Genomic DNA, 72089 nt, shown 5'->3' with positions numbered 1-72089 from the left:
TAATTGCTCAACAAGAAAGAAAGGGTTGGATAAATATCAAAGTAAGCCAATGAAATATTAGGTACTTGCTAAAGAAATAATTATGAGCATTAGGTAATAACATGACAATGTCTTGGTATAATACTAATTAAAATAGAATATATTACTTCATCATTACAAATTCAGGAAATATGTGAGCATGTATAAGTAACAAGTGAAAAGTAAAATTTATAATGATAGAAATTGTGTTCTTTCTTTTATTTTTTCCTATTTTCCTAATTATTCTTGATCAAAAAATAATACATTTTGAATAAGAAATAAAACAGTTGAACATGATCTATAAAGATGTATAACAGTGGATAGATTATGTTCAGATGCAGTTCTAAACAGCAAGGCTTAGCCTCAAAACAATTAAAATTGGCTATTGTAAGGAGAGTTCACTCCTCATCACTCTCCTTTCATTTCATCTGTCTAGAAAAGTAAATGTTGGTGAGTTAAAAGTAGAAAGCCTAGACAGCTGTCTCAGCGAAGCCACCAACTGGCAATTTATCCTAAGACAGTTTATTCCTCTGAAATAGAGTTTTCTCAACTTAGAGAGGTGGGAAAGCCATTAGGAGCGAAGGGGGTTTTGTTTTACTTTGGTTTGTCTTTAATTTTCAAAAAATTTTCTTTTGGGGGCATGCTGCAAGGGTGAGGGGCTTATCTGGGGAGAATGGGAGGTGAGGGGAATTAGGGTGCATGTTGTGAAATTCACAAAGAATCAATAAAGAAAGTACGTTCAAAAATGTAGGAGCTCGACTAGACAGCCTTTAGGATTGTTTCCAGTCTCAAGTTCTACAGTCCTGCTTAGGTCTTTATTCAAACCCTACTTAACGGGGATTTCTTCTCTTTGAGTTACTCTACTCTATGAGAAGAATAGTCTTAGTTATTATTATTTATTTACTTATAATTTCTGCTGAAGATGTGACAGCTAGATATTAAATAATCCTAATTTTTATTAACAGTTGAAAATTTCTTCCCAACTCCCTGTCAATCCTAGAAATTTTATGTTTGGAAAGATTATATATAGATGGTCACTCTATCTGAAAAGAAAAATAATGTTTTCATTAAACACAATTTTTCTAGTTTTAAACTTTTCAAACTTTCATCCAATTTTAATGTTATAACTCTTAGAAGGTTATAGAATCATAAAATAAAATTTCCATAAAAGTAGAATGAACTGGGTATAAATTCCTAGTAAAGAGTAATTGACAACTGTAGCTAGTTAAAAGTTGATTCTAATTACAGTGATCCAATCAATTTGCTTCCTTATATAAGGCAAACTTAGCAAGGTGTTTAAAATGAAACTCCAGTAAGAAACTTAAAAATAGAATCTGCAAAACAAAGCATTCCTTCTGCCAACACTAAGTAGATTAGCTACAAATAAGCTATAAAGTACCGGTGGCAGAAAGGTGGCTGGCTTTCAGCATTTTCAGTGACAGGAAGGAAACAAATCATCTCCAATCAAAGACTCTGGCAATTGCTACAATCAGAAGCTCACAGCCTACAGGAAATGAAAGCACAAGAGAGCAGAGTCTGGTAGATCCTCCATGTCTCTTTGATCTTTAGCACAACTGTATTTGTGAGTGTCTTGGCCTTCTCCACTTGAGTGAATGGAGTCCTCATGGACACAGCATGCAGGCAGCTGACTTCAGTGAGGAAACCCCAACTCTTTCTGATTCTTATTTCATGTTGTATGAGAAACTCTTTCTTCTACAGATACATTCACAGGACCTTATCTAATGGGACATGAGTCAAAACTGTCAGTTTGAGAGTGCACATACATTTGAATGAACTCTACATCTATCAGACTTTGTGAAAATTAGTTTTATTTAAAGAAAATCCTTCCACAAATAGCTTTCAGGACATACCTAAAGTCACTAATCTGCTTAGTAGCTATTGAATATTTTATTTATTTGTACCAATAGATAAGCAATTATAAATTACAGGAGACAGAAATCACAAAGTATTTAACTGCAGTAACCTCAAGTTTTAAAATTCCATGGGCTTTGTGGTTCCATTATTTAACCCCAGATGGGGACCAGATGAAACACTTTCTGATCAGAGACCTTACCGCTCTTGACGCTTTCTCTTTCCACAGTATTTGTGGACAAGAAAACAAAAATTGGAAAACATGGCCAGAGAAGGTGCTGGGTTTTCTCATGCCAGCAGAAAGACTGGAGAGGAGTCATAGATTCTGGTTCAATAAACTCTTCCTATAATATTTGTTTAATGCTTAAACAAGGAATTCTTCCAGAAAACATGGACAGAACTGACCAAAATAAAGCCTGCCTATGTTTCTTTGCCTATCCAGCATGTACTAAATCCCTCCCACACCCAGACACTGCACTAAACACGGGATCTGTGATGAAGGTCAGGACATCCCATAGCAAGATGAATTCTCATTTTAGAGCCACTGAACAAAAGTGATTCTTCTAGTTCATCCAGTGACTATTATATCTGTCTCTGTAGAATTCTTAATTCTGTCTTTGAGGCTCAAGGCTTTTAAACCAAGAGAATTGGAACAAGGTCAAAGAAATACTAAATACCAGTGGGGAAACATGTCAGCAGGGACCTTTAGTTTTTCCTTCTGAATTTTCCTCATCAAATGCCACTCATTGACATTTGCCTAAAGTGAAATAGCTGCAAACTGGTTGCCTCTAATTGGAAAAAATGCTTGATGCAACTTTACTGGGAGTGGAGGAAGAAGGGGAAAGTGAGCCGTCACCCATGTCCTATTTTTAGAATTCATTTTTCTTTTTAATTACATGCTGGCTTCTAAGTTGTATACCTTCAGGGTTCCTAATTGACTGAAAGCTTAGATGTGGAGAAGTCAATGATTATTCACCTTTGACAAAACTTACCTTTGAGATGTTATTGCATGGTTCTCTCTGCCTCCCATTTTAATTCCCTTTAGCAAACATGTGATTTCATGCTGGGTCTGGTGTGAGATCAGGCCTCTAAAATTTGGAAGTGACTTTTCTGTCCACTTATGGATAATTGCTAACCTCTTGAGTTCTGGAATAAGGTTTTTGGGGTTCGTGTCATCAGCTCTACTCATTAATGATAAAGAATGTGTTTTTTTCGATGTTAATATTTCTTGGTTTCCATCAGAGTTCCTTCTGTCACATCTTATACTGGTTTTCAAGGTGTGACATTATATATGAATGAATCTTCAGTTTTTTTTGTTTTCTTTTTTTTTTCTAAAATAACTAGTTATTTGGATAGTAGTCAGTAATGTAATACACTTGTTCCCAACAGGTAAATCCCACCAAAGAGCCATAATCGCCATCAAAGAGGAAACTAGAGAACAAAGAATATTTTGATTTCGGCCACTTGCAGTTTTTCTTGAGAGAAATAGTTTCCTCCACGGGAGCTTGTTTTTTTTCTGAAAGCCAGAGCTGCTTTGTGGGATGGTTTCATGTACTGGGCCATAGAGGGCAAAATCTCTGAGAAGCAGGTCAAAGTAAAGTCCTGGTGTTGTCAAGTTTTATCTTAATGGCACCCTTGAAGTTGGATGCAAAACATACATTTTATCTGATCCTAATTACATGGACTCCAAAGTCATTTTGGTAACAGAAACTGCTCTAACCTGTAATTAAATTGGGGATCTTTTTTTTTAAGACATAAAAGTTGCTTTGGTAAGGACTTTGAAGAAAGAAAAAAAAAATAAGAATGAATCCAGCAAAGCCTGGTCAAAGGAATGATCTGTATCTTTATCCATGGTCTGAGCGTTATGCCAAGTAAATTAGGAATGAGTATATCTCTAATCATTTTTTGGTTACAGATAGAATGGAGAAAATTGTTTCTACCTCAAACTCCTACTTGACAAAGAATTAGTGAGATTTAATCATTGATAAAAAGTCTCTAAAATTATATTTCCTAAGAAAATGGCTCTTGCACTCCTGAGTTTTCTTTTTTCTCTGAAAGTCAATATATCAACTGAAAAGAAAACTAGGCTTTCTGATTCCCATGACCATCAATGCTAAGGGATTTTGAAATGTCATCTGTGATTAAAAAAATGGAGTTATTTGAAATATTAGAGTAAAGAAATAATAAAAGGAAGGAAATTTTTTGAGAAATCTTTCTTCACCTATTTACAGATAACATTGAGGGCAGTAGGCACTGATTTTTACATGCCTGTACTTCAGGGTGAGGTCATTCGAGCATGCCCATCAGAGCCCTCACTCTCCTTCACATTGCTTTGGCAAGCTTTAATAGATGGTTCTTTAACACCTTCTCCTTGGTTCTCTTCATTTTAAAACAGCCCGCAGACATTACACCCCCAGTTATCGGAGACCTCAAGGCACAAAGAAAAAGCAGAATGTCATCATGGGAATAACCACTTCGAGACATTATCATCTACAGTTAAACATGCCAGCCTCAGACTTCCTGTGGTACCACCCACCATTCCCACAATTCAGCCAAACTGACTCATTCATAACTTCGAAACACATCAGAATAAATTAATGAGTCATTAATAAGAAAGGGGCAAAAGGTAAAGTAACTCTGAGCACTTCCAAAACAAATATGTCTTAACTGCATAGTCTTTTAAGTCACTAAGTCTATGTATATTAGTTTATGCATTTATAAAAGACAGAATTTTCAGAGTTCTGGTATATGACAAGCAAAGGAAACTATAAAACAAGGCAAGATTCACTGATCTTTATGAGAAAAAAATTAATTGACAAATGGGTTGTGTTATGATTTGTAGTAATGAATCATGGGGTTTGGACATGCTAGGATGAAGCTGTAAGAACCAATTCTGGCATGTCTGTCTGCCTGGTCATAACTCATGTGTTGGAGGGATTGAAAAAAGATCTTTGTTTTACTCTTTGTTTTTGAATGTAGAAGTCTTTCACTGTGCACAATATTGTTCATTTAGTTAAGTGATATACATTACATTATATGAAACTCCAAGGTGTTATTGATGAACCCAAAATATTCATTCAATTGATTAGGAGAAAAGAAATTAACCAGAACTTAAAATTTCAAATAACAGCTTTTTATTAATCAACGCTCACTTAAATAGCACAATGTTAATAAATTATTTTAGTTTGCTTTATTCATCTAAATTACATTTTCTATCTTGTAAAATTTATCCACTGAGTATGCAACTTGAGTTTTAGTAAAATACAGAACTTTGCAAATATGACCCCAGACTAATTTTACACATCACAGACCTCTTATGTCTGCTTTCAATGAAATATGCCCCATCTCATAAATTTTTATCTATTTAGCTTTGTTTTTCTGTTTTATAGAAATTTCACCTAAAAATTATTGTAAGCAGAATAAAAAGCCTCTCAAAGATGTACATACCTCAGTCCTTATGGCTTTGTTTGGATCACACAAAATGGGTAGCTTTTAGATGTTAAAGCTTAGAAGAATAGATTCTCTTATAAACGTGGGTGCCTTTGTATTTGGGGCATAGATGTTCAGAATTGAGATTTCATCTTCATGGACTTTTCCTATGATGAATATGAAATGACCTTCATCTCTTTTGACTGATTTTAATTTGAAGTCTAATTTGTTAGATACTAGGATAGCTACCCCAGCTCGTTTCTCAGGTCCATTTGATTGGAATATCTTATCCCAACCCTTTACTCTGAGGTAATGTCTGTCTTTGAATTTGAGGTGTGTTTCTTGTATGCAGCAGAAGGATGGATTCTGTCTTCGCATCCAATCTGTTAGCCTGTGTCTTTTTATAGGCAAGTTAAGACCATTAATAGTGAGAGAAATTAAGGTCCATTGAGTGTTTATTTTTTTTGTTTTGGATTTGTTGTTGGTAGTGGTATTGTATGTGGATTTACCCTTCTTTTTATTTTGTGTTTTTGAAAAGTGGGAATATCTATTGCCTATGTTTATGTGAGAGTAGTTAATTTCCTCAGGTTGGAGTTTTTCTTCCAGTACTTTCTGTAGGTCTGGATTAGTGGTTACATATTGTTTAAATCTGGTTTTGCCATGGAATATCTTGTTTTCTCCACTTATAGTGATTGAAAGTTTTGTTGGGTATAGTAGTCTGGGCTGTCACCCATGTTCTCTCAGAGTTGGTAGAATATCTAACCAGGTCCTTCTGGCTTTCAGAGTTTCCATGGAGAAGTCCGGTGGAATTCTGATAGGTTTGCCTTTATATGTTACTTGGCCTTTTTCCCTTGATGCTCTTAATATTCTTTCTTTATTCTGTATGTTTGGTGTTTTAATTATTATGTGATGAGGGACTTTCTTTTGTGGTCCACTCTATTTGGCATTCTGTAGGCTTCTTGTACTTTCATTGGCATGTCTTTCTTTAGGCTGGGAAAGTTTTCTTCTATGATTTTGTTGAATATGTTTTCTGCACCTTTAAGTTGTGTTTCTTCACTTTCTTCTATACCTATTATCCTTAGGTTTGGTCTTTTCATGGTGTCCCCATATTGCCTTGATATTTTGTGTTAGGGATTTGTTGGACTTGAGATTTTCTTTAGTTGATGACTGTATTTCCTCTAGTGAGTCTTCAACACCTGAGATTTTCTCTTCCATCTCTTGTATTATATTGGTTATGCTTGCATCTGTAGTTCCTGATGGTTTACCCAGCTTTTCTATTTCCAGCATTCCCTCATTCTGTGTTTTCTTTATTGTTTCTGTCTTAGCTATCAAGCCTTGAACTGTTTGAATTGTTTCTTTCACTCGTTTTGATTGTTTTTAACTGGATTTCTTTAAATTCTTTAAGAGATTTGTTATTTTCTTGAATTTTTTGTTTGTCTTTTCCTCCATTTCTTTAAAGGATTTTCTCATTTCCTCTTTGAAGGTTTCTATCATCTTCATAAAGTTGTTTTTGAGGCCCTTCTCTTCTGCTTCATCTGCATTGGGATGTTCAGATCTTGCTGGTGTAGAGTCCCTAGATTCTGGTGGTGTCATATTGGTCTTTCTGTTGTTGAGTGTGTTATTATACTGTCATCTTCTCATCCTTTCTTTAAGTGGGTGAAGATGGGGTCTCTCCTTCTCCTCTCATCTCCTGGTGGGCATAGGTGGGCCAAGACTTCAATGTCAGCAACTCTGGATGGTGCAGCCTTTCCTGGTGTTCTCTTCACTCAAGTGGAAGGCAGAGGGCATAGGGGGAGCCAAGACTGAGGTGTGGTCAGACTCCAGGTGATCCATCCTGCCACTACACGAGGAGTGGACCCAGGAAGTTCCAAGGATATGAAGGTGATGGGGAACGTACTTCTGTGTATGTTTATCTTACTGATTGTTGAATAAAGTTCTGTTTGGCCAATGAGACAACAAATTAGACAGGACTAGGAGTCAAAGAGGATTCTGGGAAATGTAGTAGAGAAGTGGTGATCCAGGCAGGAAGTAACATAGCAAGGAGACTCATATTTAAGCAAGGAGAAAGAAGAAGTGTCCCCTTTCCCCTTTGCATGCTCCAGAGGCACCATGTGAGCCACCGGCAAGAGAGGGGGCCAGCAGAAGGCATCCTCTATAAGATAAGTCTTATAAAATATATAGATTTATGATAATTAAGACTGAGCTAACCGATGAGAAATTCTAGTCATTGGCCAAGCAGCATTGTATCTAATACAAGTCTCTGTGCAGTAATTTGGGCCATAAGTTGGGCAGGCAGCTGGCGTAAAGAGCACACGTGGCTGTGGGGCTCAGTATCATGAAGGCACCCACATTCATAAAAGAAACATTACTAAAGTTCAAATCACACATAAAACCTCAAACACTTATAGTGGGAGACTTCAACACCCCACTCTCACCAGTAGACAGGACCACCAGACAGAAACTTAACTAAGAAACAAAGGAACTTACAGAAGTTAAGACCCAAGTGGGATTAACATACATCTATAGAACATTTCATCCAAACACAAAAGAATATAACTTCCTCTCAGTGCCACATGGAACCTTCTCTAAAATCTACCACAAACTCGACAACATAGCAAACCTCAACAGATACAAAAAAATTGGAATAACCCACTGTATCTTATCAGATCTCTATGGCTTAAAATTAGAATTCAGCAACAACACAATTAGCAGAAACCCTACAAACTCATGGAAATTGAACAATAAGCAACTGCAAGAATACATCAGAAAAATCATCCACCATTATCAAGTAGGCTTCATACCAGGGATACAGGGATGGTTGAATATATGAAAATCCATCAATATAATCCACCAAATGAACAAGTTGCAAAAGAAAAACCACATGATCATCTCACTAGATGCTGAAAAAGTCTTTGACAAAATCCAACACCCCTTCATGATAAAGGTCTTGGAAAGATCAGGGATAACAAGAACATACCTAAACGTAATAAAAGCAATATACAGTAAACTAACAACCAACATCTAACTAAATGGAGACAAATTCAATGTGATTCCTCCAAAATTAGGAACAAGACAAGGATGTCCACTTTCTCCATATTTTTCAATATTGTACTTGAAGTTCTAGCTAGAGCAGTAAGACAACAAAAGGAGATCAAGCGGATACAAATTAGAAAGAAAGAAGTCAAACTTTCACTATTTGCAGATGATATGATAGTTTACATAAGTGACCCGAAAAACTCTACCAAGGAATTCCTCCAGCTGATGAACACCTTCAACTAAGTGGCAGGATACAAGATTAACTAAAAAAAAAAAAAATCAGTAGCCCTACTGTATATAGACAATAAGTGGGCTGAGAAAAAATATCACAGAAACATCAGCCTTTACAATAGCCACAAACAACATAAAATATCCTGGGGTAATGCTAATCAATCAAGTGAAAGACCTGTATAACAAAAACTTTGAGTCTTTAAAGAAAGAAATTAAGGAAGATACCAGAAAATGAAAAGATATCCCATGCTCTTGGATAGGTAGGATCAACATAGTAAAAATGGCAATCTTGCCAAAAACAATCTACCGATTCAATGCAATCCCCATCAAAATCCCAACACAATTCTTCACAGACCTTGAAAGAACAATACTCATATTTATATGGAGAAACAAAAGACCCAGGATAGCCAAATCAACCCTGTCCAGTAAAGGAACTTCTGGAGGCATCACCATCCCTGACTTCAAGCTCTATTATAGAGCTATAGTACTGAACAGCTTTCTATTGGCATAAAAATAAACAGGTAGACCAATAGAATTGAATTGAAAACCCTGATATTAAACCACAGACCTACAGATACCTGATTTTTGACAAAGAAGCCAAAATTATGCAATGGAAAAAAGAAAGCATCTTCAACAAATGGTGCTGGCATAACTGGATGCTGGCATGTAGAAGACTGCAGATAGATCCATATCTATCACCATGCACAAAACTTAAGTCCAAATGAATGAAAGATCTCAATATAAATCCAGCCACACTGAACTTATTAGAAGAGAAAGTGGGAAGTACACTTGAAGGAATTGGTACAAGAGACATCTTCCTGAATATAACACCAATAGCCCAGACACTGAGATCGACAATTAATAAATGGGACCTCCTAAAACTGAGAAGCTTTTGTAAGGCAAAGGACACAGTCAAGACAAAATGGCAGCCTATAGAATGGGAAAAGATATTCACCAACCTTATATTTGACAGGACTGATATCCAAAATATACAAAGAACTTAAGAACCTAGCCACCATAACAGCAAACAATCCAATTAAAAAGTGGGAACTAAATAGAGAAATCTCAATAGAGTAATCTAAAATCGATGGAAGACACTTAAGAAAGTGATTTACATCCTTAGCCATCAGGGAAATGCAAATCAAAACAACTCTGAGATACCATATTACACCAGCAAGAATAGCTAAAGTCAAAAACGCCAATGACATTCTATGTGGAGAGGATATGGTGAAAGGGGTACACTCTTCCAATGCTAGTGGGCGTGCTAAACTGTGTGGTTGTTTTTGGAAATCAGTATCACGGTTTCTCAGGAAAATGAGAATCAGTCTACCTCAAGATCCAGCAATTCCAGTCTTTAGCATACAGCCAAAGAATGCATACAACAAGGACATATGTTCAACTATGTTTATAGCAGCATTGTTTGTAACAGCCAGAACCTGGAAGCAACGTAGATGCCACTCTGCCAAAAAAATGGATGGAGAAAATATGGTACATTTACAAATTGGAGTATTACTCAGAGGAATAAAATAACGAAATCTTGAAATTTGCTGGCAAATGGATGGAACTGGAAGAAACCATCCTGAATGAGGTAATCTAATCACAGAAAGACAAGCATGGTACGTGCTCATTCATATATGGATATTAGACATAGAGCAAAAGATTACCAGCCTACAATCCCTACCACCAGAGAAACTAGGAAGACCCTAAGAGAGAAAAACATGGTCCCTTGAAAAGGGGAAAGGTACAAGAATCCCTGAGCAATTTGGGAGCAAGTGGGGAGAAGGGAGGGAGGTAGGAAAAAAGAGAAGGGGAGAAGAGGGGAGAACAAGAAGGATCAGGAAGACTGAGACATGGGAGAAATGGAGGAGAGCAACAAAAGAGATACTTTAATAGAGGAAGCCATTATAGGTTTAAAGAGAAAACTGGCATTAGGGAAATGTTCAGAGTTCCTCAAAGATGACCCCAACTAAGAACCTAGGCAGTAGTGAAGATGCTGTCTTTCATGCCCTTCCCCTATAATGAGTTTATGACCACCTTAATTGCTATACTAGGGCCTTTATCCAGTAGCTGATCGAAGCAGAATCAGGCACCCACAGCTAAGCACCGAGCCATACTCCCAGAATCCAGTTGTAGAAAGGGAGGAGGGATGAGCAAAGGAGCTAAGACCATATTGGAGAAACCCACAGAAACAGTTGACCTGACCTAATGATAGCACAGGGATCCCAGTCATAAAGCTGGGGAACCAGCATTGGACCAACCAAGCCTTCTGAATGTGGGTGCCATCTAGGAGGCTTGAGCAGTCTATGGGTCCTCTAACAGTGGAGTCAGTGATTATTCCTAGTGCACAAATGGACTTTGGGAGCCCATTCCCTATGGAGGGGTACTATTGCAGTCCAGATACATGAAAGAGCCTAGGCCCTCCCTCACATGATGTGACAGTCTTTGATGATCCCCCATGGTAGACCTCAATATCCTTGGGGAGTGGTTGGGTGGTGGGTTTGGGGGGCTGTTGGGGGGCATGGGAAGATGGGAGGGCAAGGGAATGGGGGGATTGATATGTAAAGTAAGATTGTTTCTAAAAAATAAAAAGAAAAATTTAAAAAGACAGATGTGCTTTCTTTCTATACTTCATTATTGACATCACCTGAGTGATACCGCTTATAAATATTTTAATTCATAACTAAACATGCTTTGTCATATAAAAATAAATATTATTAATCACTGGAAATAAACCTCATGAAAAAGAAAAAAAAAGATAAATAGATTCTCATAGAGAGCCACCAAAGTCATTTGGATACCTTGACTTAGCCCAATGTTACACATGTAAAATAATACATTTTTGTTGGTTTAAGCATTCTGTTTGTGGTAATTATTAAGAAAGTCAAGATGAATTTGGGAAATGGCTTCTTTTACATAGCCTTTTAACACACAGTCAATTCACTTGATGGATCAGTCATTCTTTTTTTGATTATTACTCTATTGCATGCATGTGAAGTTTTGCTTCTCCATCTAATTATTGACAGATGAGCATTTTTTTCTTAACCAACTGATGTTTATACATAAATGAAAAACACTGGTGTGCATGTCTCTGCCTGACTACATGCCTTCATTTCTTTGGATAAGTAGCCAAGATTAGAATTGTTGAGTCACATGGCAAGTAGATATTTAACTTTTAAAAGCAGCCAAGCTATTTTCTAGAGGGGTTGTACCATTTCACATCCTATCATCAAGGAATGATGGGCCCAGTTTCTCTAAGTATTTGCCAATTTTTACATGGATAGTCTTTGAATATAGTCATTCTAGTGTTAATTTAAATGGTATCTCATGATCTCATAATGTCTAATAATGTTCTCTGTGTTCTCAGGTACTTTTAAATCTATTTATGTGTGCTTTTCTATTGAAGGATCTATTGAACTATTTTGGCCTTTCCTTATTGCATCATTTGTGTTATTATTGAACCTAATGAGTCCTTTTGACATTTTGTATGATAGTCAACTCAATCTTCTGGGAGTCACTCTTAGAGTGCCTTCTACATTGTCTCAAATTTGTCTGGCCAATAGAATCAACAGCATATGACAGAAATGATGTGTGTCACTTGCATTAGATTATATGAGATAGTGCCTTTTATCTTATTCATTCCCTCCTCTCTCTTTCTCTCATTCCCTTACCTCTTTAGATCACTCTCTAATGAGAGCCCATGTCATAAGGACAAATAGATATCTGGTGGAGAGGATCATGGGACTGCTAACTTATAAATGAGTGAGCAAGGAAGCACATGCTACTTCCAGATGACTACAGGTTTGGCCAGCAGCTTTATTGGAGCCTCCAGCCAGAGGCACTTACTCACTGAAGCCACTTCCAGATACTTAACCTTCAGAAACTCCATGGCTTCTTGATTTAAGACGCTAAGTATTGGAACAGTTCAACATGCAGAAGAGATAAGAAATACATTCTGGATCTAAGTCCTTATAATACTAGCTTTGCAAAAATGTACCCTTCTTGTCTCTATATTTTCTTAATCTTACCTTTTGAAAATGAAGTGTTAAATTTGAGTGGAGTCAAGGCATTTGGATCCATGTCTAAGAACTCTCTGCTTTAGAAAATTGTTTAGCCTGTTCTTTTCTTCTACAAATACTTAGTTTTAATTTTTTAGATGCAGTCTAAGATCAATGCTTCTTTATTATTTGCATATGGTATGAACTGAATATTTAATATTTAATTTTTTGCAACCATCTTTTTTTTAAAAAAAAATAATAGCAATCATTTTGTTCCAGCATCATGTGTGTTCTCTCCCCACTGAATCATCCTATCATGTTGCTACAACTGAATGAGTTCCTGGCCAGTTTTTTCTTATATGGATCTGAGTTCTTAAGATGCTGCTATATGATATTAATTATTGTTGCTTTATGTTAAAATTGGAAATGATGTAAGTCCCCCAACTTTTTCTCCTTTCAATATGTAGCCTAGAGTAATCACTTTGGGAACAGCAAACTTTTATCATCTTAAGAACATTTTAACAATGAACAAAATTGATGGGCCAATAATTTGTCAAAAATTAACATACAAAATAATTTCAGGGGATTTCATCATAATTAAAACACCAAATTTGCCTATTATTTCCTCAGTGGCATGATGTTAGAATTGATTTCCACTGAAAAAAATATATAATACAAAAAATAAGCTGGGGATTGATGGCACATACCTTTAATCCCAGCACTCGGGAGGCAGAGGCTGGTGGATCTCTTTGAGTTCAAGGCCAGCCTGGTCTACAGAGCCGAGTGCCAGTATAGGCTCCAAAGCTACACAGAGAAAGCTTATCTCAAAAGAGCAAAATAATAATAATCAGTAATTCCTCTTGAAATGATTACTATATATAGGCTTCAAAACACAGGCTGTCCTTGTTAACAATCAAAACAACAGAATCCAGAATCGCTGCACATTTAAGCTTTCTACCATCTTTTCTTTCCCAGAGGACCATCCATATAGCAAAAATTTTCTTCCTTTGATTTTTGTTTTGTTGCTATTTCATTAATAATACTCAAAAATGTCATTTACATTTTGTTCTAAGTGAAACTTATGAAGTTATTAGCCAACACATACACTTTGCAGATCTGTGGGAACAGGGCTGTTATCTCTATTGCTGGCTCTTTCCATCCTCAAGTCAGACAATTCCAGAATGCAAATGTCAGCATCTGAAATATCTCGTGTTCTCTAGCTCTGGACATAGCCAATATAGCACACTTGACTTTTAGTCTCCCACTGCTGTGCTATAAATCATTTAGGAAAATGTCAGTGAACACGGAACCGTTTCCTTTGCTCCACAATAACTTCAAATGCTTTTGAGAAAAAATTGGGAAGAGAATTAGTATCCCCATTATTGGATTGGACTAAATATGTAAAGCCAAAATATCTGGACTCCTCTCAAGGTATGTGGGTTTTATGGGATAGGGCTAATCCCAGGCATCTGTTTGGTATGTGTCTGCATCTTGTTAGAAGTATGTCAAAAATTTGGTTACCCATGAAAAGACGTCTGCTTGTGTAAATTCAAAGAAAAGGCACTATAAATGATTGGGATACACGAAAATAGTGTGCCCCTGTAAGAGTATCTTCCTGAAAGTTTTTTCCTGTAAGAACTCTTGAGCTTTGGTGTTTGGAAGTCCATCTGCTACTAATTGAGGTATGCATGTGGGTATACTACACAGACATCACGAAGCAACCTCTGTGCTTGGAAATCTTAAAAATCAGTAAAGTCAGGTTTGTTTCAGAGATTAAAAGCATTTTGCATTTCAACTATTTACATAAAAAATTGAAGAACAAAACCAGTAATATTAAAAAACTGAGCTTTCTCTGATTCGTACCTTCTTGAAATCATAATTGCTACTAATCACAATGTTAAATCACTAACCTCAAGTAGCTGTAAGTCACTCATGATTCTATCCTATATATGACATAAATACTTTGTTATCTTGTGGCAAAAACAGAATTACTAATAAACATAATCCTGCTTTCCTTATTGCTCAGGCTTCAATAAAAATAAGGGAAATTCACTAAGAATTTATTTCAAAAAATGAAGTTCAGATTGATAAATACTAGAAAAGTGACTTCTGGGTGGCTTTGGCATTCTGGAAAGCAGGTAGGCCATCTTCAATCTCCTTCCTGTCCTAAATTTCAATTTTCCCAGTTTCATCCCCAGCCCTGTAGCAGACCACTTGCAGGGCTGGTCCTCCCACCCTGCCTCTGTTCCTTGGGGACTCCAGCAAACCTTGCAGGGGACCCAGATTTCCTACTTTCTATAACCCTCTCAGCACCTCCTTCCAGTCCATCCCCTCTCCTCTGGGTTATCCCTCAATACCTAAACACACTTTTGGCCAGGGATGCTCGAATGACTACCCTTTCTGTCCCCCATTACCATCTCTGTTGTCACCCTCAGCACAGTAACACCCTACTTACAGGGGCCCCTCCTCCCTCCTCAATGCCATAAAACAGAGACTTCATCTTTTGGTGCAGATCTAGGGTCCTCTAGCCCTTTCTTCCCTGTCTCTCCAGATAAGTTTTTGCCTTACTGCAGCCTACTTAAAGGACCCCCCTCCCCTGTTTTCCCACTTCCAATGCTGGGTGGATCCAGCTCTAGGTGTGAACAGTTTCCTCTTGGCTCCTATCTGAAGCCTTTTAAGCCTTTTCTAGCCCATTACTACCCTCCTCTGCCTCTCACTAGTTCACAGAAGGATTTCCTACAAAGAAACCCACAACATACACACTTCCCTAAGATCCAGGAGAGTGACAGAAGCTAAGGCACTGAACATCCATCTCCTAACACAAGACAGGATATTAACATATTGAATCACATTCATGCCAACCCAAGATACAACAGTGCAAAAACACAACCATTAACAACTAAGACCATGTATCTCCATCCAAACCCAGCAACTGCAGTTTTGTAGGCTCTGAGAAATGGAATATAGTTAAAGTACAAAACAAGGATTTCAAAATAGAATATGAATAAATTCCTTAATGAAGTTTGTTAAAACAGTGTAATGAAATAATGAAAACAGCTCAAGACATGAAAATAGAATTAGACTCACCAAAGAAAACCCTTACTGAGATAAAACTGAAAATAGACAATTTAGAAAGTCAACCAAAAGCCTCAAAGGCAAGGCTCATCAATTAAGTACAAGACATGGAAGAGAGAATCTCAAATATTAAAGAAAAGGTAGAAGAATAGATATTTTTGTCAAAGAAATTGCTAAGTTTAAAAAATTCACACACAAAACTTCCAGGAAATCTAAACAGTAGGAAAAGGCCAAATCTATGAATATGAATAATGGGAATAGAGAAAGGAGAAGAAACCCAGGTCAAAGCAGATGAAAGGCATAGAGAATATTTCAACATCATCACAGGAGAAAATTTTGCTAACCTACAAAAGGAAGTGCCTCATGTCCAGAAGTAGATGGCTAACACAAAATTATCTCAATGGCCTATTTGGAAATATTTGGTCTCAAAAATGCTGTATCTGAGCCTTTTGTTGTTGTTGTTGTTTACCTTACTTGTCTTTTGCTTAGACAGGATGTTTTCTGATTTTGTATTTTTAAAGGTTCTCTCTCTGTCTCTCTGTCTCTCTCTCTCTCTCATTTTCTGTGTGTGTGTGTGTGTGTGTGTGTGTGTGTGTGTGTGTGTGTGTGTGTGTGTGTGTGTCTTCATGAGTATGTGCTGCTTTTTATGTTTTTTTTTTTGTATTTCCTCTGGTTTTTCTTTTGTTTTATTCTTGCTTTTTAAACTTTGTCTGTTTGATATGCTATATTTTAAAAGTTGTGAGATAGTATACTTTAAGTGTTCTCAAAACAAAAATGATGAATAAGTGTGATATAACATGTCAATTGGTTTAATTTAGCCATGCCATTGTGAACATACTGCATTATGTATCATAATTGTGCATGACTTTATTTATGAGCTAAATAAATGAATGGAAAAATTTTGTCTGTTTGATTCCTGAAGAAAGAGAGAATCCATGGAGTTGGATGGGGAGGATCTGAGTGGAAATGAGGGAAGGGAAACTGGGATCAGAATATATTATATGTGGGGGGTCTATTTTCAAATATAAAGAAAAACTGCTTCCTTCCCTGTCAACTCAGCATGCCAGGATGCCTGACTTTTCATAATCTAGCATTACATGCTGCCATCAACATGGAGGTCAGTGTAGGGGTTGCATTCATTGTTGTCTCAGCTGATTTGGCAACTTTACAATATAACAACTTTTAGTCTTTCAGCTGATCCTTTCCTAACTAATGGCATGGACATTATCCACTGTTTGCTTGTCTGATTTTTTAATGTGTGTTATTCTTTTTGTATGTATGTGACGTGCACATGTGAGTATGAGAACATGCATGCCTATTCACACACATGTTGAGGCCGAGCCCGGATGTTGGGTATCATTTTATATCATTCTCCATTTTACTTTTTTGGGACAAGGTCTTCACAAAATTGGATGCTTCCTTTTTTTTTTTCAAGGTTAGCTGGTCAGGGAGATCTGTCTGCATCCCCCAATACTGGGCTCACAAGAACATACAGCCATGACTAGCTTTTTTCAGGAGTGTCAGGAATTCAAACTCAGGTTTTGATTGCAAAGCAAATACTCTTATCATCTGGGCCATCTCTCCAGAATTTTTTTTTCAGTTTCAGTTTCAGTTCAACTTTTAGCAGAAGGTTTAGTAGAGCTTTCTTATAAGATTAATAATACCATAGATAATACTAGTGTGATTTTATTGCTTTCTTTGGTTTTAGGTTCAATTTCATTTTAAGAGCTATAAGGAATTCAGGATATGGATGGTGATTTTAGCTACAAAATAGAATCACAGACAGTGTATTCATTATATAGGAAGTTATATTGAAATATAGGAAGTTATATTGAAATAGAATATCAAATAGAAAATAGAAAAAAGGATATTATATTTTTAAACTCATGAAAATTTCCAAAGTAATACTCCAAAAGGATGCTTTTCAAATCTAATGAATTACGGAATTTGCTCTTTGCTGGTGACAAAATCTACATGCAATTACAGTGTTTTTCTTATTTCTGGGTAAGTTTTGGCAAACACCATAGATAAAATTATAGGACAGCAATCAATGGAACCAAAATATTATGTTTCATTGTTTAAAACAATTTGATGTTTATAACTATTGCAATACTTTTATTTATGTTAAAGATTTTATGCAACAGTGGTAAATTAATGCCTCTAAAACTCACTGAGTATTTTCAGTTCACGGGCATTAAAAAATTAAACTGGAGGGCTGGGGAGGTGGGACAGTGAGTAAGAGCATTGGCTGCTCTTCTGGAGGACCTGCGTTACGATCTCATGATCCACATGGAGGCTCACAACTATCTGTAACTCCAATTCCAAGTGATCTGCTATCTTCTTAGCCTCCTAAGACTCCAGGCAGGCATAGACATACACACAAATCAGCATTAATACACATAAATTAATAAAAATTTTAAAATTAAAAAATTGTATCAGAGACTTTTAAATCAAAAAATACAATTTTACTGCTTCCTTTTTCTTTTTTCTTTTTGTGGGACAGTCTCACTGTGTAGCCCCACCTAACCTGTGTCTCACTCACTATGTAGACCAGAATGTCCTCCAGCTCACATAGATCTGCTTGCCTCTGGCTACCAAGGTGTACATCACCAGGCCCTACCAGTTCAATTCCTTTTATGATTATGGTTGACTTTCCATAAGATTAAATGTACCTTTAGATCTATCTGTATACCAAAACGTCATATCATTAAATACAAGTATCAATTTTTCAATACAGATGGTTTAAATTATACTTTATTTGGGATTTATAAATTCAGGGAATAAAGCAATGTGAGGATTACCATCTAGACTACCAGTGGTCAGGGTCAATTCTGGAGTAACACAAGCATTGTTCTTCATAACTCTTAGTAATTTTTTGATTTTCCCAGTATTGTGATATACTACTTGGCATGCTTGTTTTACCTCATTGGCCAAGCCAAGTCAAAATAGAGTGTAGAAAGGATATTTGAGGCCAAATAATACATTGTGGTTAAAATCACTTGCCTCATGTAAATATAGTCTTACTGAGAAAGTATTTGTCGTGTGCACTGCCAGCAGTAAAACTATGTCATCTTGTAAACCTAGTGTGAGTACCCCACCTTTCTTATATGTAGAATATTAAATACTTGATAAATATGCAAAAAATAAGATGGCATATCATTCAAGTTAGGTTGAAAATCCTTGATACTTGAGAATACATGAAACATTTTCTGTTTCAATGTAACATTTTCTTTGAAATGATTGTAGCAGAAATTATTGTCCAAAAGAAAGACACCCTACATTAACAACTACCATCTGAACTGCTTGTGTGTCGTGAGTTATTGACTACCCTGGAAAAATAATTTTCCCTGATACTACTTTATTTTTGCAACAAATCTTTGTCTAGGTCTCGTGTCTCCTGGTTTATAATGAGTTTTTTCATTGTCCTCATCACAGGCTGATAAGGAAGGCTTTCATCACTGCTTGGTTTAGCAAAGTATTGTAGAGACATTGTGTAAGCAGCTGGGCAAGGAGTGCTGCGTGACTGTGCAGAGTTCTGGGAACCCTCCCACGCTTACTAACAGCATAAACAAATATTGTTGTCAAGCTTCATATAAGAACTAAACTTGGACATCTTGGAAAATAATTCATACTGATTTTTCACCCGTTTCCTTCTTCCTGGAATTCTATTCTTGGATCATCACCACCTATGTGCAATTCTGTGCAACCAGACTGCCATAATAATTTTACATTTGTGGCATTATAGCCATATCTCCCCACTTCTACGATCTACCAGGTGGAGTTAACACAATGAAAATTAATATTTCTCACGATACAATTCCAGAGAAAAATTCTATTTGGAAATATTTTGGTGTGAGTATAAGTTTCTTAAGCTTTCTTAGTCAGTTTCTTCACAAAGTAGAATTAAACAATAGGTGTTAAATAGTTATCTTTTGTCTTTAAATAGTTATCTTTTGTCTTTATCTCTGTTTAAATGAAGCTGATTTTTTTTTTTTCGATACAGGGTTCTTCTGTGGCTTTGGAGGCTGTCCTGGTCTAGCTCTTGTAGACCAGGCTGGTCTCAAACTCACAGAGATCCACCTGCTTCTGCTTCCCGAGTGCTGGGATTAAAGGCGTGCACCACCAATGCCCAGCAAAGCTGATTTCTTAACACTGAATTACAGTGTTGGACATAATTACCATGCATGCAATGGGTAGCATGAGAGATTATGGAAGCCTCCTTTGGAAACCTCAATACTCACACATGTAGGATACTAGAGATGTCTGTACGGTAGGAAATGATGCAGGTGTTGTGTTGGTGCTATGCAAACAGCATCTGGATTGGTGAACCATGCACAGTCCACCATAAATAGAAATATCAACTTCTACACATGTGGAAGCATGTATCTGAGGTATGTGTGTACAGGTGAACTACCCAGGACTTAGGAAGCCCAGAGGAGGCCTGAGCTCCCAATCTCACTTTGTCTGTAACCTCAAACTTCAGGTATGATTTCTTTATATTTCAAAAGGGAAGATAATGATTTCTCTTTAAATGTCATTGGAAACAACGTAAGAATATGAAAGCGATTTGTGATCGATAATGAGGCATGGAATGCGAGGCACTGTTATTACTCAAAGTTTATACACATACACAAACACTCACATGTGCAGGCATGTGTGCACAGGGGTGGGGGGGACAACAAATGTCACCAGTGCTCTGCTAGAAATCCTCAGAGAAGGAATGTCTAAATCAGTCCTTTATGACAAAGTGAATGCCCTTGTAAATGCCAACCAGGTCATGGAATGGAACTTCATGTCCCAGAAACACCTCTATGTGCTCCACTCCAGCCACAACCTGCAGTGGCTCCCAAAGGCAGCTACTCAGCTTTTAGAGCAATAACTTCATTGTGTGGCTTCACAGCTTCATCCCCCATCTGTGCCACATGAGACACAGCCATCATGTCTGACCTGTTTTAGTAGCAATGTTTTGTAAGCTTCTACTACTATACTAGGGCCCTCCTCAATTTCTTTCTCATCCTTCCAATTCTGTTGAAGAATCAAAATGTGCTACCCTGGAAGTTTCAAAGAGTGATCCCAGTCTCAGGAGCCATTGGGGTTTTCCCATTGGGTTTCTTGCTAATTAGTATATAGCTGAGTACAGACAGTTGATCAGAATGCTTATGAACATGGTAAGATTACATGTCAGAGACTGGTAAAATGGCTCAGTCAGGAAGGTGCTTGTCTTGCAAGCATGAATAAATGAAAAAAACTGGGCACAGTGGCTGTCCCATTCATGGGGAAGTGGAGATAGGAGAATCTCTCAGCCTCCTTGTCTGGTCATCCTGGCTTACTTGGTAAGTTCTAGGCCAATGATATACTGTCTATAAATAAATAAATAAATAAATAAATAAATAAATAAATAAATAAATAAACAAATGTGAGTAACAGCTGGGGAACAACTGGAGACTACTCTCTAATCCACACATATGTGCACTGCACACACATGTACATGCACATACACACACACACAAACATACAGTTTGTGGGTTCCTTTCTCAATCATGTCTGAGAGTCTTTCCTGGATGTTTTAAGGCACTGATGTTCAATGCCTAGGAGTTTTTGGTTTAGAAGAAATCATAAAATAATAAATATTAATTTCTCCTATATCCAGCAAGAATGTGTCACAAGGGGATATGGTCTAATATGCTTTTTGTTTGCTCAGTGGTGTTACTTACACATGTAAGACAAGATATTTGTCTAATTGTCCTTCCTTTTTATGCGTCAGTCTCCAAGGTGATGAACTATAGGTGTGATTGATAATGGTACTAATGCTGTGGTCTTGGAGTTGAACTAGGCAAGCATTTTACTTCTGAAACTCGAGTAATTTTATGGAAACTTTCCCAATAGTTCTTACATCTTCGACATGATGTGAGTCCTGTGATATTTACATTCATGTTTATCCACCCTGTCCTTCAGAACTGGAAAATCCCTCTTCTCTTTGAAGTTCTGATTTCAGTGGGAAATGATACTTCAAAACCTTAAGTGAGTTGCCAAAAGCTCGTGATTCTTTTTGATCTATGCCTTTTGGTTGGCAGGAGAGGAAGACGTATGCGCATATGCTTGTGTGAATACTATGCATATTGGGGAATCTCATGATTTTCCTTTCACAATTCATTGAGTCATCACCTAACGTCTTTTGAAGAGTTCTGTATCCATCTCTTTATTCTAACTCAAGTATCTGCTCTTAAGGCTACAAGGGGATGATAGATTTAATATCCCATCATACATCAATCGTTTTATTTTATTCTGCAGCAACATCCTCAGAAAGACTGTACTCCATGGGACTAATGGGGTGCGCTGATTTCTCTATCACATGCTTATCATCTCCTAAGTTTTTAATTGTGGTATTTACTTCACTCAAGGATGCATTACAAAGACTCTTGCTTTTAATTACTGCTTAGTTTTAGATCAACAAGTGAACATTTATCTAAGCTTACATTTTCTTAAAACCATTGCTTTGTTTCCTTATTGCATAAATTATTATTGTCCAAAACATGGCTAAAATTCTATTTTCCCTATGAATGATCATTGTTGCCCCTTTCTTTGTTTTTGTTTTTTTCTTCCCTTTAAAATCCAGTGTTTTCTACAATATGTATTAACATTGTATGCTCAGAGTGATAGTCTCAGATAATCCAGGACATAAGAGCAGTGTGACCTTATGATTTGATGTACTTTTTTAGAGACTAGCTTTCTCTGTATGGATTGAATTACCTTCCACACACCTGTACCCTTATCCCAAGACTATGTCAAGGACTGGATCCACAGCTCTGTTTTGTCTTCTCTGTCTATGTGCAACACTTCTCATTGTCTCAATACTTTTTTAATCTCTTCATTTCTGTACAGATTTAAGTAATATCTTTACTTTTCACTTTCCTTTCTCTTATAATGTTGACTATTTTGTTACTTGTATGTTTCACTTAGTTTATTTTTATTTCTGAAATAATTTTGTTTCAGTGCAGAGTCACTTCTGAATCATATTACCTCATTTCCAAAATGTTGACTCAATTCATACAATTCTATTATGCCTTATAACCCAATCTGACACTGAGTTGATAACTCATTAGTAGTTTTGGGTACAGTGTTTCTACCAGGATTTCTTTTTCTGTAGGGATGTTGCTTCTTATCATATATTGTTTAATAAGTTGGATAATATTTTACTTTGGCATCTTTGTGCTGCTCATTGCTGTTGTTTTTGTCAAAAGCATAAGCATATAGTGACTTGTTTTCTAATTTGTAGTATTTCCTTATCATTCCCTGTTTGTCTGAAGTTTTGCTTTAATTTATGTGTTTTAAAAATTTGAATATTTTTTCATTTAATGATTTTTTTCTATTTTTGCCAGCATCCTCTTAAGTTTTATTTCTATTCATTAGTTTCTCATTGTGTGCCTTCCTGGAAGGAACTTTAGCTGATTTATATTCTCAACTTCATGTGCCCTAGATTGCTCTCACAAACTACTGAGCTCCTTGCAATAAACAGAATTCTAGAGAAGACCTACAAGATTTCTGTTTCCTGTGTACTCTCTGGGACAGTAATTTGACTCTACCTATGCAGGGACTTTGCAGATTTGATGACAGTTGTAATCAATTAGCTTCAAATCCTTGCAGATTACTTTGAATTATCAATGTGGGCTGAACGCTCACCCCAAAGCCTTTCTGTATAGAAGTTTTTCAGACTTAAGTCACAGTAGAGTTTCAACCCAGAGCACCCCAGATATGTTTGAATTATGAGAAGACTAGCCTGTCCCTGCTGCCTTGAAAGATGGAAGAAAGGACAGTAGCCAATGGTATGAACAGTTTCAGAAGGTGACAATGGGACCTGGCCAGTGGCCCATGAGGAATTAGGGACTTCATTACAATAACTGCAAGAAATTCTGCCAATAAAGTGTCCGAGATTGGAGGCATGCCCACCTTAAGAGTCTCCTGAGAAGATTTCAGCCCCAGTGACATTTTGATTTTGGTCTTCTAGACTTGGACCAGAAAAGTCATCTAAGCCTATATGACTTTTGAGAGAGAATTTATTTGTACTCAAAGCACAGTAAATTAGTGATAAGTTACAACAGCAGTAGAGACTTGTACAGGATGCAGGCAAGATAGCTCAGTGAGTCAAAGCACTGGACACCAAACCTGATAACTTAAACATTTTTCTTGAGACTCAGGCTGAGATGCAGAAACTCAGTCCACAAGCACACACACATATCCACCCACCCATCCCTAAACAAAATGAAGGGATTAATGTAATTAAATTGCTTTTTATAGTGCAAATACAAATATTAGGCTCCTAATGTGTTATTCTCCAATTGGCCAGTTGTCTTTTAAAACAAACACTATTAGCTACTTGAAGTTCTCTTCTCCATCAAGCATTGCCTGCCTTTCTCCTGTGTCTTCTCATGTAGGCACTGATACAACCCAGATCTTAGCAATAGGGGATCTGTCCCCAGTGTTTGTCTTTTGCAGTTAATGGAACTAAACTATAAGTTAGCTTTGTTGACAATGGTAAGCATACATTTATATCTGGGTTTCCTTTCTTCATTTCTTTTGTACTGGGTTTCAGAAAGATTAAAAGGTACACTCCTGCCATCTTCCTAGAATAATCCAGCCCTCCTGTTCACATTAGCCTGTGACTGTGACCTAAACTCAACCGTTTATAAACATTGTATAATTAACCTCATTTGACCTGTGCCTGCCAGGAAGAGTTTACCTCATCTTCGTCAGAACTTTTGAACCTTATTGCCACACACTTTATGTGAATGTGTGCCTATGTTATATTGAAAATGACATTTGATTTCTCACTACTGCTGAGTGATACTTATTCCTATACTGGGAATAAGACCATGTTTACTATATTTTATTATCATCCAGTAGACATTTTATCCACTAGATTAAACCCATGAGTCTTACACAAATGATATTACAATGAGAAAACATAGGAAAATTCCAAAACAATCAGCTTAGAAAGTTGTGAATGATGAAAATGTGGTGAATGAATAAAATGATAGAGAAAAATTCCACATGATACTTAAAAGCCTGAAGTAATGAAAGATAAGAGTGTTGAAAGGGATGAGAATTTAGCTCAGGGGCAGATTGTTTTGCTGGAAGTGTAAAAGCCAGTGTTCAGTCCCTGATATGACAGTGATTTTACAAAAGAAAGAAAGAATTCAGGTTGAGGAGATGGCTCAGCAAAGCTGGATTATTCTAGGAAGTGTGAGTATCTGCAAATCCCCAGAAGTGTCATAAAAATCAGGATTAACAGGTCTGCTATCTCAGGAGTCCTATAGGGAGAATGGGGATGGAGAAAGGAGAAACCCCAGAAGTCCATGGGGCGCCTAGCCTGCCATATGCAGCAAGCAAAAAGCAAAAGAAGGACCGTGGTCCCAAATGAGGTGAAGATGACGACCCACACCTGAGGTTGTCTGAAGTTATTCTTGGACCTCCAGGGGCACATAGCATGTGCTGCTTTCACACACAATAATGAAAATGTTACATATACACACACAAACACAATACATAAGAATATTGAATTAGTAATAACTATTAAATAGTAGCTATTAATGTTGTTCTGTAATGGAGTACAGTGGTTTGCATTTGAAATGTATCTACAGGTTCATTTTGTTCAATGCTTGGTCCCCAGCTGACAGTGCTATTTTGAGACACTCTAAAACTTTAGGAGATATTTCCTAGCTGTGAGATGTGATTCCCTTGGTGCATGCATTTGAAAGTTACACTTGCTCCCTCTTCCTTTGCCGTTCTCTTTGCTTCCTCTGTGCCAAAAGGTGAACAGCCCCTTCCAGCACTTTCCCCCACTGCCATGATGTCTGCCTTGTGATGGAGCCAGAAATGGTGGCATCAAAGACTGGACTGCAACCTCTAAAACTATTAGCCAAAGTGAAGCTTTTCCCCTTGAAGCTGTTTGTTCATGAATATAGAACACAGCTGTGCAAAAGCAGCTAACATACTCTCTGTGTATGTTGTCTGATTATAGATGATGAGAGTATCTAATATGTTGGTGTGTATATTTTTAGTCAACTTTCCATTGCTGTAATAAAACATCTAAGATAATCAACATACAAAGAGAAAAATTGGGGCTGGAGAGATGGCTCAGAGGTTAAGAGCACTTGGTTGCTCTTCTAGAGAACCTGGGTTCAATTCCCAGCAGCCACATGGCAGGCAAAATACCAATGTACATAAAATAAAAATACATAAATCATTTAAAAAAGAGATAAAATCTCCTTGGACTCATGGTTTTGAATGTTCCATGGTGTAATCGCTGTGACTTTAGGTCTGTGGTGAGGCAATATATCATAGCAGTAATAACTAACAGAGCAAAGTAACTTCCTTCATTGGGAGGATACAAGGAGGATGAGTTCCCATCATACTTTTCTAACCAAAGTTATCAATGGCCTGAGGCTCTCTCTCAAGGTGCCATGACTCTACCACTTGCTACATCATCTCTTAAAGGACGAGGCTTTTAACACATGGATTTCAGGAAATATTCAAAATCCAAACAGTAGAATACACTATGACAGGAATACTACATACTTGTTAGAAATACTAGCATAAAATCAGTGAAAAGGGGGCTGAATTTGTGTATTTTACTAAGTCTTATAAACATAGCTATAAAGGACAGGATCATGAGAGGAAAGATGAAAGGTTTGATTCTTAATCTCTATCTTTCTCATGTGAAACTTAATGATTGTAAACTAAAAAATAAACAGCAACTTTTAAAATTAAAATAATCTGAGGAAAATACACATGGAATTTATTTTTCTATGCTGGTTACAATGTATGCTTATTTTGGTTGTCCTAAATATGTTCTTTAAAAAACTTTATGAAATGTACATACTTAAAACTCTGTAATTACCACAGAACTTGGAAAAAAACATTATAATAATTAATTATAGTAGTTATAATTCAGTTGAAAATATAACAATTACAAGCATCAAATTTTCACTTTTTAAAATTTTAATAATACTTGCATTTATTTGTGTGTGTGTGTGTGTGTGTGTGTGAGAGAGAGAGAGAGAGAGAGAGAGAGAGAGAGAGAGAGAGAGAGAGAGAGAGTTTATGCAATGTGGAGATCAGAGGACCACTTTCTGGAGGGCTGTAATCTTAAGTAAACATAGACTTGGAGAGTTTTCAGTTACCCTTACCTCCTTTAATTCACAACTCATGTTTCAGCCCAAAGAGAAGGCATTTGTTCTGGGAACTAGACTTGGTCCTCTTCTCTTCATGTTGCCCAGATATTCACTGTTTGACAACTTTTTGTCTTTATGATAAAGAAGAAAAGTAAATAAATAAACAGAATAAAACCCCTAGTCCTTGTTCAGTTTCAGAAGATAAAGATGACTTAATAAAAAGATACCAAAGGGTGTAATAACAAGAAATTAAAAACACTAGATTTTCCTATAACAAGAGCATCATTATGAATGAAATGTCCATTTGGTGGTTTATGTAGCTGAAAATAGAATTTAACTAAATTTGATAGGAAGCCCATGTCACCTTATTTTCCTGGACAGTAGGGTGAAGCACAGTGAGACAGTCTCAGGGGCTTGAATGACCATTCCTGATCCAAGTGCTATAATGCAGGACCAGAACAGGAAAGTGTAACTATATGAACCGAAACTGGAGGAGGACAACTGTTTCACTGATAAGAGGAATGAATTTGGAAAGACAACCATCAGGGAGAGAAAGAGGAGGAAGGGGGAAGGAAATATCCATGAATTACAATGGAATATCACGTGTTTCAAAAAAGAATCAAAGTCTCTGATTTTTAAAATAAAGCATTTTCAGTTATTCTTTCTATTAAGCACAAAATTAACAATTAGATTAGTAATAGAATCAAAGGAACTATTGTACACACAAAACTTGTGTCTCAGATAACATGCCATGTGTCAGTGCCTAGTTCTCTCAGATGATTGCAAATATTGTGTCCAGTGTCCTCAGATACTTGTCAGTGAAATGGGCTCTGCATGAAAAAAGGCATGTGGCAATCACCATTTTGATAAACATATCTGAAGAAGATTAAGGCCAGAAATGTATAATTGGATATAAGGCATTGACTCACTCTTAATTGATCATTAGGTTTTCTAATCTTTCTGTGAAATATATCCTGTCCAGTGAATAGATTAAGAGACAGAGCTCAAATGAATTCCATTCAATCTTTGTTATAATAACTCTTCCAGCCAGCCTGGTCCGAGTGCTGTGTCAGCCCCAAATAACACACAAGACACTCTATTAATTATAATCTGTTGGCCGGTGACTAGGATTTCTTATAGGTTATCTCTGTCTTAAGTATTAACCCATAATTACTAATATATGTATTTCTACATGGTCTTATCCTAGGAGACACCAGACGCATGTCTCTTCTCCATCAGTATCACATGGCAACTTCTTACTACACTTGCCAGAATCATCCTTGTCTCCTAGTCCCACCGTATCTTGTTTCCTTATTGGCTAACAGTGTTTTAGTCATCAACCAATTAGAGAACATATCTACAGAAGCCTTCCCCCATCAAATCTTTGGAATCTCAGTACAAAAATCATGGCATGAATACATCTTGGCATCTTTTTGAAATAAGAGACACATTATTGCCATACTCAAGATTCCTACTTGACATAGAAACAGAAGAAGAAATGGAAGCTGGAGAGATGGCTCAGCAGCTAAAAACACTTTCCATTCTCTAGAGGACCAAGTTTGGTTCCCAGAACAAATGCCTATAACTCCAACTTCATGGGATCTGGCCTCTGTGGGTACACATAAATCAGCCCCATCATATAGACACACCCCAACACACACACACACACACACACACACACACACACACACACACACACACAAACACTTAGCAAAAATGAACTTTAAAAAGGAACAGTTGGAATGAGCTTGGATTTTGTTTTGTCACTTCATTTTCTGTGTAAAACACAGACTACAGAGTTTGTTTTCTGTTGTATGCCTTTCCTAACCCTAGCCGTCTCATGAAAGAATGGGCCACGTCCAAGAAATAATATTAGTTCCACATTTAAAATTACAAGTACTATTTGATAATTTATAAGGCTTACTTATTGGAGAGACACTAGAATCAAGTTTATAAATCAATTTTTGTGTAATTTTGTTTTTCTTAAAATTAAACACTCTATGAAAACATAAATGATTTCTTTCAAAAATCTTAGCTTCAGTGCCTGTCATCTTCAAGTATCCAGGAGTCATATTTTTTTGCAGTATTGTAGGTAATTAACATGGTAAATAATATCATGCACATAGTGACCTATAATGTGAGCTGTAGACATTTGGTCGTAGTTATAAACCAGTTCACCAACAGTGGGAAATTATGACAGTGAAGTAAACTGTGGGAGAGTGGGCAGGGACTCTATTTTTCTTCTGTTTTGCTATGAAATTAAAAATGTTATTAAAATAAATTATTTATTTAAAAGGACACACAAACCTTTATTTTTGTTTATGAATATTTTGTGAAATCATCATGTTATTTCAGAAACCATCTCAATAATTTTATTCATAGTTGTTGAACTTTAGGCAATTAAGACCTTACTATACCAATTTCTATAGTGTTTTTTGTTGTTGCTATGAGCTTCATTTTCAATTTCTCTATTAACAGATAAAGGTGACCTCTTTAGAAAATTTCTCAGTTAATATTACTTCTAAACTGTCCTGGTAACTGTCTCTACCCATCTTTGTAAAAATATGAAGCACACAGTGTTTATCCTTCCAGGAATATTACATTTCATGCTCCACACTTGTGGGGAAATCAGCAACAAACCACTCACCCATTTGTTTGCTTAATAGAAATTTTCGGTCAATGGGACTGGTGTCTGGAGCCAGGAGGGCTTGGTGGCACTGGGCTTTAGCCAAACATTTCAAACCATTTCCCTAAATGTTTCTGATGCAGCAAAATACAAAGCTGGCTTTACCAAGTACTTTTTCTCTTTAATTTTTTAATTTGTGCACATTGAGAGGGAAATGTAATCCATCTGTTTAGTTGGCATGTAATTCGACAAACTATTGTTTTGTAAGAGAAATTCGATGTTCAGGAAGCTTTGTGAGCCTGTCTACTCTCTCCACTAGAATCCCAGAGAAGTGGAGATTTCTAAAAAACACATGGGCAGCAGTGATACAAAGTACCAGGTACCATAGGTTTAGTAAAAATTATTATTGTCTTAATACTCTATAGCCTAGAAAATTTTGTCTAGTACCATCGAAACATTAAGTTAATCTATGGCCTAGTAGATTTAGTTATTAGACTTTTGTTTCCTGTTTCTTGATTTCTTTTCAATTCTTTATAATCTCCACTCTCTCTAAGAGCTGTGGTACATGGTTCCCAGCCTATATAATTTCTTTCTTCCATGCTCTTAGCATCAAAGTTATGTTTTTCTACCAAAAGCTTTGATTACCTCTAAGTGATTCCATTTCTCAGGGGCTTGACTTTGAGTGCATGAGGACATGCTTGCAGTGTCTGTATAGGAGTACGCCCCAGGCATATTCCATATCACTAACTCCACAGAGTTATGGTAGAAACTGCATTTGAAAAGCTTTGTAGACTCATAAATTTTGGAAATATTGGGTTAACGGAGATTAAATGGCTTTCTTTACTTCAGGATTCTGAGAGCTTGGCTATTTTATGGGCACTGTACATCTCTTAGACAGAGTAGCATATGTAGGGCTAAAGAACTCTCTTCTGCAAAGGGACAGGCTTTCGGGGGGAATATCCAGCTAAAGTAGAGCTGTGTGAGAAAAGCTTGAGAAATTCGCCTTCCTCCTTGCATTTATTTCATTACACTGTGGTATCTAGTGTCTATTGTCTAAAGACAAACAATAAACCCCTTCTTTTAAGATATAACTTAATTTTCTTCTCATTAGAGAAAACAAGATTGTTCTGTTTGACTGAAGAAAGAAGCTGACCATCAATAGACAATATGAAGTATTAAAGACTGTTTTGCAACTACTTGAATGGAAATTCCCATTTGTAGGCTTTGTGGGTTATGTGACAGCTTGGATTGAAGAACTGGGTTCTTTGATTAATTTCCCCCCAATTGTGCTGTGAGAGGAATCGTTTTAATAAGACAATCGTGTGAGAATTGGCTCACATCTACCAGTAAACTCAGAAGCAAGGGAGTAGAAAAAAAAAATTGGATAGCCTCAAGGTAAAAAGAAATAATTTGGAAGCATTGTGGTAATGCAGAGTTCTTTTTTGTCTCTATTATTCTATTCATTTAGCTCTCTTTGTAAACATCTGAGTTTACAGAATTTTGACATTAACTCCATTTGTTTTCCTCAATCATCCTGAGGTTATCCTCTCTAAAATGGCTCTTTGGTCTTTGTCTCAATCCCTATACCTCATTTTGCTACATTTTAAGGACCCCCTTTTGGAGGTGAGTGGGTGAAGAAACCTCTTCCAAAAGCACCCAAAAGAACAGCTGCAAGTCTTGTAAGAGTTTGTATAAATCATATAATTTAAAGTACCAAGTGACCTGTTTTGGTCAAGGTGTTTGTCTAGGTCATCAGTTCTTGACTCGGAGAAGAGAAGAAATACCTTCAACCTCCCCTCCCCCACTTCAGGTGAGGCAATTCTACCCCAAGAGTGATCATTTTTCTCTTGAGAAAAGACTCCTGGAGTCCATGTAACTGTACATCCAAATCACCTGGATCAGGTATGATCCATACCGTTCATTCTTTCCTGTGTTCCCTTTTCCTGGTTTGTTCTAGAATAGTCCATGAAGAGGCCCTTTTCCATCAGCTTTACTCTGCAACTCCTGAAGTTATTCCTGTTAACAAATAAGGGGGGTCATAAAGAGTTAATATGCTTTCATTCATTCTTCTCTGTCTCTCCCTCCCACTCCTTCCCTCTCTCCTTCTCTCACCATGAAACATTTTTGTTTTTTATTTGCTACAATGAATTCATGTGTGGATTCCTAAGTCATCCATGAGGCTCTCAACCCCTCATCTGTTCATTAATAAATGTACTCATTGATTTAGCAAGCATGTATTCAACACCTACTACACAGAGATTAAATAGTTTCAAAAGTTTCTCAATTTACAAACAAGTGAAAGGCACTGCATGTTTCCTCCAGAGGACTTCCAGGGGAAATGTAAACACCAAACACCATGAATACTCAAGGCCACAGCAGCATTAATTATAGATTTAACTCATTTAAATGAGATGGTCTTTTCTTGGGCTAGTGTAATATTCACACAATTCTTGGATTAATATTGGGTCTAGAACAATAGGAAACCACCATTTGTTCAAAAAGAATGTTGCAAAGAGAAAGTTCAACCAGTATTCCCTTGACTTTGGCTTCTGATTTCATTGTCTTGTAGCTTGGGAGGTTAACTGTTATTGTTGTCCAGGGGACTATCATTTTGGAAAGAAGTTTTCTTAGCATTAAAATGGGAGAGATTATAGATATAACCCATAATAGAATTAAATCCCACATTGATGCATACTTCAATTCTGTTTGTGTTAGTGAGGAAAAGGACATAATTTTTCTAAAGAAGTTTCAAAACAAAAGAATTTCCCCTTTCTGCTGACACCACTGGTTGTCTAAGCATTGCAGTTCAGTGCTTCTCCTGATATTTCTGCTTTCATTGAATCTCACAGTAAGTCTTACCTGTATTTGCTTTCCTTCTGTTTTTATATTAAATGAATGTGACACAGACTTTACTTAAACCATTTTTCCTCACTCTAACCTAACAGTTCCTCAGGTTGAAGACATTGAGAGCCATCCCTGACTTTGTTCTATATCTAACCTTGGAACCAACTTGTCCGGTAGACTTTTGTAGGACATTTTATTTTACTGGTCACACAGGAATTCTTCACACTAAGAAGAGCAGAGATTCACAACCGTAAGTAAATAAAATGATACTGACAAAGTGATCAAAACAAACCTGAAATTTGCCCTGGCTTGGTGGTTCTGTGGAAGCATGGTCATCTGATGGTACCCAGTATATCTCAAGCCTTATCTTGGGGTCGGTTCCCTGTCTGAGCATGTGCTGTTCGAGTAGAGCGAGGGATGCAGGCGGATTCCAGGTCTACTGAAAGGGACCTAGCCCGTAAGTTCTTGTTTGCCTGAATTACTGGAGGCTTCTCTCTACATCCCGTTTGATACCCAAAGCCGTCCTTCCTCTTTGCAAACCACTATAGTGATCCTTCAGAAAGGAACTTGGAACACACCACTCCACCACTTGAAACTTGGCTTCTCTCCTGTGATAGTCCAAAACGCCTCAACAGTCCTCAGCGTCTGCTTCCTCCCTTTGCCAGTTTCGTCTACCATAACGCTGTCTCTTGTTCCACTGTTGTTGGGTTACTGAAAGCTGTCAGCAGAAATGTATCATTTGCTTGCCCCCAACTCATCTCCTTTATGGAAATGTTCAAAGGTACAGCCTTCTCTGACAACCACATTGAAAACCAAAAGCATCCCTCTGACTTCTAGGTTGTTTTTCTCCAAATCACTCTTAGCCGTCTCAAGTACTCTGTGCCTTACTGACTTCTCCTTGGTTGTCTGTCGTCTTCATTGATTGCAGCCTCTGAGGAAACAAGCTTTGATCTGAGTTTTATGCCAGCCCTGTACTCCTTACTGCCTGCTTATGAGCCCAGAGCAGATCATAGATTCTTCTCTGAAAATGTCGAGCACTCATTTGAACTCCCAGCTTAACAGTGCAGGAGTCATTTCCACAGACATGTGTTGTTTATAAAAATAACATCTCATTTTCTGTTACCAAAGAAGTGCTGAGTCTAAGCAAATGAGCACACTATAGGGCTGAAGTGAAATTAAGGACAATGTCCCCTAAATTAAAAACACAAATGACATTGCTTTTAACTTTTAGACGTTAAAGCTGTATAGTGTAAGCAGCTCAACTGTAAGTTATACATCAAGACACTGTGAGATAAGGTTCTCAAAATACTGGCTGTGGGACAGCTTCCAGTGTTTGGATATGGCTTCCCCCTACCACAACAGGGAAAATTTCCTGGAGAATTAAGCTGTGAAGTGCCCATGTATGTATCTATGTGCATGTCCCAGACATCTCAAACTCACACCAGAGGCTGTCACTCCATCTTCCCCAGGTGAAAGTGTGACCCCATTAGAACCCTTGTCTTATGAGAAGGGAAGAAAAGGAAGAATGAAGAGGTCATGAGGGAGCAGAAAGGTTGAGTCAGGTGTAGATTAGAAGAAAGGATATGTGATAGGTAGGGTTTTAGTTGGGGGGGTGTTAGGGGAGGAAGGGAGGGAGAAGGTAACTGAGATTGTCATGTAATTCAATCTTATTTGTAATTCAAATAAAAAAAAAGTCAAAAAAAAAAAGAACCCTTGTCCTATCAAGTGGCAGGTACCCACTTTATACAAAAAGAACACCAACAGAGAATTAGAAACCGGGGTGGGGGCATCTTTAATTCCTTTGCCTCAGCTTTAGAAACCATTTAAATATCACCCCTCCCCAGAAAGCATGCATATGTCTGTTTACTTACTTCCATCATCGCAAACACTTCCCTAATAAAGACTTTCTGAAAATCAAAACCTCCAAATGGGTCACATGACTTTCATCTCCTGGAATTTCATGTTTGCTACATGACAAACTGACCTTTCAAAAATGCAATTTATGTGGTTGTCCGCATTGGTGATTTCCCATTGTTTTAAAAGTGAAATCCTTAACTGCCTTGCAGCGTCATTCATATCTGGCCCCAACTGTTTTCAGCCTGAATTTTCACCACTTTGCCCCTCATAGGCTGTTAGTGATAAGAGATGTGCCCTGTGACCTTCATTTTAAGACTCTCTGGGCTAGAGATGGGCTAGAACACATTCTGTACTTCCACTTTGCATTGTGGCAGCCCTTTGTATTCTTCTATGAATTCTTTTATAGTAGTTACTCCTGTAACTATGTCTTTCTCACGTCTGATAATGCTACTGAGGGTTATGTGCATCAGGCTCTCCTCTAAGTCAGACACTTTCACAAACCATTCAGTATGCAAACACCCAATGAAATAGATAGCTTATGATTGAAGGAAGTGAAACATGGTTTTCCATTCAAGGTTACATCCCTGAAATCGGATTTGAGGTCTGAAACTGTTCTGTGTCCAAGAAAGAAAACAACATTGCAGGCATACTTTAACAAGCAGTTTTTGCTTGAAATGTATGTAAATAATTTTCTAATTTAAAAGGCAATAATAGGGGTTGGAGAGATGCACCATGGTTAAGAGGACTCAGTACTCTTTGGAAGGTCTTGAGTTCAATTCCCAGCACCACATGGTGGCTAATTATTGTCTGATGCTGTCTTCTGGTGTGCAAATGTACATGAATACAAAGTACCCATATACATAAAAACACATAAATAAATAAATCTTTAAAAAAAGAAGGCAATAACAGAAACCAGAATCCAAATGAGAAAGACTTGGATTTTCCTTTAGTTCACAGTCTGTCTGTACTGGGCCCCACACCCTGCCACAGTACAATCTGCTTACAAGGGGAAGACACTTTTAGTTTGTCTCCATGATGGAATCTACTCTTCCTTATTACACTTCTTTGGTCACTGTGAGAATCAGTGTGTGCTGTCACAGTTTAAAAACTCTTTGTTACTGAGGACTTTGCCCATTTTAGTTTCATGTTTCCCAATGTCAAGTGCAGATTCCAAACAACATGAAGTTGATGGGCAGCAGACTGACGAGAGATTGGTGACAACGAGAAGATACACGTATATAGGAGGAACCTCATCAGAATCTCCTACACGTATGTTTATCGGGGCAATATAATTATATCCAAGGTTTTGAAACTAAGGACTCCTGAAGTTTCTCTGTTCAGGAGACAATGACAATTCTTAGCTATATTATCTTGTTCTTTTAAGTTAAATCGTCCTTGCCAATTCTCATATTTACTCTATCATGTGAGCAACAGGCTATTACCAAATCAATAGGCACATTTTGTGAGTAAAATCTATCTGAATATAGCAAAAAAAAAAAAAAAAAACCCAAAATTCTTAAATTTGCCTTATGAGATTGTCCATGCTGGTGTTATGGCAACAACTCTGAACAAATGTTACAAAGTTTAGTGAATTTGGGTTTTCCACACCATGAAGAAAGAGCAAGCTCTGAAATTCTGTGTGGAAAACAGAATTTCTTCTTCCCACTAGAAACCAATTAATATTGTAAAGTCTGTGTTTATGCCTCTATAAACTGTAGAAAACCCTTGCTACCTGTGCTCAGAAGAATGTTCTGATAAATAATGAAGTCATGTCTAAAACACACTATATAAGAGCAAAGTGTAATTATGATATGTTTTCTGATTTCCATTAACTTGATTCCCAGTTTCTAAGAAGTCTGTAATAACTGCCTGGCAGTCTAATGCTTTTTTTTTTTTTCCATACCCTCTTGGGGGCGGGGCATTCAAACAGCTGCTTTGAATGCTACCTGTGAATATCTAACATTCCATATGTGTAAACTTCTCATGTATAGTCTCATAGAATACATCCATGGAAACAAATACATGAATGGTACAAGGTATTTCTGTAGAGAGGGAGGGAGGAGGGAGAGGGAGAGGGAGGGAGAGAGAGAGGGAGAGAGAGAGAAAGAGAGAGAGAGAGAGAGAGAGAGAGAGAGAGAGAGAGAGAGAGAGAGAGAGAGAGGAGTTTTCTTTGTTGTCAGAATTTTCCAAACTAAGATGTATGGCAGTGCCTCTTGATATGATTATATTCACTTTCAGGAAGAAGTGTTCAAAACCCTGCTATTGGGGGAAGGTGCAAACGTGATGCTGCTTTCTCTGAGCTAAGACAACAGAGCTCTTTGCAGTTGCAAGCAAAATAAATTCACCATGTACTGCTGTGAGTTGGGAAGCAATTAGGAATCTCTGCAGCAAATGTGAATTCAATGACCAGTCGCTTGAAAGAAGATTAATCTGACCTTTCTTTTTATTAGTATTCATGAGGTGTGGTTCCATTTTTGAAACAGTTTGGGGCTTGGAGTAAGATACTTTCTTCCTATTAACAGGCAATTGCCCACTGACTCGGTGCAATCATCCATTTCTTTTTAAAACTTGAGATATTGGAAGAAATGTCTTTATGGCTTTTGTACTTTAAAAATTCAATTAAATTCTACTTTGCACAAAGCAAATTCACTGTTCCTTCCAGGCCACATCACAGAACATTGACAGAGTAGCAGCCACGAAAAGACTTCATTGAGACTTCGTTCAGATGGGAAAAGGTACTTAATATGTGAAGTTTAGGAAAAGATGTATCAGCAAAATCCACCTTTTGTGTGTGATTATTTTCTTATACTTTTCTAACAGAATTCTTTTCCAACAATCGTTTACGTATTACTCTTTCTGCATTGAAGTACCCTTCTTATAAGCATTGTTGTCAAGAGAATATTTTTTCTCCTCTTTGAATGGGGGAAAATCTCCTTTGGGTTTTTAATTGAAAAAAAAAAAAAGCTATTTGCTTTGGTAACTCTCCATTCTTTAACTGAAGAAAGGATTGTAAAGCCTGAGATCATTTCTATATTATTAGCAGCCTTGCCTTCTTGTCAGAAAATACCCACAGAGGAGGCAAAAGACAGAGTCCTAGGTTAGCATGGGTAAGCAGGAGCCTTCCAGTGATAAACTATTCTCAGGGCAGTTAAGGAAGACCTTCAGGTTGGAGATGCATAGGATATGGGGTTTGTTCATGACACCCAAAGCCTCTCCATGAAGCATGTTTACCTTCTCAATCATTCCGTGGCTGAAACTCCCCACTAACTTACCAGGAACCTCCTCACACCCAGGAACATCTGCTTTCAATTGGAGCATGCTTACAAAAGGACCACCTGCCAGCACAGGGAATGTTTTCCTTCTCCCAGTGGGGTCTTAGAGACAGGCTTTCATGTATTTAAACAGCTAAGCAAGAAACCCAGAAGAGTTAAGGCTCCCATGCTTACTGGGATATTCTTATACACAGAAAGCAAAACCAATAAGATACTAAGAGGACTGGTTTTTAAATTCCAGTTTTGCTGGTCCTTGTTCAGAACTCCGAATCCTCTTTTCTTCACAGCTCTTCATATTTCTTTTATTTATATTTATTCATTTTATTAGTGAGTAGGAGGACGCATGTGTGCCACAGTGAGCATGTGGAGGACCAAAGACCAAAAAAGAGTTAGATACCTTGTGAAGCCAGGGATCATCCTCAACTTATCAGCCAGGACTTTTATCTGCTCAGTAGTCATCTTGTTGACCTCTTTCTTCATATTCCTTTGCCCTGCATGTTTTCTGACATCACTAAAAGTTTTGATACAAAATAGAAGTATTTCTCAGTTTGAAAGCTACAACATTAAAGAAAATGAAAACCCTTCTGTAGGTGGATGAATTTGAATGTTGTTTCTCCTATAGCCATGACAGTCACCACAGACACAAGAGAATTATGAAAGCTGTTGCTGGAAGTGCAAGTGCAAACTTGTGTACACATGGAGTGAGGATATTTGAAGGGAATTTGAGCAGCAGGGAAATGCAAGAGAACCACTTGGGACTGAGAACTGCTTGCTTCTGGTTCCTGCCAAGTTCTTTCACACACTCTGCTTCTCTATGAAGTATAAATGTGCTGGGGGACTGAGAACTGGTGTCACAACCTTTCTTTTCCAGTATGAGGGGGAAAAACACTACAGGAAGAAAACTCTCATAATCTTGGATGAGATAAAAAGCAGTAGTTTAAGAGTCATGAGCATATTTTATTTTGTAACGTCAACTTTATAATCAAATGTCTAGATTGGATTCTTCCTCTATTGATAATTGGGATCCCCCCTCATTTGGTGGAAGGCTTACATTCACCTCACAAATACAAGGGACACAAATAAATAGACTCCCCCAGCAATGTTAGCCTGTGTGGGAGCCTCAGAGACCGGCCTCATGAAACATTAGGCACATTGCACAGAGATGGAAGGGATCTCAGACACTCAGCTACAGCTGACAAAACATAGGAGTCAGGTGACAAAGTGGTGACATGATCCATGATGACAGCCAAAATGCAGTTCCAAGTTAATATCACATCCACAGACTTCCACTAGCCTCAGTCCATTGTTGTTTGGTAGAGACACACTGTAGTTAGGACTCCCATGCACACTCACAATGCCCTGCATTCCACAGACCTTCCCTGCTGTGTGAGAGGATCACAATACAAAGGTTGCTTTACTATGGGACCTCTGAGCAATTCACCACTCAGGTACTAAAAGTGGACTCAATGAACTCTCAGAAAAACAAGCTGAACGCGTTAACTTGCATTACCTCACCATCAGCAGGCAAGAAGTGATGAGAGGAAATGAGTAAGGTGAGAAAACTGGTTGTCTTCACATGGTGATTTCTCATGACATACTCGTCTTGAGAATCCAAATGCTAGCAACGGATGACAATAACCTGCTTTAAAGACAGCATGAAACAGGTATTTGTAAAAGGTCACCTTGAAGAAGGTTCACAGAGCTGCATTTCAGACCCCTGAGCCATACGACCTCTGTTGCACAGCAAGGACAGCCATGATGATGCCTCAAAGGTAGGTTAGGCTACATTAAGATGACAAAAATACGAAGTAGACTGCATCTATTACCTGAGACAAATCCACATAGATTTTTGTTTTTTTAGCTCTGACATGTCTATAAGACCTGAACTGTAGGAGAATACAGTCCAGTGACTCATTCTAATAGCATTGTATAAATGGCTTTGAAAGTATTGCATTAAATTTCAGAATATACCAATATTAAGTAAATTATATATCCCATCTTCAGTCTCCTTATCTACACATACATAAGGAAACTTAATCAGGATCCATTGAGTGTTGGCTAACTTTAAATTTTGACTGCTTTCACATATACAATTAACTCTCAAGAATGGCAAATTTGCTTCAATTTCTTTGAGCACTATGTGCAGAGGGCAGGCAACTCTCTCCAATGGTTTGCTCTGAAGGACACAAGTGGGTGGTCTGAGGAAAGTCGAACGTGGTATTTTGTTAAATAAATAATAAGGTAAGTCGCATCATTCAAGTGTTTTATGTGCATTTTCTACTCCGGTCCTTATTTTATATCAGATTGCAAAATAACTAGTATCTTTTTTATATTTCAAGAAAATAGTGGAGTAAGGAAACTATATAACTTACCTACTGTCTTATTGCTAATGCAGAGCTGAGCAGAACATTTTAGATGGCATCCAGGTTTTCATTTTAAACATGTAATTCTCCTACAAAGTCTACCTTTGAATTATTTCAAAATGTGACTAAAAATGAAAGAAGAAACATGCCCAATAATGACGAACTTGTACAGATGAAAGTTGGCATTCTGTAATAGTTTCATGAGGGAGGAAAAAATGCAACATACTGATATCAAGGGTAGTAGCCCACAAAAAACTACCTACAAGTAGGCTACCTTCTAGCTTCACAAAAATACAGATTCCTTGGGGCCTTTCAGGGCTATCCACATTTACAAAGACAATCCAGTTGTGCTTTCAGGAAAAAGTGTAACGCATAGAACTGTTGATAATCATTTTAATTAGCTTCCTTCCTTCCAATTTATAAATGGACACAAGTATTTTTGTTTTTCTCTTATTAAAGGTGAAACTTTGGTCATTTTAAATAACAACCAAACAAACCCATTGTTTCTGAAAATCTGTGTTTTGGCTGGCTTAGTTTTCACTTTTTTTTCATGTTTGTCACACTCCATCTGGTTTTGTGTACTCAGTGTCTTTTCTTCTCTGCCAAGTTGTTTTTTTCCAATGTACATACATCACTCTACATCTTCAAAGTATTTTACATATGCTACATGCTGGATTTCCCCAATGCTTTCAAACGAGCTTTAAATGAGCTTTGAAATGAGCTCTTCGTGTTTTTCTCATGAGCTTCTAAAATCCTTACTACGTGGCTCTTCTTTTATTTGACTCCAAAGAAAACAAATTTCATTTACACACTGAAAGTGGCAAATCCTCATCGTGTTTTTATTGTCCCAGAGTATTCAATATTGGTTTAGCACATACTTGGTGTCAAGCAGTGTGCAGTGGATCCTGTTACCTAGACACTGGGGTGATGACTTTGAGGTACCCGTATCTCAGGGGAGAGGACACATGTGTGCCTTTTGATGAACAGTTGTGCTAAGTACAAGGTTCCCAGAACAATGAGAGTGAGAATGTAGAAAGCAGTGATGAGGGCAGCATTAGGAACTTCCTAAAAGCCCTTTCCACAACCAACTCAGTAAATACCACCGACTGGGAAACAACAAATTGTTACTGAGTTTGAGTGAAAAGCTACAAATGATTTTCAACTGCTTGGTAAGTATCCACGCTAGTTTGTGAGTACAGTATGGTGGATGGTTCTAAAATCATTTCTTATTGCCTTGCACTGTTTTGTCAGCCACAATCCTGACATGTATTTTGATGCCTCCCACTTTCATTTTGAAGTTTGCCAGAGTCTTAGCATAGGCTTAATGGTATTCTCCCATATCCATATGTTGACTTTCTAACCATCAGTACCTCAGAACATGGCTGTATTTAGAGAGTACATCATTGAAGCAGTGACTACATTAAAATTAACATTCATTTTAATGAAGTTACTGGAATGAATCATAATCAATGACTGTGCACAATGTATTCTTATAGAATATGAGAATTTGAGTGCTGATGGGTAAGAGCAGAAGCCCCTGGGAAGATGCATAGAGAAGTGCAATGTCACAGCCAAGGATCTGACAACTTATCCAGAGCTTAGCCTTTAAACTGTTAAAGCATGATAAGCAATTTATCTTGCTTTGCAGTTTTTCATGTGGTTTTCAGCATATTTATATTTATTAATTAATTTTGAATTTTTATAATACCCGCTTGCTTTTAAAGGATGAATGCTCTAAACATCAGAAGTAAGGGCATGAAATGACACTACCATGGCCACCAATGGTGTGACCTCCACCTACTCATCTTTCTACCTGTTCACCTGCAGTCCTTTGAGCAGTCCTTCATAGCCCTGAGAAGAGTAAGGGCTTATGTGCTATTTTTAAATCTTAGACAAAAATAGAGAAAATTTACATTGTTTTGGAAAACATTTATAGAAAAGTTAAAATAACAGGTATTTTTTTTACCATTTTTAAATTCATAATTGTCAATGATAATTTGTATATGTTTTGGGGCTACATTAATACTCTTGGAACATTAAAATTAGCTGCAAGTGTGTACTAGAGGTATATATAAAAGTATATATACCTCTAGAATTATAAGATCTATTTCTAACATTACTTTTATTGCCAAACATACATTGGGAAAACAAACAAACAAACCACATTGCTTTCATGTTACTCATGCCAGCCAAGTTGGCTTGAAGGTGGTGGGTTGTTGTTGTTACTCATGCCAGGCTTCCAGAGCTTCTAATCACAATAAAAACCCTTACAGCCTGACAGCCTAGATGCAGGGGACTTTACAGGACCTGCCAATGTCTTTTTCAACTTAGAGGTGGAGGTGATGATTCAAAACTGTTAAAATATATTGCTACTTATTTTCCTCTGTGTCAATCACCTCTTCTCTGAATGATCAATTTCTGCTTTTTCTGCTTGCCTTCGTCCGGACTTCGAGCCCAGCTACTCACCCACCACCTTGCATAGCATAGGGCACTGCTTTATTAACAGGTCCTGACAAGAAACCATCATTCAAGCCATTAGCATTCACCTGGGGATAAAGGAGGATTTCTTCTTTCTGCTTAAAAACAAAAACAAAATATCAACAGTTTAAAACCTCTTCGTGAGCTACTATAGACTTCGAAAGTACACCACTTAAAATTTAGCTTTTGAAATTAGCAATATAATCTCAATTTACCTTGAAGTTTGATTTTCCTACAACCATTCAGTCTCCTCTATACTGCTGGTGTTTAATAGTTCATGCCTAACGATTATTTGTATTCTTATAAGTGTGATATTGATCACACTTTAAGTGTACACACCATTCAAAGTACTGTGGACTTTTTTCTGTTTGTTTTATTCCTGAGGGTTTTTTTTTTTAATTGTTTTCTAGTTGGTTGCTTTATGCTGTTATTTACATTAGCCCTTTCTCCCATTTTATGCCCATTGTATTTTATGTTTTTGGTGAGTCCATATACTAAAAGCATAGATTGTTTGTCTTCAGATAGATACCTGTAAACCATACATTTTCTTCTCAATCCACAAGTTTTGCCCTATACCCTTTTCATTTGGTATTCAGCTCCAGTTTATGGGCTCTACTGATACTTGCTTTAATTTAGCAATCATTTGCAGTATGTGTACATGTATGGTTAATTTTCTTGTAAGTGAGATAGTTTGCTGTTAGAATTTCTTGTAATTGTTGATGAATAAGTAAATGTAGCCTGTATACTTCAACCTTTTGGAATTTGCTGACATTTTTTTTTCTGTGTTCTAGTGCATGGTAAAATTTTATGACTGTTACTTTTCTCCTTGAAATTGGTATGTAGCTGTGTGTGTATGGTACAGAATTCTTGGTAGAGGTCAAGTGCATTACACAGCTCTTTCGTGCTCCTCCCTAGTAGTTGGTGGTTTCTTGGTTGGCCTCTGAGAGAGGTATGTCTGTCTTCTCACCATCACTAGGAACTTGCATGCTGTGTTCTGTAAGGCCTTTAGTATTTGCTCTGCACGATCCCTTTGTGGTGGCCCAGTTCACCAGCTTATTGGTTGTACTGCTGTCTACTTCTGAAAGCATGAAGTCACAGTAGGATCCTACAAGGAAGTTTCCTCATACACATTCTGCATTTATTATCTATTGGAATCCTATTACTTATAATACTACCATCTAATAATTCTGGTGCTGGTTTGGAAGCCCTCTCCAACTTCTATGAGAACTTGATGGGGAAGGTAGAGTAAAGTCTGTATGGTGTTCATTTCAAGATTAAACCTGAGTCATGTTGCCTCTTCTCTTCCACTTCCTGGCCTCCCTTCCGATAATGCCCCTATTCTGACTTAAGCCCCATTAAACTTGTTTCAATTTCTCAACAAAGCTCTTCCTCCCATGGAAGTTTCATACATCAGTTGTTTTTGACCTAGAACTCCATTTTTCTTCTTAAATTATCTTTTGCACTCAATCTTTAACATATTTCACTGAATTCAATTTATCAGACTATGTAAGCATATTGCAAGAATTGATGACAATGTATAAATATATTTCTTTCCTTATTAAGGCGGGGTAGATGGGTTCTATTTAATATGTTCCTCAGTCCAGTTCTGGGGTACATTAAGACAACAGTACAAGTCACTTTGAATCATTCAATTATTACACATAAACTTGAAAGAAACATTTGGATAATTCAGGGAACATCTGGGGATGACTTGTGAAATATGTAACTCAGCTCATAGAACACTTGGGCTTTGTGAAAACAGTCCAATTGTTATATTTTCCTGACTCTGCCAGACACAAATGGGCAAGATCCATATTTCCTTTAAGACTTTTCTTCTCCTGCATAATAATCTAAATGTGCCTTAGGTGGAGATTGGGTGTGTCTTTGTGTGTGTGTGTGTGTGTGTGTGTGTGTGTGTGTGTGTGTGTGTGTGTGGTATATATGGAACAGAGAGATTGAGATAGAGATAATCAGGGAAGATAGATAGATAGATAGATAGATAGATAGATAGATAGATAGATAGATAAGTTCTATCATCCTTAGAGGGGTTTGTTTACTTAGTTTCTGTGACTGGATATTACAACAAAAATGGAGAGAAAAATTTTAAACATTTTTATTCACTCCACCCTCACTACAATGTTATTTTTATTTAGCCAGTTTTTAATAAGTGGTTTTGCAATCAAAGCAAAAAATGAAACAAAAAAAACAAACCTTGAATCTACTAGATTATAAATGTGTAGAAAAAACGAGTAGTATGTAGTGTGTCTATATGGCTTATTGCTGAATGAAGGGGTCTTAAGTGGTAAATGCATGAAATAATGCATGAATAGAGGCAGTACTGGATTAAAATGTTTTCAAAATTTCATGTAATTAAACAACAGCTTCCATGACTATAACAATATATATTGAAAAAGCTCACAATGTGAGTTAATAATTGCCTTGAGTACAAAAATTGTTCTCACAGTGAGTTAAGATGACTTCTGTTTTGTTTCCCCAAATTATGTATTTAGTTAGCCATTTCTGCTTTCATTCATCTTAGAAATGCTCATTCTCAATGTAAAAAGAGCGGTGCACACGTTACAAAGGTATGTTGGGAACAAAGATGGGTGCAAGACTGTCAGTTAAAATCAAATCTCTGGAGAAGTATCATTTTCCCAGCTGAATTATATTTTATGAAAATATAAACCATTCAGACAAAATTGTCCCAAATTTTATTTATATAAACTCAGGGGAAAAAATGTTTACCTGTTCTTGCTTGCCTTATTGGCAAAAATAATATTTAAGAAGATCCAATAAGGTTAATTAGAAAAGAAATTTAGTTTTACAAAGGATCTAGGTAGGATGACTCACATCTGCAGTTTCAGCACTTGGAGTCTGAGGCAGGGGTATTGCCATGAATTGGAGACCATCCTGGACTACACTGTGAGACTCAGATTTCAAACAAACATACAAATAAAAAAAATTCATTATGCAAAGGCACATAACAAAGAAAAATTTCAAAATGAATAGGAAGAAAAAGAAGTTAATGCCATTTTTTTTTGTTTGTTTTTTTTAAGCATGAGAATGTACATGGGGTTTTATAAATGTTTAATGTGATTGCTCTGTGACACTATTCTGGAGGACACATGAACACTCCAGATAGGAAACTGATAACAGACCAAAATAAGACACTACCCAAATCCAACTTGGTGAGCCAATGTGTTTTGCTGGAATGACTTACGGGAACATGACAGGCATGACTGACGGGTTACTTTCAGGAACGGAAATAACTCAGAGACAGCCCACCCAGCATGGGTGACAGCTCATGAACACTTCATTGTAGGCTAGAGTGTTTCACCTCCCTTAAGACATCCTATTCTTAATCAGTTTTATCTCAGAAGAAATTCCTACCCGATAACTAGTGCCATTCTTTCATAGTAATGTGGGAGGGAACTAGGGAAAACACTAGAAAAGAAAAATAAACAAAGGACAAAAAATTTAGTGAAAATTAGTTGTTTTCTGTAGTAAAAACAGGATTACAAAAACAAAGAAACCAACCCATTTCTGTCTAATTCTAGTTTAAATATTGTACAAACCCATTCTGACTGCCTTGAAACTTTGGTTTTGCTTTATCAGCTCTTTAATATTAACTACAAAGATTATTAATAACTAAAGCCCTAGTGTGAGTTACTACAAATGTCTGTGAGCATGTTCAAGCAAAATTCATTAGGTCTTATATTCAAAAAAAGACTTGGTATTACATAGAGAAACACCTACTGTGCTGTCCAACCTGGGACCCATAGGCCACATGAATCCCTGGATAGTTATGAACGTGGCCTGTGGTGGTTTGAAGGAAAATGGCCTACATATGCTCATAGGGAGTGGCATTGTTAAGAAATGTGGCCTTGTTAGAGGAAGTGTGTCACTGGGGGTGGTCCTTGAGGTTTTCATATGCTCAAGCCAGGCCCAGTGTCACTCTGCTGCCTGCTGGCCCAGCATCATGTCTGTCTGTGCACCACTTTGTTTTCTGCCATGATGACAATGGACTAAACCTTTTAACTGTAAGCCAGCCACAATCAAATGCTTTTCTTTATAAGAGTTGCCATGGCAATGGCATCTCTTCACCACAAAAAGTAAGACCATGGGCCAACACATTTGAGGATGACCATATCATGTCATATTGAGAGTTTATTTTTTAAAAAATGGTCACAGGGGAGAAAGTCTCTTGTTGCTGCTTAGAGCTTTCCACAGACATGGTTGGGAGTCCATTGATTCTGAACTGCAACTGGTATGGAATGGGGGAAATCGGATGTCAAGTAGTATAGACCTACTCCTTTCTACAGTTAACAAACATTTAAAAGACCAAGTTATTAGTTCAAAAAAGGTTCCTCGACTGCAGTTTTGAGTCCTTGAACACACATAACGAGAATGTCCCATGATCATATAATATTACAATAATATTCAGTAAAAGTGTACAGATCTAGAACAAAATGCACTTTTGGAAAAGAAAAAAAAACATACATTAGTGCCATCTTGGCAGTATCATAATTTGAATCCTAAGAACCACCAATATGCAGTGACTATTCTTATGTGTTCCAGCACCCAGATTCTTAGACAGCATTATTCTGCTTATGTCTGTGATGGTGATTTTGGATGTGATTAACATTTAAATAAGTAGACTTTAAGTACAAATAGATTCCCTTTCACAGGGTAACTGGCATCAGCTACACAGCTGAAATACAACTGGATTGAATATCCTAAGAAGCTGAGTTCTCCCAAGCGACAAGGAGTTTTCAGTAGACTGCCTTTGCACTTTGTCAGCGACACTGACTCTCCTGGCACTACAACACATTGCCTCTATCTTTGGACAACTCAGCTTCAGCTCTGTCCTGTCTCTGGCCTGTACACCATCCCTTTGTCTTCCTAATTTAATTTGTGGAGACTACAATCATTTCTGCCAGTTTCTTAACATGCCCCCACTCACACACTCAGCCACATTGTTGGTTTAATTTGTCTAGACCACAGATTCTGACTAGTATTATAGCAACATGATTCCAGCATTTGAGGACTACTTTGTCATTGCTCTGAACTCACACATAAAAAGTCCAATTGAATTTTAAACCTGTGTGCCCTTACCATCATATATTTTGTGATGGTTTTATCAATAAAAACATAGTATATACCAGTATACTTAAAGGTTCCTCTAATTATAGTCCATTTACATGCTTCAAGTTATTCCAATTCAGTTTAATACTGTGAAAGGAATTTTCATTAATACAGAGTGATTAATAAACCTCAGCTGTATGCTAATACAAAGTCCTGAGATGAAACTTTCTTGTCTGATGTCTTTTGTGATTTCAGAGATATATTAATTAAAATCCTTTCAGAAAATGATATTTCACATCAAACATAAATCCTATAAAAGCTGCATTAATATTTTTGAAGTTTATACAAGTTAAATTATTTTGTCTGCTCCATAACATATTGTTTTATTTTAATTTTTTAACTATTATATATAATATACAATATATATATATATATATATATATACAATTTTTAGGAGTCAAGATCAAAATGGACCCCGTAAACTATTCTAACCTATCAGTTATCATTGTCCACTTAAAACCATTAGTATCACAACACAACATGAAAAATGTTAGAACTATAATAATGAACAAACTAGACATTTTTTTATATAGATAGTAACAGTCTACCAAATAAAAATCAAAAGAACAGAGAGGTTTTGTATAATTCTTCTCACCACACAATATATGAGTGACAATGGAGTTTCATGCCTGCAGACACTGTATGTGTATTTAAGACTTAATGAAGTTTCAAGGTACAACCACTTAATTACAATGAACATGAAGATGCTATACTAGGTCTGAAGACCACTCTGAAGGTTGAGACAATATTTGAAGTTTGAATCAGAGAAAAGTCAGTACAATGGAAAGATGAGGAAAGGGTTGGGATGTTTATGACTTTGAATCAATGGGATTTTTAATTGATTGGCCAGATGTGAAGAGTGATGCCCACAGGGGGAGGATAAAGTGTTCTGATGAGAAAACTATGTTGTCAACAGTCCTAATGAGGAGCTCTGTGTTGCCCAAGGCTCTGGGATAGGATGACATTCACCCTCATCCTTGCTTCCATTTCTACCATGTGGTAGAATGCAAGTCTCGACTCCAATAGACAAAAAAGCACAAGAAAACACCAGACTTGAAAATATTTTTTCCTTTCACTAAAAGATATTGAGAAAACCTTTTGTCTCCAGCAAAGTTTCCCATATTCCAGGGATTCTGGTCCAGGCAACAGGGCCATTCTTTAAGATGAACCTGAGAGACCCACTGGACTCTTGGAAGATGCATTTCCTCTTCAGAAATGACAGATTTATCATCCAGTGAAGAAGGAGAAAAAGAGCAATTGAGACTGAGAGACTCAGGGGAAAAACTAGATTCATCCCTTATTTTATGGGCAGAAGAATCACAGCATACAGCTAAGATAACACATTTGGGAATTGGGGTCAGATACAGGGAAATGGAAAGAAAGTTACAAGAAACATAAATATGAACAAATGTGTAAGTCAGGTCAGTTTTTATCTGAACAATTACAATATTTCATCAGAATTAAACACCGTAAATTTTAAGGCATAAAATATTGACAGTCAACTAGATTCTCACAAAGCACATAGACCCACCACTCTAATTTGGCATATCCCCATCTCAGATGTTAAACATCTAAAATATAGAGACATATAAATGTCAATGAACTCTGATAGCAGTTTCTAACTAAAATTATAGCATTTCTGCATTTCTTTAAAAGTTAATTGCATTTATTTATTTATTTATTTATTTATTTATTTATCCATCCAGCCATATCCTACCATTATTTAGGTAGGTATGTATGTGTATATGTATGAACCACTCCAAGTGTGTGGAAGTCAGAGGACAACTTGAGGAAGACGCTTTTCTCACCATTTACCATGTAGGTCCCGGAGAATCAAACTTTACATGAGCAACCATCTTGTCAGCCTCTACCCTTACATTTAAAAGTCAAGCAATGTTGAAGCACTAAGATAGATGCTCCATCAGAAATTTTATTTAACTCAAGCCTTTGGATATCTCATTTTCCCTGTGTTGTTAAAGAGCAACATGGATTGCTTGCCATTCTGGGCTCACTTGAAATTTTGGTTACAAGAAAAGCTTGCAATCATCCACAGTTAGTTCCTTGCATTCAATGACTATAAACTTTTACATTTTTGGAAAGAGTCACAAACCACAGAACTTCTGCCTTCTGCTTTATTTCAAAGCTTCCAGCATTGGTTGTGACAAGTCTAAGTAACACTTAGAAGCACTCAGATGACACAAAATAATCACTTTTATTTTGTAAGCGTCCCTTAGATGTGAGTCATTAGATGAGTTTCTTGTTCTAAGTAAATTTACTACACTATTATTAACTAATAAAATGTAAAGCCAAAGATGAATAATGAGAGCACATGCTCTAAATTAGAAGGAAGAAATAAGATGGTTTGCTATGTGGAAAATTGCATGAACATGTGACCGTTATATTGTCTTTCCACTTCCCTCCATGTTCTGTCTTGCATGGGCATAAGTAGAAGTGCAGTGCTAGAGCCTTCCTTTTTATAATGATGTATGACAACCTTCTAAGGAGCACTGGCATTATAGAGTACGCATTCTGCTTACATTGCCAGGTTGCTTGGCGTCTTCTCTCAATGTGATTCATATGGTTGAGCAAAGCATATTTCAGATTTGTCCTAGGATATTTCTTATGATTTGCTCAGTGCATCCTGCTTATGGTGGCCTTTGGGGTATAAGACTGGAATGTATACACTTTCTTATAATAAAGGCTATGTGGGCTTTGGGGAACAGAAATCTCATTGTAGTTTTGTACCCAGAAATCTGTACATAGCATCAGAAAAGAATAAAAGGGTCTAAGATGATTTAGAAGATTCCATGCTCTTGGAAATTATATGTGTGTGTGTGTGTGTGTGTGTGTGTGTGTGTGTGTGTGTGTGTGTGAATAGTTATATAGGATATATATAAATGATATAATATATATATATATACATATATATATATATATATATATACTTGCATAATGTAAACAAAACAAAGCAAAAGAAAGTAGAATGACTTCTGGAGAAATCCTTTTAGCTTCAAGTCTCATAAATTCTCTTCCATTAAAGTTCTCAAGAACCTTAAATTTTTTAGCTCAGAGATATAATAAAGATTAAATATTTAAGGTCTACCACTGCATTTCATTTAGCCTTCTCTAGACTTTTGTGAATACAAATGAGATATTATTCAAGATGGTTGGTCACAAGTCTTCAGAAGTTTATGGAAATCTAGAAAACATCAAATGATATTGGGCACAGCATTTTTTTCCATGACTATAATAAAACATTTCTCCTTTCAGTTTCATGTGAAAGATAAATATTACTTTCTTGGAAAAAGAACTATTAGACCAAAAAGAAGGGAGCACAGTGCTACAGTTTGATGATTGTCTACTTGAAACCTTTTTGTTTTGCATAGGCAAAGTACAGTAACTACAAAGGCTATCAAAATGATTGATCACTGAAAGTCTTAACCAAAAGGCCAGGGGTAGTTATTGTATCAGGACACACACACACACACACACACACACACACACACACACACACACACACACACACACACACACACGTGTACAAGAGAGAGACAAGAGACAGAGACAGATACAGAGACAGAGAGAAAGAGACAAGGAGAGACAGAGACAGAGAGAGATAGAAAGAGATGACAGAGGGCTATTTCACTGTAACTAGAGATGGCTACTTTGTTCGGTCAGCACCACTGGGATGATCCTACTGTTGAGGAATGGTAGCATATTTCTTCTTTCTTTTTCCACCTGAAGGAAAACTAAGACATGATTCCCATAATTTTACAATAATATGAAAGTACAGGAGAAGTATCTTCAAAATAGGGTATGCTCCCATGTCATGATTTATCTTTCCTTATCCCTTGGTTTCTTATAAGCATATGTATTTATGGAAAATAAATCTTTTAAGCCATATTTACTTTTTATTCTAAACAATTGAGATCAATTTCTAAGCTTCAGTGCTTAAGTTTTTAATGTTAACTAATGAATCATATGCCTCATGAGTAAACCCTTAAAGAGTATATATGTACTTACATTTCGGCATATGTTTGTATCTGCAAGTATGTGCCTATGTTTCTGTATTTTCAGACTATAAAGAATTTTAACAGCACCCTGTACCAGTTCCTCTACAGTCTAATCCTCATCTTTTTACTGGAAGTCTTTTAAACAACAGCATATTTCTGTCTCACTGGTTAACTAAATTTTCAACATGCCACAGTGTCCTGGAGAGAGTGAGACGTTGTCAATTTACTAATGTAGTGTATTTACTAAGCTCAAAAGACTAGAGCAGGCCACAAGGAATGCAGTTACTGTGGATGGGGTGGAGGCCTCTCCTTTTGGATGGGGAAAGGTTCTGATTGTTGCTATTGGTGTAGCATATGGTCTGGCTTACTTCACCAGAAGCCATGCTGCAAACTAGAATTGTTCATACACACATGCATACATACATACATACATGCATACATACATACATACATACACACATACATACACATACATGCACATACACACTCACATAAGAATCAAGCTTCAACCCTCAAGGAATGAATAAATGAAGATCAAAGGAAAGAGGGCGTGGACCCCGGGGGTGGGGGGGCTGTGGGAAGAAGAAAAGTATGCTGAGGAATAGGGCAGTGTCCCAAAGTTCTCACCAGCAAGCTGAAGCAGAGTTTCACTGAATTTTTAGGTTCCTGGCTGTTGGCGGTCTTTGTTAGCTTCAGCTTCACCTAAGAGTAGACCATAAGAGAGCTGATTACTGGCAGAACTAGTTAGAATTCTTTTAAAGTGATGGGATTCGAGAACTAACTGGTACATTTTATAGCACTTTCACATTCATAAGTCAAAATCTCATGACTCATTCTGTATCTTTTTTGAAGCCCAGGGGCCTTTGCTAAATAGCAGTATTTGAATATGATTCACTCTCGACATTTGAGGACATTCTAGAAAACACTAATGGAACATTCCAATCTAATACCATACATCTCTGATACTACCTAAAGTTGGTTTTATGAAGATGTAAGCTAACTGTCATGTATATCCACATATGTATATGTGGATTAAAACCTGGGCATTGGACAAGTTTAAACTATGTCTTCAGTAGGTTATTGAGCTCTGTGTGTGTGTGTGTGTGTGTATGCATTTTCACACATGAGTGTATACAGTATTTATTTGGATATTTTAATTAATCCTAAGAAGGGGATATTTTTGAAGGAAACTTGGGCTACCAAGGGAAAAGACACATTTTCTATTTTATGTAAATGCCAGCACAATAGCTTTCTAGTTTTCAAAAGTGGCCGGGTGCTGAGCACAGGTTGTTGCCATGTTTGCATCTTGTATGTGGCAATTATAGAGAGGAAAACTGAACTTCACTTAGGAAGGCTGAGCCACAGTCTCCTTCTGGTTCATCTTGGTAATCGGTTGAGTGTTGTTATATCATACCATATTACTTCTCTTTTCTTATACTCAAGTGACTTAAATGATACTCTGAATACAGGATAGTTATAACCACATTCTTCTCAGCCACCCACCACAGAGCCCACTAGACACTCAGGCTCAAAGACAGTGCTCCGGAGCTCTCTACTCAAGGAGCTCATGAAGGAGTATAGACTACGATGGAAATCAAGACAGTGGCATGGACATAGGACAACACAGCACCTTTAGCCCCATGTGAAATACATACTAGACCTGAAACTAGAAAAAGAAATCTTCACTAATTTTGTTAAAATAATTCTGTTAATTTTGTCAATGTTGTATAATACTGAATATGTACATAGGTAATAAATGAAGGAAGCAAAAGTGAAATTACAGCAACAACAAACCTTCAGAGACACAAATGAGCATTACATTTTGATGATTTTTTTTTGAGACAGGTCATATAGTGTAGCCTCGCTGGACTAGAACTCATTATATAGAAAAGAATGGTCTTTTAATAACAGAAGCACATGTGCCTCTGCCTCTCAAGCACTGGAATTAAAGACATGTGCCATCATGCCTAGTGGATCAAATTCTTAAATAGGCAATTTATAAACATCAGCTTAAAGTCATTTAGTGCATACGTATAGAGAAAAATAAAGACTCATTTCAAGGGGATGGACAGAATGAGCAACAGTTAAGAGCACTGGCAGAGAACCTGCATTCTATTCCTAGTATCCACAGGGTGGCTACAACCATTTGTAACTCTAGTCAAGGAAATCCAAGGCCCTCTGCTAGCTTCTGTAAATACCAGACATGCACATGGTACACAGACATATGTTCAGGAAAATACTCATGTATATAAGTTAAAAATGTAAGACATTTAAAAACTTTTCAAATATATATTAATGGAGAAAAATATGTAACAAGTGATGAGTTTGAATAAATTTTACCTGGAGATTTTTTTTAAAAGGTTTTTGCAAGTGTTTGGAAGAATGATTTTGACAAGTGAGATAGGTAAGGGAAAACTTTTGAGATTAATTACACATTTGCTAAACAACTAATGTTGGTGAGCTATGTGATGTATCTGTAAATGACTGAAAAATTGCTTAGTTTTTATATTTTAAGCTTCTATCAACATTTTTCTAGAATAATGCTTTCAAGAACCATTTAGTAGTAGAATTAAAACACGCACTTTCTGGGTTCTTCTCAGAGTCTCGGTGATTTGGAGCTGGCGATCCCAGGTCTCAGGTCAGGTTGCCTTGAGATACATCTGTGAGCTCAAGGAGAATCTGAAGCACTCTGTGCCTGGAGAGCACAACATTTGATGTCCCATACCTGCAGATGCATTCCTCACAGTTACACTTCCTGTTCACATTTAAGCACATCGTGAAGAATGTGGACAGACATTCTACTTTGATCATTTCTCAGTGACAATCGCACAAAACAATGATTTGCATTCCCCCCAAGGCTAATTATCATTCCTTCAGCTAGTAAATAGGATATTTTAAATGTCTAGCTTACACCAGTGGTTCTCAACTTGTAGGTCGTGATCCCTTTGGGGATCTAATGACCCTTTCACAGGGGTCCACTAAGACCTAAGAACTCATATGTTTACACTATGATTCATAACAGCAAAATTACAGTTGTGAAGTAGTAATGGAAGTAATTTTATGGTTGGGGTTACCACGACATGAAGAACTGTAGTAAAGGGTCTCAGCATTAGGAGGGTTGAGAATTACTGTCGTACACTGTTTTACTTCTTCATAAGCAAATAAATTCCTTTCTCAGTCAGCTTTAGAATACTCTAATTATTTCTATCAAGTAGAAAAACTGCAAACATTTCTTCTATATAGCCCTGTGTTAAAAACAGGAAAGATTGCTGTGAGAGCCTAATCTATTTAGCATTAGAACAAGTCCACCAGAGGACAACAGTCATGGTGTATGAAATAATAGACTGCACCAAAGAGAAATTTAAATTCTAAACTGTCTCTTTTAGAATTTAAACCATGATTACAATAAATGACTTAAGTGTTCAGCCACTTTTAGAAATTATAGATTTGCAAGAAGGTGTGTAAGTGATATAGAAAAGCAGGATGTATTTTCCACACACTTTCATCCAGTCATATCTCACACAAGAGTAGTCCAGAAGCAAAATTAGAAATATTGAAATTGGCATTGGTAGAATATATATGTGTGTGTGTGAGAGTGTGTGTGTGTGTGTGTGTGTGTGTGTGTGTGTGTGTGTGTTGTGTGTGTGTGTGTGTATGTGTGTATATTGTGTTACATTTATCACCTGGGTATATTCATAGAATGACCATGTCACTCAAGATTTTGGACTATGCTATTACCACTGAGATTTCTTTTCACTTTTTTTAGGTGTACAGCTTTATATGCAAATTTTTGTTGATATATATATATATATATATATATATATATATATATGAGAGAGAGAGAGAGAGTTAATAGATGTATAATGATTGCTCATACCTAAGGGAATTCAGAGATATGTATGGAAAGCATCATGATTAAATCAGGGTACATAGCATATGCATTAACTCAGACATACTATTTCTTTTTTATTCTTTTTTATTCTTTAATTACTACTCATATTTACATATCCATCCCCCCATTCCATTGCCTTCCCATCCTCCTATGTTCGCTATCAACCCTCACAACATACCCCCTAACTCCTCCCCAGGGATAGTGAGATCCTCCACGGGGGACCTTCAAAGTCCATCCTATCATTTGGGAGAGGGCCTAGGCCCTCCTTGCTGTATCTGGGCTGCAATAGTATCACTCCTTAGGGAATGGGCTCCCAAAGTCCATTTGTGCTCTAGGGATATAGACTGGCTCCACTGTTAGAGGTCCCATAGATTGTCCAGGCCTCCTAGCTGGCACCCGCATTCAGAGGGCTTAATTTGGTCCCATGCTGTTTCGACAGCTTTATGACTAGGATCTCCATGCTATCAGTAGGTCAGGTCCACTGTTTCTGCGGGTTTCTGCAGCCCGTCTTGGTTCCTTTGCTCAACCCTCCTCCCTCTCCACAACTTGATTCCAGTAGTATAGTTCAGTGCTTAGCTGTGGGTGCCTGCTTCTGCTTCGAACAGCTACTGGATGAAGGCTCTAGGAATAGTAACCAAGGTAGGCGTCAATCTCATAGGGGAAGGACATCAATGGCATCCTCTCCACCACTGCCTAGATTCTTAGTTGGGTTCATCCCTGTGGATCCCCTAACGTTTTCCCTGTGCCAGACCTCTCTCCAAACCTGCACTGTCTCCCTCTGTCAAGGCATCTCCTTTCTTGCCCTCCTCTATTCCTCCCCTGTCTCAGTCCTCTTGTTCTCCTCCCCCCCTCCCCTTCTTCCCTTCCCACCTCCTTCCTCTTCCCCCCACTTTAGTCAGGGATTCTTGTCCCCATCCCCTTCTTTGAGAGACTATGCAATCTCAGTCACTTTACAATGTGGAATGTATGCTAATGGCTATGATACGAAATAGCTTAGAATACAGAATGTGAGATGTTTTCTCTTCTATCGCACTGCACCTCTGTACCTATTCATTACTTTGTTTCCAGCCATCCACCCCACCATTCCCAGGCTTTCATAATTACTATTCTATTCTCTACTTTTAACTGATAACTTTAGTTAATATATGAAGATGTTAGCAAGCAGTATTTGTCTTCCTGTTTTTGTCTCCCCCTCTCCCTTTGGTACTGTGAACTGAACCCAGTGCCTCAGGCATACAAGGCATGGGCTGTACTGCCAAGCTACATACAGCCCAGTATTTGTTTTTCTATACTGCATTACTTTTCTTAGAATAATGTCCTCTAATTCTCTCCCCTCTTGCCTCCCTTTTATATCACTGCCACATGACAATGCCCACCCCCACCACCATCTGTAACCTCTTATAACCACTAATTCATTCTCCGTCTCTGTAATTTTGTCAACTCAAGAACGTTAAGTGGAATCATACAGCATGTGACCTTTAGAAATTGCTTCTCTTCCCCGCACAGCATGACACTCTTCCAGATTATCTGAGGCATCACATCACATCACATCACATAGCAGTGTTAGTGCTGGCCCATATGCTAAGTGTATGTTAGTTTTCAAGACACACTGCCCTAGTAGCCACACACACATACACACACACACACACACACACACACACACACACACACACACACACACAAACAGGTTGGAGATATGACTCAAAAGTTAAGAGCGCATGTTGCTCTTCAGAGGATCCAGGTTCAATCTTCAGCACACACATAACTAATAAATAAAATTTAAAAAATTCTTATAGAAAAATAAGAATCAGATGAAAAGAGACAGTAAATATTTGTAATCAACATTTTGTACTCTGTAGTAATAAATTATTTTTGTTCATTTTGATCAATCAGTTTCTCTGAAAAATTAGATATCTTTGGGACTAATAAAAATACTCTAGGTATCTGCTGTATCCTATAAACATTCACATGTCTTTATTATCTAATGACAAAATGTATGTCCAGATACTAAGTTTTACAGTGGTCTTGACTGAATGGCATATTAGAATTCAAGACAGGCACAGATTTGATGTATTTCTCAGACTAAAGGAACCAAGAACAGAAAAAAGACTTATGTAGGATAATAGCTCTCCCTCCCTTAAGATCTGGACAGAGTTTTCAGGAAGAGACTATTCAATTCAGGACTGAATACAAGGACACAAAGAAAAGATGTGATCTGGATACAAGATTTCTTGAGTGGTTCCAATTTGAAAAGGGTAAATGAAGTGTGTTAAAAATATCCACCTCTCTGAAAATAGCTAAAATAGAATTTTCCCTTTGAAAAGCCAGTGGCATGAACTAGAGTCCTGTTAAAGGTCACTTTAACCTCTAAGAAGTCTATGAGACTTCTGTGAGAACAGGATCTCCTCCCCTCCCACACTTACCCTGATCAGGTGATGTCACAGGTTTCCAAGGATTCCTTTTTTAAGTGTAATAAACAGTGCCATCTACTGACCAACTCATGCTACTAAAGCACTCGGTATTCTGGGGCTGTAAATTGACATGTGCTTATCGAAGCTAAAAGCAGGACAGGTGCCATCTGTTTTGATTGTCAGGATTTTTTTAAACCGAGGATGAGATTGAGGTCCAAGAAGATGGACACTGGCCAGATTTTGACAAGGTATTTTTCAATGAGTACCATTATGAACCGAATCCCCTGAATGGAAGGACGTGTAACACTTTAGAGGTGTAAATCAGTTTTAGAGTGGTCCAACCTTGGAGGAAAAGCCTGACAGAGGTGATGGACGAAAATGTGTGAGGTCCAGCATAACAAAGCACATTGGCACACTACTGACAGACAATTTGGGGAAAAGGAAAATGCTCACACAGACTTTCAAATCAAAGAATAAAAGGGATAGCAAGCTAAGGGTATTTTGCTTCTCCCCTTGAACAACACAGACTTAGAAATAGTTTCTGATGGCTGCAGAAGCCCCATTTGTCCTCACATAGGCATTGTCTATAACTCCATTTACTGTGTTGTAAGCTGTAGGGTGCCAGTGTTCTGTCATCTAAAAATTTGTGGCAGTTAGGCTGAGGAAAGGACAATGTAGTAAAAGTGACCCTAATGCTTTGATTAACAAGAATTAAGTCAATTTGGTTACTATCTGCACCCCAAACAGGAGTTGTTTTTGTTTTATTTTGTTGTTGTTCTAATAGGCCATGTATAAATATCACATTGAACAGTGTCATGGTTCAAACATTCATGGCATTTTAGTGTCAGGTCTATAAGAGGATATGACAACTATCTGTGGGGTAAAATAATGGTAAAACAATATTTTACTTTTTTATTTCCGAGAGAGAGCAAGAAAGTATTTGGATTTGGGTGGATGGGAAGCTGAGGAAGATCTGGGAGGAGTTGAGGAAGGGTGGAACCATAATCAGAATATATTGTATGAAAAAAGTCTATTTTCAATCAAAAGAAGATACTATTTTCCTCATTTAAGATAAGAATCAGCAAGTTGGTTATCTAGGTCCAGATGTTTGTTTCTGTTCTTCTATTGAAACTACAAGAAGCACATTCTAACATTACAAAATATATATCAAATTCAGAAATTAGAGTCATCTATTAACTAGATGAATCCTATTAGAGACTATTTCTGAAAATGAAACTCAAGTTGGTCTTTGAGGCACAGAAGAAGGCAGAGAAGGCAAGCTTGACAACAGTGTTGCCATGTGGACATACAGACTCTGTCTGCATGCCACCAACACCTCCCATTTCTCAAAGCAAAGGGTTCCAAGGACTGGAACCTATGAAATCAATGACATTAATGACTGAAACAGCACCAGCACTGGAGAGGTGTGCTTTCACAGGGACGCTCTGTCCTGCAGGGTGTAAGTCATGCTGGAACTCACTCTGGGACTACACAAGGACCTATGCTGAAGGCAGATGGCAAGTCTTCACAGGGACGTCTGTTGGTGATGGTTCAGGACAAACCTGAGAAATGCTGACAACAGCAGCTGGAGAAGTCATAGACCCACACAGCATGTGGCACAGCACACACAACCTGGCTCTGGGCCTGTGTGTTGGTGTTTGTGTAGGATTTGAAAAAATAATTCACATGCAGCATCTGTCAAGGCTCTTATCTGATGATTCCTTTGCTTTTTAAAATTGGATCAGAAGACGTGGAAAGCATGGCACATCTTCGTTTTTGAAATGCAGAATGGATTGTGTGTGTGTGTGTGTGTGTGTGTGTGTGTGTGTGTGTGTGTGTGTGTGTGTGTGCGCTCAGTTTGGGATCCATGCTATTTTGTTTATGGTTTGTGTTCGGTTGGTTATTACTTTGTTTTGTTTTGTTTTTTGTTTTTTTTAATCAACACTGTCAGAAGTCTTAGACTCATTTAGATCATGCTCAATTGCAGATGATGGAAAAATTGGGATATTCCAATAGGAACACATTTCCTCTTCTCTTTGCTTTCTTTCTCTCTAATGCATGAATGACATCAAAGCTGCAAACTGAACTGCATTCACTACCAGACTAACTGATATTTGTAAGATTATAAACTGCTCCATTTAAATTTTGCATTTAATAAACTGACTTTGGATTTTGATCAGTTCTAAGCTTAAGAGGATGTGAGTTTGTGAGTGTGTACATATAAGAGTAAAGGAGAAAGAATCATATAGACACTTATGGAAACCATGGTAACAACTAGGGAAGACTATTCATTGCAACAGGGTACAAAGTTCAATGTGCTTCTTTTCTTCTTGAATTTAAAAAATATGAAATTTACTACAGCAAGCCCTGTTTAACCTTACAGTTTCCCATGCAAGACTGACTATGAATTCACCTAATAGCTCTCTGAATATAGATAGAGGGGTTTTCCCACCAGTACATTCTAAAGTTCCTTTTTTGATTCTGTGAAAAATAAATGTTTGGAATTCCTGATCCTGCAGTGAAATTCCTTTTGAAGAATGTGCCTATGCCGTTTCAGAGAGACAGTAACGTCCACTGTCCATCTCTGCAGGTAACAGTTGCTCATGGTTTTAAAATCACATTAACTCAGAGAAATCATATGTTTCCTATTTTATTCTTATTACTCCTAGGAGGTGAATTCAAAGTCAAAACTATTGAGAAGCCTAGCTTAACTTTACATGTAGGAGAATTCATTGAGAATGAGAGATGTGATTCTAAATATACTTATTTTTCCTTTGTGAAATAACTTTCTTACTAGACAGATTTCCTGGAATCATCCAAGGCCAATGTTCAAGTTAATGATATTTCCAAAGCCAATTCAAGTACAATCTTCTTTTTTACTTAAATGAATTTATTTATTTATTTTAGATCCCAGACAGTGTCCCCTCCCTTCTCTCCTTCCAGCACCCCTTCCACCCTCCACTCCGTTCCAACCCCTCAATCCACTCTTCCTTCATTTCTGTTTAGGAAAGGGCAGGTCTCCCATGAGTATCAGCAAAACATGGCATATCAAGTTGCAGTAAGACTAAGCACCTCCCCATGTGTATGGGCTGGGAGGGTGATCCAGTATGAGGAGTAGGTTGCTGGTATGGTTGCTGCCTTCCAAAGTACAGTCTTAACTGTACAACAATTTGTAACTACTTAGTTGTCAGATGTGTCGGCCAACAGATTCTACTCAATTAGTTAAGGAACAGATAGAAAAATTCTGAAAAGTAAAAATTGCTGCACATTCTTTGTAGGTATTTTAAATTTCTTTAACAAGTAACTTCATTGCTTTTAGGAAATATGTTTAAAAAAATCAAATCGAAACCACCATGAATTACCACCTCACACCCATTAAAATGCTAAAATAGCGTTGGCGTTGGTGGCGCAAGCCTTTAATCCCAGCACTTGGGAGGCAGAGGCAGGCGGATCTCTGTGAGTTTGAGGGCAGCCTGGTCTCCAGAGTGAGTGCCAGGATAGGTTCCAAAGCTACACAGAGAAACCCTGTCTCGAAAAACCAAAAAATAAAATAAAATGCTAAAATAAAAACTATATTAAGTGTTGGCCAGGATATGAAGAAAACTGAAATGCTGTGCACTGTCAGAAGGATATAAAATAATGCACCACTTGGCAAATTAGTCAAGTGGTCCTTCAAATCATTAAACTTGGATTTACTATATGACAGCCATTCTATTTCTAGATATGCAGCCACGAGAAAGGAAGCGAAATTATACCCCAAACAACATACATACAGACAGAAGCATCATTTAAAAGAGTCACAGCAAACCAAATATCCACCAACTAAGGAATGAATAAACAAAATACGATATAAATATCATATATATTTAGAGAGAGAGAGTTTTCATAGTAAAAATAAATGAAAGTCCAAAATATTCTATACCTTGGACAAAACTTGAAAACATTATGGCAAATGAAAGAAGCTGCAGACACACACACACACCACACACACACACACACACACACACACACACACACACACACGCACACACACTCACCACATCTATTCAAACTAAGCAAATTATGAAACAGTATATCTTCTGAAGTAATTAGTGTTTTAAAATTGACTGAGTGGTGGACGCTCAACTCTAAACAAATTAGAAGTGAAGGGGTGGACAGATTAAAGTAGTGAGTTATATGGCATTTGAGATTTACTTCAATAAGGCAACTTAAGCAAAAGGGCCTAGGACACTTTTCTTTTTGAAGAAAAATAGGTAAAAAATACATTCAAAATATTGAGTTGAACATGCATAAAATAACAGAATTAGATAGCTATACCTATTACTAGTTAAAATATGAAACACAACTCCATGGGGTTGATTTCTAGGAAATCTGTTCTTGTAAAGGACTGAGGTCCATAGAAAACTAAAATCCCATAATTGTGGAGACCCTACAAGATTTATTCTCATTGGTAAATCTGTCTATTAAACTAACAGGTAGAAATATCACTTGAAAACATGGCTATTAATGAAGATTCACATGTGAACTTACTTTTTTCTCCAGTTAATATAGTGGTTTTGCACACCAATGACTCATTGCAATGAACATTTTTCAGGTGGGGTTGGTTGGACAAAAGGATATGCTGCATGACACACTGAAGCTCCCAATGCCACTCGGATGCATGAAGAGGTGTTGGAGAGGCAGAGAAGACAGAGGAGTGATGTGGGCTTTTGTTGGTTTCTTTCTTTGTTTGTTTGTTTTTAGTTAACTTTGGGTGGGGGGGGGTTCTGCAAAGGTGAGGAGCAGGTGTGGAGAGACTTCGGGGTGAGCAGGATTGGGATGTATGATGTGAATTTCCCAAAGAGTAAATAAAGAATTGTGTTTTTAAAAAGATAGTGGTTTTAAAAATGCAATTTGTATGCCAAAGCAGGCTGGACTCCAATGTTCTGAAATTTCAGGGCTGTGTGACCCTAGGTCGTTTACTGTGTGTCCCTAAGTTTCTTTCTCAGCATTGCTTAGTAATAAGCACTGTATAAGTTGCAGTACAATGAACAGAAATGCCTCCACATCCAATATGCCTCCAATCTGCTGGGTTTGTTACTTTATTTATTTATTCATTTCAAATCAAATGAGCACACGTAGCTCAGAATATCTTTCCTCTGGCTATACATTATAAGCAAATATAGGGAAGTTAGCACAATTATCTTCTAGTGAGATCAAAACCTTGTAGTGAACTGCCATATAACTCCCTCAGTAGTAAGTGATGATGAAGCTCTGAAACACAGCTGTCTTCTTGCGAGTAACAAAGTATTTCATCCAATGGAAATCACAGCAGTTACTGCCAGGAGTCAATACCAATGAGACTCTTCAGTACTCTGAGATCACAAACACTTTTGTATATATAAGCTATCACTGATGTGTATTTTGAATGTTGGAGGGATTCATTTTACATTTTCTCGTGTTTGGGTTTTTATCTCCGAGAATACTGGTTACATTTGTGCTTCTTTCCCATTTTTTTTTTTTTGTGTTGGAAGGGAGTCTGGAAAATTTACAGGCTAGTCTCAGGGGGAGCTGATCGTGCTGCCTCCTGATGCTCCTGGAGAAACAGTGTGCAAAGAACACAGTGGTGCTATTGAGTTATAAATGACTGGAACGAGAAGGAATATATTACTTTGCATTTTATAAAATCATTGGACTAAATATTGGCAGGAAGAAATATTTGTTCTTGTAGGATGAAAGGATTACTTATTTTTTTTTTAACATGCAACCTTCTGGATTCCATTTGGGAAGGCATATCTACACACACAGTAAAAAGATGCAATGTAATATAAAGGTCAAGAATATTAGGACAAGAAGAAAGTATGTATGAAATGATGTCATGAAATGCAATGCTCTGTACCTTAATTTTTTTAAAAAACCAATGTAATAACTACACAAAAATTGTGATTTTGGAAAATTACTCTGCTTCTGGTTTTTATGAAGCATTAAGTACGGAGATTCTGATAGTATATATGTAGCCTAAAGGAAGACCTTACATACAGTAAGTGCTTCATTAAAGCATCAGGTAATGTTTGAAACAATTAGTCACATCAAGAGGGTAATAAAACTTTTAGAGTTGTTTTGAAACATTACAATTATCCATGACTGTAAGAAAATAAGCTTCATGTAAGCAGGAGTTATGTAACATGTTTCTTATAACCTTATTGTTTACTCCAGCACCCATGTGCAGACTGTACTTGATAATCATACTTGGACTACCCTCCCCAGGACTTAGGCATGTCTGCCTCCTCTCACCAGTTAATTTCAGCTTCAAAGTCTTTTCTCCAAAGGCCTCCTCGGGGACCACCCAACTAAAACCACATGCTCACTCCCTATTTCAGCCATTGTTTAGATTGTTTGTCTCAGATCCTTCCTCCTTCCTACAAATTATCTTTTTTTCTATTTCCCTATTTATTGTTTACCCCTTCCTGCTAGAACACAGGATTCATGGAACACAGGAAACTTGATGTTTTAATCTACATCATATTGGTGCCCCGAAGAGAGACAGGTATCTAATAGCTGACAAATAGAGGAATTTATCTCAGGTGAAGATGCAGCCTGCAAAGTAAGGCCATGCGTCGTAAAAGGAAATACTTCGTATAACTCCATCTTTAGTTTGGGGTGTTCATGGATTGACAGCTGTGGAAGAAAGAGGAGGAACTACCTGCTTTCCACAAGCTCTTTGATTGAAATGCCTTGGCCTTCCACCCCAGCCTCAATCAGTCCTTGTCTAAGGACTGCCCACAAGAAGCTCTGATGTTGGCGCTGTCTACAGCCGAGTGTCAAGAGGCACAATGTCTGTGTTTCTTCTATTCAGAGAGACCCGAGTGGTATATCTCCATGCCATTTACATCTCTCCATCTTTCCCACTTGCTTATTCTACAAACATCAATGTGCGTGTTCCATGTTCCAGGCACTGTTTAAGGTTCCAGGAATGTCACAGGAACATAGCAAAGTCCTCTACCTCAAGGAAGACTCTGATAAACAAGCACATTGATGTCTAACCAATCATTAAACAGTAGGCGTCACAAAGAACAATACTTTTGGACTAAGATGGGGAGATGGTATTTTACCGGAACTCTGAAGAAATTAAGGGAGAAGATCCTAAATGGACAAACCATACACTAGCCAATAGGACCAGCAATGAGAAGCTCTACCTCCACCTCCATGCACCAGGCCAATAGATGCCAGTCATGTATTTGGGGGTTGAGTTATGAGTATCCATCTTAAGGGTCAAAAATTCAGAATCTTGGGGTTATTCTCTTCTCTGTAGTTTCCTAAATTTCTGTTCAAATGTTACTCTTATTTTGACAAGGGGTGTTTCCTTATGAATTCGATGATTCCTCCTATTTATATACTCTTCCACAGATCTAGTTGGCTGTTTATAAGCAAGGGACAAGCAAAGTCTCTGTAACCAATGATTGTAATTTTACTCCACAGTTGAAATCTCCCAGATGTTTGCTCTGTTTTCTGCTGTCCTGAGAGAGACCAGAGACTGTAAATGCATCTGCTTGCTGAATTAATGTGTTCCATCTCATTTTCCTTTCCACAAGAGTCTCTGTACTTAATAGTTTTTCTATTTTGAATTGTTAACCCCCCTGTGGTGTTAGGACTGGTTATTTGACATTGCTGTTACATCTATTTGGGTGCAAAGTATGCCATTCAGTTTGGTACAACAGCAGAACTTCTGTGGCCAGAACCAGAACCAAATCGGTAGTGCCATGCACTCTCACCAAGGGGAAAGATGAGTTATTCTAAAATTCTTTAGAAGAAACAGCTGGTTTTATCATAATTTTTTACCTGTAAACACATGTAAGCAATTATGCAACAGAAAGGAGAGAGACAAATAAGATCAAAGTTCAAATCTTCAGCTGGAATCAATCAAGAAAAGCAAGGACAGAAGATGGGGTGACACCAAGGAATCTCGGGACCCGGAGGAAGCTAATGACCTGAGCTGTAGGTGAATACCTTTTCACCCCAAATGACTGCCACATAACAAAGAACAAACTCAGTTTTGGAAATGCCCTTCCAGTTTAAGTTCATTACTTCCTTCTTTGCTTAGCCTCACTCTTGCCATGAGAATGATTCTGGGTGCAATGGTGGCTTCTTTTCATGCTTTGTTTGGGGTCCCAGAGTTTCCACCTTTGCCAGAAAAGCTTCACACCACTCTCAGTTAACCAGAGATGAGGAAAATGAAGAGAAATGTTGCACAGGGTTGAGTTGTAATGAAAACAAAGTTAGCAAACAGAAAAGCTAATTTCTGAGAAGCCACGCACATCTCTCTGGAAATAGGTGTTTCATGTGCTGAGAGACTTGGTTGTGTCTTCTCTTTTTCATAGAAGACAGAAAATGAAGTCTCCTTTGGGGACAGAACACATACACATTGTCTGATCCACCAATCCAGGGCCCTGAAGAGGCTCGTGAATAGTTAGGAACCTATAGAGGAGACAAATCCTTCAGCAAACAATCTTGTAAATAGCCCACTGGCTGCCAGAAGACACATTGTATCTTTGTTCTTTCATCAGGAAGAATATGGGCTTGGAATAAACTTCATGTGCCCAGCTATGAAATCAATGACTACTACAAGAAGCATAAATAAGCCCTCAAATTAATCAAAAGTTCAAATCATATAACCAAGACAATAGCTAAAAGGGATCTTATAAACTTACATTTATATTTCCTTTTTATTTCTTCTCTTTACCATGTTTTTCCTCTTTTTTACCTTGTGCTTTGTACCACCTAGTTTTGTTTTTTTAATAAATAATTTATTTCACATGTCAATCCCTTCTCCCTCTCCCTCCCCTCACCGACACCCCTTCGACCCCACCCCCGACTTACCCCCCACCCCATCCACCCTCCACTCCCCAGGCAGGGTAGGGCCCTCCACAGGAGCTCCACAAAGTCCACCACATCATCCTGGGCTGGGCCTGGGCCCTTCCCCATGTGTCCAGGGCCAGAGTGTAACCCTTCACATGGGATGGGCTCTCATCTTACACCAGGGAAAAATACTAATCCACCACCAGGGGCCCCCTAGAGTGCAGAGGCCTCCTCATTGACATCCACGTTCAGGGGTCTGGATCAGTCCAGTACTGGCCCCCCAGACAGCATCTGGGGTCGATGTTCTCCCCCTTGTTCAGGCCAGCTGTTTCTGTGGGTTTCACCAGCCTGGTACAGACCCCTTCACTCTTCATTCCTCCCTCTCTGCAACTAGGTTCCAGAGTTCAGTTCAGTGTATATCTGGTACCACCTAGTTTTATGTCAATTTGACACAAGCTACAGAGGAAAGAGCCTTATTTGAGAAAATGCCTTCATATGGTATGGCTGTAAGGACTTTTTAAAATTAGTGGCCAACAGAGGAATGTCCAGCTCATTATTGGTGGTGTCAAACCTGGGCTGGTGGTCTTGGGTTCTTTAAGAAAACTGGCTGAGCAAGTCATGAGGAGCAAACCAGTAAGCAACAGTCTTCCATGACTGCATCAGTTCCTGTCTTCAGGTTCCTGCCTTCACTGCTTTAAAATGCTATATGGAACTGTGAGTGAAATAAACCCTTTCCTCGCCAGGTTGCTGTTGGTCATGGTGTAACATCACAGCAATAGAAACTCTCACTAAGACACACTTACATCTAATGCTAAAACTTTTCCATCTTTGACTTAATTTCTGAGATGAGATGTTAATGATATGCTATAAAGAAATGGGCAGCTGTTATAACATGCAGAGTTCCAATCTTTGTGGGGAGGTGGAGCACAAAATGAAGTGAGTATCATAGGCAAAAGGTGGCCAGAAGGGAAAATAACAGCATGTCGCACAAAGCAAAGAGTTTTGCTTGGGAAAAGTGTATATGTGGCAAGTGCCGGGGAGCTGTGACAAGGACACAGACCTGGGCAGATGACAAGAACCTCAGAGATGACAGCCATCTCTGAATGTCCCTGCCTTCCTTCTTCGTATATATTTCCATTTTCAGCATGCAATGTAACTCAACTCTAGTCCTTGTTGGTAGACCTAGCAATTGTCTCCTGTTCCGAGACAGACTGAGTTCCCATGCTGAAAGTTTTACATGGGAATTGAGAAGAAATAAGAAAATTATTCTCTTGTTGCTGGACAATAAGGTATACAATGCACATATTACCAAAAATTCTTTGAAGCAATGGAAAGAACTATATAGTAGGATATGAAAAATATAACAGGATCAAAGACCATGCTAGCAGATGAATAAGCTTTTCAAAAGCAAAAACCTGAATCTTTTGCTCAAAATTCCAGGGCTCACTTCTTCCTGGTGTTGCAAAAGGAAAGTTTACAGCCACACAAACCACTGTCCTGTTATACTGATCACCTCCTCAGTATGTAAATGTCTACAAAGAAAGTGTAACTGACCTAACTTGGATTGTGCTTCAACCACTTTTCGGATAAAGGAGGAATGGGAGATCAGGAGGAGCACTGCGTGAAACGGGAGATGGAAAGATGTGTGTCCAAAGGAAGGGAAGCCACACCGACCAAAAACAGATGAATCCATTATAATTTGGAAGCTGAGTGGTGTTTTTTTTTTTTTTTTTTCTTTTCTCCCTAGCATGATAGCAAAAAACAATTGCAGAAGAGAAAAGAAGAAAGACATTTGGGAGGGAGAAAGAGAGACCGAAAGTAATTAAAACTGTCAAAGATCTCTAAAGCCGTCAGTTTGCAGCCCAGAAAACTGTGATAAATCCCTGGCACACAGCTGCAGCAGAGGAAACAGACGCCATCCCAGACGCCCTTGGACATAAGTGCTGAGGGCGTCATTGTGTCATGGAAACTCTCTGGAAGCCTACGATTGCAATAGTGTTTAATCACACACTGCATCTCCTGCCCTCTTCGCATGTTTTACAATCCTAAATTTAATACTCTAACTGGATTAATGGCAAAAATAAAAACTAGGCCACTTAGCAAGGGTTATTTTTTCCATTCCTACAGAGTTAATTGAAAAGGGGGGCCATCTTCAGTTTTCCTCAGGCAGAAAACACATGGGACACATTTACAAGCCCCTCATTGAAAGCCACTATTGAATTCAAGGGCCCTCAGCCACTCCACCCTGACCCAAAACACTTAAAAGTTTTATTTTTATTAGCTTTGTAGCAATTAAAATAATGTACTCATATAACTTGGGTAGAAGACTTAGTTCATATTATTTTAAGAAAAATTATTTAATCTGGTTTTCTGTTTCATTTTACTTTTTTTTATTATTCCTTTATTTTGCATGCAAAGTACATTAACCATTGACCAAAATTACTTCTTCTTCTGGATAAACATTATAACTCATGGGAAGAAGAAATATTTCCATCAGTAGGAGTGTTTAAAGAAACCATGGCTGATATGTATGTAAAATACTATGCACAATGAAAATGAAGAAGGAAGCTCCATCTGTACTGGTGGGGGCAAAGATGTTTAAAAGCAAGTTGCAGAATGCTCACTATATTGCATACTTTTTAAAAAATAAAATTGTAAACATGTGAAGAGAGTCTCAGAAAACCTGAAACCAGTGAAAGAATCAGATTGGATATTGTTAAAAAGTTTTATTTGCTGTGTTGTATCCTTTAACTTGAAAGGAAATAAATTATCGATACAACTAAAAGCTTAATGCTTTTATAAGACATTATCTAAATGAGATTAAAGATATTGATAAATATGGACCTGAGACTTGGCTCAGTAGTTTAGAGCACTCATTGCTTACAGGTTTGATTACTAATATTCAACTAGTGGCTGACAATCAGCCTACCACTATGGAATCATTATTCTAGTTCCAGGGAATCTAATACTCATGGGCATTAGGTGTGCTTGTGGTACATACACATACATACAGACAAAATATTCATACCTATTGAGTTCATCTAAAAAATTAAAAACACTACTATAGAGTATTTTTGTAATCAGAAGAGTCATCAGAAGAGTCATGTCTGTCTTTGGGTTTCAAAGTAAGATTTTGGAGGCTGCCCAGATGTCTAGAGGTTAGGCAAAGGCCTTCTTGCAGTGGTGACACACCTGTCACTGAGGATTTTGCCATGGTCAGGTGGAATCCATACTCTGAGGAACCATGCTTGCTTGAGTTCTACTTATTATCTAGGAATTGTTTTTTATATACCCGAAGGAAACTTAAAGTGCAATTTTCATGCCAAGAATGTTAATATTCCCAGTAAACACAGTGGGAAACTGCCATAGTGTTTTAAAGACATACATTTTTTTCATAGATTCAGCCAGTCATGGAAGGTACTTCCAACCCTTTCTAGTCATTTTCTTTGTCTTTTATACTATGTACCAGGCTGGCTTCAAAGTCATGATTCCCTTACCTCAGTCTGTGAAGTGTTGAGATTACAAGCATGTATTACCATGCTCAGTTACTTGGTCAGATTTTATTTTATTTATTTGAGAATTAACCCAGGACATACTCACATATAGTGGCCATGGACAAGTGCTCTATCTCTGAGATACAGCCTCAGCTTTCTTTATATATATTATTTTGAGCCAAAATCTCAGAAAGTCATCCAGACCAGCTTAAATTTCCTTTGTAGCTCACACTGGCATTCTACCTGCTGTCCTCCTGTCTCAGCCCCATCAGTAGCTGGGATTACAGGCCTGTGCAAACAGGTCCAGATCTAGAGAGCTTTGTAACAATAGAATCTTATTCAGTTGGAACAAGACTGTGAAACAACGTCATTTTTTGTTTAAAGCTCTTCATTGGATTCTAATTCTCAAGAGAGTTAATAATCAGTGATTATCTATTACCAACTCCATTTCCCAAGACACAATCTGAACTCAAATAGGCTATGTATCCACATAAACATGGGAGAGGCAACCTGGCTTTGGAACTTCAATTCTCTCTACACGATGTAAAATTATGTTTTGGCTTCAAAACCCTACTCTCTCTACTAGGTGTTTTACCTTGAACAAATCATTAAGACCTTTGATTTTATGTTTACTCAGTTATTAAATAGACACAACAGCAAGCACCATACTGTTACAGTGAAAATGAAAGAAGTCATGAGCATAGCATGCTGTGTTCAAAATGTGGTAGTTTCTCTAATTAACACTGAGATGCTAGTATTGTACGCAAGCTCTTATAGATGAACAGATCATACCTGCACCTTTCCAGGACTTGTTTAATCTCTCCTTGATTGTAGTTCCTTCTTTTCTCCTCCAATGGAAATATTTCATCAGCTGAAGTTAATGTTATCAAAGTGCAGACACTAGTTATTTTATCCTAGCACCTCAAATTTGTTGTATTTTTGTCTGAGTTTGAAAGCATTGTGTCAGAATACAATCTAGACACTGGGATGATAAAGGAGATTTGTTGCTTACTTTTTGGAATGTCTTCTGGACCAGTTATATGTACCTTGACATATGCATTGTAATATCTACTGATGTAATTGGTACGTCATTTCTTTTATTCTTTTATTCCTGGCCCTTCATAAAACTGGTGTGTTTTGCCCCCATTAATTTGTTTGAAAGATAGCATGGTTGATGTGTTAGACTTGGAGCCAAGAAATTCTGTGTTTTCTATCTGGGTAGTTTGGCTGAATCTCACTGTGGTCCTCAGATATTAAAAATAAACTTTTGTACCTATAAATTGAATGATATTTCATAGTAATCCCAGTAACTTTCTTAGAAATAAAATATAAATATATAAAGATTATGAAGGAATGGAATGTTGATATTTATATCCAGTTTCATATTTTCAGAAGAGCAATATTGGAGACAACAGGTTATTTAGAAAAAATTCTAGTCTAGACATATATAGGAATAGAGATGCAGAACGTATGTGGCTTCAAGTATGAAGCAAGAGGGCAGAGAAGATGACTTCATTACTAACAGCACTCTCTATATAAGCATGAGGGCATGACTTGAATTTGACTCTTCAGAACCAATGTAAAACATCTGGTATGGCATGTGTACCTATAACCCCATATCAAGACAGACACATGAATCCTGAAAACTACCTGGTAAGCCTAGCCAACATGGCAGGCCTCTAGTTCAGTGAGATCTTTAGCCTATAAGTTGTCAAGTGATAGAGGAAAACAAGAGAACATTCGTGCACATGTGCGCACACACACACACACACACACACACACACACACACACACACACACGAGAGAGAGAGAGAGAGAGAGAGAGAGAGAGAGAGAGAGAGGTAACAAGAGTAGCCATGAAACAACGCAGCATGTACAGATGCATCAACAAGTCTTAATTTAACCCAAGTGTTGATTCATTGGCTATTTGGGAGAGCTTTTGACTACTCTGTCATGTTTTAGTTTCAATAAAGATAGGAATATTTCAATGGTGAGAATGATATTTTGGACTATGAATCTCACATAAAGAAAC

General features: G+C 37.5%; 1 long non-coding RNA gene across 6 annotated transcripts; it reads right to left on the bottom strand.

Moving 5' to 3' along the window:
* Positions 1 to 31133: 31133 nt before the first annotated feature.
* Positions 31134 to 52214, bottom strand: LOC107978207. Of its 6 annotated transcripts, none has more exons than XR_004768430.1 (6): positions 52053 to 52214; positions 42336 to 42365; positions 38937 to 39068; positions 37824 to 37937; positions 32590 to 33228; positions 31134 to 31469 (listed from the first exon to the last, which is right to left on the bottom strand). It is a non-coding gene; the product is annotated as an uncharacterized LOC107978207 (long non-coding RNA). The 6 variants fall into 6 exon arrangements; XR_004768433.1 differs by having other exon boundaries at positions 38937 to 39065; XR_004768429.1 differs by having other exon boundaries at positions 42336 to 42362.
* Positions 52215 to 72089: the final 19875 nt, after the last annotated feature.

Source organism: Cricetulus griseus, chromosome 2, assembly GCF_003668045.3.
Source record: "Cricetulus griseus strain 17A/GY chromosome 2, alternate assembly CriGri-PICRH-1.0, whole genome shotgun sequence".
NCBI classification, from domain to species: Eukaryota; Metazoa; Chordata; class Mammalia; order Rodentia; family Cricetidae; genus Cricetulus; species Cricetulus griseus.
The sequence above is the reverse complement of the archived record's forward strand: the minus strand, read 5'-3'. Positions and strand labels throughout refer to the sequence as shown.